Here is a 72,089-nt window from a genome sequence, read left to right on the forward strand (position 1 = left end):
GGGAACCACCCCCACGCAATTCCACTTTTGGTTTTTGTCATTCCACTTTTCGAATCTCAGCCAACAGACTGAGAGAGCCAACAAGCAAATATCCAGGTGTTGAAAAATCCAAGCATGTCACCAAGAATCAAACATTAAGTGTGTGCCAAGAAAGAATAAGTGCACCCACGAAGAGAACTCGTGAATATCAAATGCACAACGCATCCAATAAAGAGATGAACACATTTCCATATATACATTTTAAGAAATATTTTTGCGTTGGAACTTGGTAGGTTCATGCTTCTTCGTGAGACCAATATAAATGTATTGTTTCAACATCATTGGTGGCAGATGTATGCAACATCATTTTCTTCATGCAATCCTTCGGGAAAGCTTCCTATTTCCACCACAATCTAAGTGAAGATGGATCGGTAGCATTAAGAATTTCTGAAGTGAGTTTGCCCGTATTTTCCTATCGTTTTGGGAAATAAATTGGGGTTTATTAACATATTGCTAATTATTCACTGCATATCTCTGTACACAAAGCAAGTTCGTTTGGAAGGGCATCAGTCTGAATACAAAGAGCAGTTTACTCTTATTTATTAACTATTCAGTTAGGTTGGATAAAGAACCATCTAGAAGATGGAAGCAAAATATTGAAGAATCTAGTTTTGTTTGTAGATTTTGGGAAATCCTCTAAAGACCCAGGATTCGACATCGACTAGAGAGACAATTTATTTGATATGGTTTATAAACAAATATATGCTTCTGCTAGCATGGGAAGAGAAGGTGGAGGAGCCATGTTTTGGAAGCTGATGGCAGAAGGAATGAGCTCATACAGAGATGGTATGATATTGTCTTGTCTCAGAGTCCTTCCACAACATCTAACACCAATATGATGCATGTTCACTCAGGAGGATGCACAAAGACTTTATTTGTACAAATTAGTCCTCATGAAAATGACATGGGAGAAACTCTGTGCTTACTAAACTTTTCCAATAGAGTTCAAGGATTAGAGCTTGGTCCTACTCGGAGGTAGCAAGATGTAAGTTTTCACTGTAGCATGGTCCTTGCCTTTTCTTGATATTTTTCTGACTTTCAAAAATTGTCAAAAAAACATTAATTAATGTTATATGCTATTGCCTTACGGCATTTCCATTGCAACATCTGGTGCAATTAAATTAATTAAATTGTAAAATGATGTATAATGATGATTGAATAATGTTACAAATTTAAGTTACAACTCAAATTTCCAAGGCCAAAACCCTCAAGAAGTGCCAAGTTGTGTTCATGACTGCACAGGATGAAAGACTCAGAATAACATCTGAAATTCTTAATAGTATGAAAATAATCAAACTACAAGCATGGAAAGAAAAATTTAAAGAGCTGATAGAAAATCTCTGAGCTGTGGAGTTCAAATGGTTGTCTTCAACACAATTTAATAGAACATATGGTACCATACTCTACTGGATGTCACCCATCATTACTGCATCTATAGTTTTTGTCGGGTGTCCTATCATAGGGGATCCACCGTTAACTGCCACAACCATATTTACAGTGCTTGCAACATTCCGTGTGATACAAGATCCAGTGAGAATGCTACCTGAAGTTTTGGCTATATTAATTCAGGTTAAAGTCTCCTTAGATCATTTTGGACAAGTTCTTACAATATTATGACCTGAGACTAGATTCTGTTGTGAGGAAAGAACTTTCCAGATCCTAGTATACCATCGAAATTCATCAAGCCATACTCAGCTGGGATCTAGAATCTTCATTGACAAAGCCAAAATTTGAAGGGAATAAATCTGCACATTAAAACTGGAGGAAAGGTAGCAATTTGTGGCTTAGAGGGATTAGGGAAATCTGCTCTGCTATATACAATTCTTGGAGAAATCCCAAAAATTTCAGTTGTAAGTTGAGCATTAACTACTCTTCTTGAGCAAAAGTAGCCATTTCATAGTTCAACAAGATTGTAGATGCAGCTTTTTTGCTTTCTATATACATAAATTCTTCCATAAACTTTTTGATTGGACTACATGCAGGTTGAAGTATATGGCAATGTTGCCTACATGGCACAAACAACTTGGATTCAGAGTGGTACTGTCAGAGATAACATACTTTATGGGAAACCAATAGACAAAATTCAATACAAGAAGGCAATAAAAGCTTGTGCATTAGACAAGGATATAGAGAGTTTTGCTCATGGAGATATGACTGAGATTGGGGAGAGAGATTGAATATGAGTGGAGGACAAAAACAGAGGATTCAGTTGGCTAGAGCAGTATATAACGATGTTGACATTTATCTATTGGATGATCTTTTCAATGCAGTCGATGCTCATACAACGTCAACTCTATCAAATAAGGAGGAGACATTACATAAGAGAGACTCAAAGACTTGCTAATATTGTTTGTTGTAGTATGAAAAATCTAGTTTACCTCTGTATCAGATCTGTAAAGATCTTAGAATGAGATCCAGACATATTAATGTGAAAATTTCTGTGCATATTAAATATAAAAGATTTGAGTTTTGGGTTATCAAAGCTATAGATTGAGAACTACATGGATCGCTTGATAGGATGGCTGGTTTGATTTGTATATCAGGATTGCTAGCTTCTTTGTGGTGGTAGTGTGAGATCAATTGGGAATTGCTACTCGTTTCATACTTCAAGAGGGAAATGAATTTCCCAATGATGGTGGTGATGAAGGAACCTAGCAAAAGCATAGAGAATAGCATAGTTGATTGGATAAAAAAATCAATTGTGTAAATACAAATAACACACCCTACAAAATGATGTCTTCTTGAATATTGATCAGTATGAATGACTTTCCTTTCACAGTTCTTGTGTTTTGATTCTTTATGAATAGGAATTGATTCATTCAACTAAAATTGGTATTGTTGTTTTTGATGGTACTTCTGTTCTCCAGCTTGATGATTGGGTGCTGTGCCGAATTTACAAGAAAAATGGTCATTCTCAGAGAGTACAAGGGGTAGAATGAGATGAATCACCAAGTGCAGATGAAGTGATGGCTTCTTTGCCTGATATTTATCAGCAAAACAAACTTCAACTGCCCAACATTGCCTCTTTCAGTGGGTTGTTGGAGAGTGACGATCCTTTCATAGATTGTTTTTTAAACGATGAAGCCATGGATTGAAATGGAAACAGCAACAGACTACCTCAAGTCCAGTTCTCCAAACTCTCTCACAACAATTTCAGCAATAACAATGACAACAATAGCGATTGCCGTTATGAAGTTGTCCAAAAACAAGAAGAATTAGCAATGGATAATGACAACAAATTCAATTCTCTCAAGAGGACCCTCTCCTTAGCATATGGGCACGATGAAACCAAACTTGCAAAGAGATTCAACAACATGCAGAACAACTATAGCTACAACGTCCACATTAATGTTTCAGCCTTGCTTAATTCAATGCAGCCCAATCAAACTTTCCAACAACAAAACTTCCTAAGCGCATTGCGTCATAAGAAATATATCCTGGTAGGGATTTAGTTCATCCCAATGTGACATGGTTTAAGGTCTTCATATTTCTAGGCAAATACATTAGAATGTTGTTTGAAAAGATTAACATGCCTCTCCTTAAAAAATTTTATATCGATATGGATACCCAGTTGTTGTTCGCGTGAATTCATTTGTTTAACTTCACCTTAAACTAGGCAATCTTTAAGGTATCTAAACAAGTTCAATGGATATGTATGACTACTTTTATTCCATTTCATAGGCACTTTAACCCCCGAATAGGGTTTTTGGCATGGCTTCCTCAATTCAAATTCATTATCATCGATCCTTGCTTTCAAAAAAGCCCATTCACATTTCAATATTCTTCCACACACTATGCCTTACGGCATTCCTTTGCAACATTAGGTGCAAATGGTAGTTAATTTTATAATATAATTAGGCCAATAAGCTTTCTTTTGAATCAGCTATATTGTCAACACTTCTCTTTCTAACATCTATACACAGGTTTCTATTTGACATATGTCCGCATCTATACATAGAGAGATTTTCATTTCACATGTGTGCACATCTATACACATATTTCCATTTGACATATGTGCGCACCGTCAGACTTCCAGAGGAGTCAGTTTGAATTCTGTATAGAATTTATGATTTGATAATGGGTTGTTCTCCAGCTGTGACGCAAAGCGTTTCAAATCCAAGAACCGCAGAACTGAACCACTAGAAGTCTCCTCCTCCTCCTCCTTAACAATATCCCCCACATTCTGCAGATTATTATCCGAGGCCGACTTAGTATCCAAAAAATCCACTATATTCAACTTTTAGCTTGCAGAATTTCTTGAACCAGCCCAGCTTTCTGTCCCCTTGGGGTTTATTAGGCTGTCGATCTTCACGACAGGCTCTGGTTAGGGTTCTAAGTTTCTTGGCCTCTTTCCTCTTAAGCTTTATCCAGCCAACATAGGAGACGTCAACCAAGCCTGGCTCATAAGTCTTGAAACTATTGATGTTGCCACCCTTACTCCTAGAAATACAACTATCCCCTAAAGCTTCCTTGTGAAAGAAGGAAAATGAGTGTTTCTTGCAGCTTACCAGAAATACGACTACCTGTAAAGCTTCTTTGGGAATGAAGGAAAATGAACTTCTTTGGGAATGAAGGAAAATGAGGGTTACTTGAGGCCTTTACCGGTGAGCCTACATCGAATTTTGGCAGCAAATTTTCGACTCCTGAATCTCATATCGGGAACCTTTGCTAAGCCAATTGTTACGGCCTTCCTGGATAATCGTTAACACCAATGTATGCCCAGTGTTATTCTTCATAGGTGATCTTCAAAGGCTGGAACTTTTCCTCACGTTGGAGATTTTTGTGACCTCCATTTGCTTTATTACCTGGACCTTGCATGTCGCATCAGACGGAGACGCTCAGAAATGGTATAATATTCACTCTATGCCGGTGGTTAAACCTAGGATTGTAGTGATTTTGTTAGGCATTTTTATTGTTTTTATCATGAATGCCTTTGATTTGAAATTGTATTCGAAAATTAAAAGAATGCCCTGTTTTAAACTAAACAATGATTAATTGTGGTTTAATCATTGTGGTTATGCGCAGAACTCTTGTATTTCTTCATACATTTTTTCTCAAATAGTTCCTACGAGGTATTTAACTGCCGCAAATTTAAGTGACGTATTACTCATCTGGTTGTCATTGCAGTATAAATTATAATGTTTTATTTATTTATTGTGTATCAATGATAAGATGTGAGTGTGGTATATTTTTCTTAATTAATGTGTTTTTACTGAACTACTTTATGTTTTAGTGCTTCCAAATAGAATCTAAATAGAGATAATAATCTCTGTTGGAATTTAATTCCAACTGCAACAATGAGCAGCTGGACAAGAATCTGATCTGCAGTAAATACTCCAGGCTGATCGGTGCATCAAAGTCAAGCCTGATATTTTTACACATTAATATGCATTAAAATTTCAATTGAATTCCCCTGCAGACAGTCGACTTGTTTTTTGATAGAAGCATCACCGCCTTGCTGCATTAAATACAAAGATAAACATTACAATATATTTTGTAATATTTTATTGTTTTAATCAGATATGTTTTAGCATATAAATATCACACAACAGTTCTGTTTTAAGGTTAGCAGCTGAAGAATCACACAGAGCAGAGGAGAGCACGCAGTAGCGTGAGGAAGAAGAATAATTCCATAACAGTGAAATGCACAGCAGCGCACAGCAGGAGTAGATGAAACAGCGCAGCGGACAGCAGAAAGGGAAAATGCACAACAGTGCAGAAATTTGAATGTAATTCGTTTTTGATGTTTATCTGTGTGGAACAGAAGCGTTCCTTAATGAATTTCTGAAGTAGATGTTCAGCAATAGAAGTTGTGAAATTCCCTCAGTATGAGGAAGACAAATCTGTAACAGTTATTTTTATTTTAATAAATGCAAGTTATTTTTCCTGTTGCTGTTACACCGTAACTCAAAAAATACTTGATGTCAAATATTTACGTTGTTGCAACACCACGAACAACGTTGCTGCAACACAAGTTACAGCAACTGAAAAAAACTGTGTAGCTGAAACACCGTTTCCAGTAAGCGATTTTCTGTTTTTTCTGAGTCAAAAACAGAGTGCAAAAACGGAGCAATTTTTGTCTTTCTGTTATGGAATTTATCAGAAAATTCCAACATGGTATCAGAGCTGGTCTAGGCACTCAGTGAGTCAAAAATAGAGCTTGTTTTTCACTGTAGGAGCTGTAAGAAGTTTGTTGAGCAGATTTTTCCAGCAGAGAAAGTTTTTGCTTGTTTTCAAAATACAGTCAGTATCTTTTCTTTACCAATACAGGTTAAGATGGCAGATGCTGGAACATGTTTGACAAATTCCCAACTGCCATAGTTTAATGAGAAAAATTATAGTTATTGGTCCATAACAATGAAAGCATTGTTTGCTTCTCAAGGAATATGGAAGCTGGTTGAAATTGGCTATGCTGAACCTGCAGATGCAACAGCACTGGCTGCTTTGACAGTAGCAGAAAGAGACCAGTTGAAGAGCGACAGAAAGAAGGATGCCAAAGCCCTCTTTTTCCTCTTCCAATCAGTACATGAAAGTGTTTTTCCACAGATTGCTGCAACAAAAAAAATCCAAAGAGGCATGGGATATTCTCAAAACTGCCTATCAAGGCATGGAGAAGGTGAAGACTGCAAAGTTGCAGATGTTGAGGAGAGACTTTGAAAATCTCAGCATGAAGGAATCTGATACAATAGATTCATTCTTCACTTAGGTTATTGGCTTGATAACCCAGATAAGATCTCATGGTGAGTTTCTTGAAGATAGAAGGATTGTAGAGAAAATCTTGAGATGTTTACCCTCAAGGTTTGAATCTATTGTGGTAGCAATAGAAGAAACAAAAGATCTCTCACAGTTCACGGTAGATGAGCTGAGTGCTTCTCTGTTGTCTCATGAACACAGACTGAGAAGAGGAACAGATTCCTCATTTGAGCAAGCATTCAAGACTCAGATGTCTTTTGGCCAAAGAAGAGGCCGAGGCAGAGCAAATAACAGAGGTCGTGGAAGAAGCCAAAACAGAGGCAGAAATTATCCTGCTAGCACAAGCGGAAGGAGCTGCAATCAGAACCAAGCTGAAGGTTCGAGCAAACAACAAGCTCATGGACAAAGGTATGACAAATCCCAAGTCCAATGTCATTATTATAAAAAATTTGGGCACTATGCCAATGAATGCAACAAAAAACAAAATGACATGAATAATAGGCAGAATGCTAATTTTGCAAATGAAGAAGATAAGAACCCAAAGAACGTGTTGTTAACATGTAACATAGCACAAGACAAACAAGAAGATTTTTGGTTCTTAGACTTAGGTTGTAGTAATCACATGACTGGAAATATTGCAATGTTTGCAAATCTGGATGAAAATGTGAAATCTGAGGTAACAACAGGGACTGATGATAAGATATCTGTCAATGGTAAGGGCAGAGTTAGTATTCGAGCAAAAAATGGAGAACAGATGATTGTGCCAGAGGTATACTATGTACCTGGTCTGAAATGTAATCTTTTGAGCATTGGACAGCTCATAAAAAAAGGTTACAATGTGTTCTTCAAAGATGATTTGTGTACTATCAGAGACATACCTCCAAGTAAGAAGATCATTGCACAGGTGCAGATGACCAGCAATAGAATGTTTCCTCTCAGACTCAGGGCAGATTTGAAGGAAGGCAGAACTATTGCGGCTGTAACACAAGAAGTCTTTCAGGAACAGGTGAAAGATGTGAATTGGTTGTGGCATTTGAGATTTGGACATCTCAATTTCAGAGGCCTGAATCTGTTGCACAGAAAGGGCATGGTAAAGGGATTTCCGTTGATCGAGAAACCGGACAACCTTTGTGAAGGCTGCATCTTGGGCAAGCAACACAAAGAAAGCTTTCCAGCAGGAAAGAGTATAAGGGCAAAAGCACCCTTGGAAATTGTTCACTCTGATGTGTGTGGACCGATGCAAATACCATCATTTGCTGGAAATAAATATGTTTTAACCTTCATTGATGATTACACCAGAAAGACATGGGTGTATATGCTGAAACAGAAGAGTGAAGTGTTTGAGAAATTCTGCCACTTCAAAACTCTTGTTGAAAAGCAGAGTGGGCATTATATCAAAGTGCTCAGAACAGATAGAGGAGGAGAGTACATCTCCCAAGACTTTCTGCGTTTTTGTAGAGAGAATGGCATACAAAAGCAATTTACCGCAAGGTATACACCTCAGCAAAACGGTGTTGTTGAAAGAAAGAATAGGACCATTCTTGACATGGTCAGAAGTATGCTGAAGGAAAAACACTTGCTGCATGAGTATTGGGCAGAAGATGTTACTTGCGCAGTTTACATCTTGAATAGATGCCCAACTAAAGCTGTCATGAACAGAATATCAGAAGAGGCATGGAGTGGTCAAAACCAAACTGTCACTCACATGAGAGTGTTTGGTTGTGTAGCATATGCACATGTACCGGATCAGCTAAAGCAAAAGCTTGACAGTAAGGGGGAGAAGTGTGTCTTTATTGGCTATTGTGATGAGTCAAAAGCATACAAACTCTATAATCCATCCACCAAGAAGTTAATAGTAAGCAGAGATGTGCAGTTCATTGAAGATGAAGCTTGGGATGGAAGATTGGAAAAAATAGTGAATGTAAAGACAATAGTGTCTCATGAAGAAGAAGAGGAAGGGATAGCAGCAAATAATCCTTCCTTGGTGGCTCCTCCTACACCACAGCAAGTACAACAAACCACACCACAAGCTGGAATCCGAACAGCCTTGAGAAGTCAAGGAAGAACAGATGTTGTTACACCACAAACAGTTGTTGCTGAAACACCACAGGGATCAGATATACCCTCAAGTTCGGATGGAACTCCAAGCACACCAAGAAGACCAAAATTCAAAAATCTGAGTGAGATTTATGAACAAGGAGAGGTAAGTAACAATACCGCTCTGAATTCATTATTCGATTTGTATTGTCATATTGATGACCCAATCCATTTTGAAGATGCTGTAAATGAAGATAAATGGATTGAAGCAATGAATGAAGAAATTGGTGCAATTGAGAAGAGTAAAACATGGGAGCTAGTGGATCTCCCTGAACGCAAGGATGTCATTGGAGTTAAGTGGGTCTATAAGACCAAAAGCAATGTTGAAGGTAAGATTGACAGGCACAAAGCAAGATTTGTTGTGAAAGGCTACAAGCAGCAACAAGGCAAAGACTATGATGAAACCTTTGCACCAGTAGCAAGGATGGAAACAGTGAGAACAATGTTGTCTATTGCAACACAACACAAATGGAAGATTTATCAGATGGATGTTAAATCTGCATTCCTGAATGGAGTGTTAAAAGAAGAGGTTTATGTTGATCAACCTCCAGGCTATGAAGTTGAAGGCCAAGAGCATAAAGTTTGTAAACTGAAGAAGGCTCTTTATGGGCTGAAGCAAGCTCCAAGAGCATGGTACAGCAGAATTGATGCTTATCTGATTGAGAATGGGTTTGATAAGTGTGATGGTGAACCCACACTCTACATAAAATAGAATGACGGTAAGATTATTATTGTTGTTTTATATGTAGATGATCTGATTTTTACTAGCAATGATGCTTCTCTCATTGCTGATTTTAAAGCAGTCATGAAGAGTGAATTTGAAATGACTGAATTGGGCTTCTTAAGATATTTTCTTGGAATTGAAGTAGACCAAAGTGAAAATGGTGTTTTCATTTCTCAAGATAAATATGAAGAAGCTGTGTTGAAGAGATTTAACATGCAGAACAACAAGGCTGCTGTGACTCCAACTGTAGTGGGGTTGAAATTGACCAAAGAAGACAGAAACAAATAATTTGATCCAAAACTGTACAAGAGCATAGATGGCAGCCTTATGTACTTGACTGCAACTAGGCCGGACATTATGCACGTTGTGAGTTTAATTTCCAGATTTATGGAAAGACCGAAAGAGACTCATTGGCAAGCAGCCAAGAGGATTCTAAGGTATGTGAATGGAACGAAGGGGTATGGTATTTTATACTCCTCTTCTGAAAGTTTCATGTTCACAGGTTACACTGACAGTGATTGGGCTGGAAGTGTTGATGATAGGAAAAGCACATCGGGATATGTGTTTCATATGGGATCAAGAGCCATCTCATGGGCTTCCAAGAAGCAACCAGTTGTGTCTTTGTCAACAGCAGAGGCAGAGTATGTGGCAGCAACAGCAGCAGCATGCCAAGCAGTATGGCTGAGAAGAGTTCTCAAAAATTTGTGTCATGAACAAGAAAAGGGCACAACCATTTACTGTGACAATAGCTCAGCAATAGCATTGTCTAAAAACTCTGTTTTTCATAAAAGAACAAAGCACATAGACACCAAATTTCACTTCATACGTGAATTGGTTAACAATGGTGAGATTGTTTTGCAGCACTGCAGAACAGAGGATCAGCTAGTTGACATTTTAACAAAACCATTAGCAAAGAAAGGTTTTGATCATTTCAGAAAATGTCTGGGTATGCAGCAGTTGAAATTAAGGGGGAGTGTTGGAATTTAATTCCAACTGCAACAATGAACAGTTGGACAAGAATCTGATCTGCAGTAAATACTCCAGGTCGATCGGTGCATCAAAGTCAAGCCCGATATTTTTGCACATTAATATGCATTAAAGTTTCAATTGAATTCCCCTGCAGACAGCCGATTTGTTTTTTGATAGAAGCATCACCGCCTTGCTGCATTAAATACAGAGATAAACATTAGAAGATATTTTGTAATATTTTATTGTTTTAATCAGATATGTTTTAGCATATAAATATCACACAACAGTTATGTTTTAAGGTTAGCAGCTGAAGAATCACACAGAGCAGAGGAGTGCACGGAGCAGCGTGAGGAAGAAGAATAATTTCATAACAGTGAAATGCACAGCAGCGCACAGCAGGAGTAGGTGCATCAGCGCAGCAGACAGCAGAAAAGGAAAATGCACAGCAGTGCAGAAATTTGAATGTAATTCATTTTTTATGTTTATCTGTGTGGAACAGAAGCGTTCCTTAATGAATTTCTAAAGTAGATGTTCAGCAATAGAGGTTGTGAAATTCCCTTAGTATGAGGAAGACAAATCTGTAACAGTTAGTTTTATTTTAATAAATACAAGTTATTTTTCCTCTTGTTGTTACACCGTAACTAAAAAAATACTTGACGTCAAATATTTACGTTGCTGCAACACCACGAACAGCGTTGCTGCAACACAAGTTACAACAAATGAAAAAAACTGTGTAGCTGAAACACCGTTTCCAGTAAGCGATTTTCTGTTTTTTCTGAGTCAAAAACAGAATGCAAAAACAGAGAAATTTTTGTCTGTCTGTTATGGAATTTATCAGAAAATTCCAACAATCTCAATGGAAACTAGTTTTGTATTTGCTGGCAATCAACCATGTCAGATGCGAACATATTATATTTGTTCGCATTCTAACATGACAAATGGAAATCTATTATATGTGTTGGCAAACTAACTATGCCAGATGGAATTTACTATATTTGCTAGCAGACCAGTAACGACAATGACAAGCTGTGAATCTATTTGAATTGGTATTTGAGCTTTGTTTTCATTGTTGCGGCCGATCCCTAAAAACAACGATGATCTTCCGTTTTACTCTTCGCTGGTGTTTGATGTGATATTACTATTATTTTGTAAGTATAATTTTACCGCAAAAATCCGGATATTCATTTATGGTCATTTTGCCAATTGGCTCTTTAGAAAATACTTAAAATGGAAAGCTTTTGTTACTCCATTTTGTAACGGTTAACATAAATGCAATTTATACTATTTAAAAAAATATGACGGTAAATATGGCTTTACTTTAATATAAAGAATGTTAATGAATAGAATAAGTTATATTAAATTGATGTTATAATACAATAAAATTTTAATATGCGATGATTATTTTTTATATTAATATACTAGTTGATTTAGATTGATATAACTAGTTATTTTTATATAACGAATGAATATAAAATTAATATTATTTTAAAAACTCTCACGATTACACAATTCACTATCTCTTTCTATATTATTTGTTTATAAAATATATACATCATTTTTGAAAGGACAAACTATTTATATTTTAGTGCAAGAATCGTCTTGAAAATGGAAACCTTAAGTAAAATGCAATCATTTTATATCTACCATTCAAAATTGCAATGACTCGTTTCACTTCAAGTATAATCATGACTAAAAAATAATATATTCTTATTCTCATTTGCTAACATAAAAATGTGGAAATCCCGATTTTTAAGATATCGATACAGGTAATCTATACACGTTTAGAACTATCACTTCAAATCTCATTTCCAACCTGTCCGATAAAGCTAATAATGTTCCAGGAAGCAACGGTTTCGCTGAAGGATCAACTCCATATTTTGTTAGTGGCGTCGTTTACCGTCTGAGTTATATCCATCAATAACTGCAGGTCATTTCTGCAATTAGCAACAAAAACCCTCTACAAATGTTGTTCTTTAAAGCGAGGAGCTCAAGCCACTGTTGGGAAGTTGTGCGAAACCCTTCCACAGAACCTACCCAGACTACTCCGAGTACTGTAACTTAACCAACCACGTCAAGTAATGTACAATAAATCTCTTTGTGCTGAATTGATATTTATGATATGCATCTTACTAGGATTATATAGAGTCCAAATTCATTTTTATTATAAATTTGAAGTGTGTTTTATCTAAGGTCTAGCAATTATATGAAATTGTTTACAACTTGTAATCCTAATACCTTTTTCCCCAGAGAGATTGCTAAAACCTTGGCTAGATATCCTATGCATATAGGAACATAGGATTGTAATTAGCTTGCGGTTCTTGAGTTGCCAATGGCTGTCTGATATCACTGTGTACATGTGTTTGAAGTATCAATGTTTTTTTGTTTCGTTTTTGTTTGTGTAAAAAAACTCAGATCATTCTATTTCTGCAAACTACATATTGCAATTCTCATAAATCTGAAATATATTTCCTCAAGTGGCTTGTGGTAGCAATCGTATCAAATATTAAAAAAATATAGAGGCCTAACACCATGGATGTATATGCTATACTGTAATTAGCCTGTGTTTTTTGAAGTTGCCAATGATGGTGTCCTTGACTCCTTTATGACTGTGTAGACATTTATTTGAGCTGTTAATACCTTGTTTTCGTAAAATTAGTTACTCAATTGTGAATGTACAAACCCCACTTCAAAGTTGTTGATTATTGCTGGAGCATCTAGAAAAATTCCAATTTTTTTTCCTCTGAAGTCAGTTTTGTTTGGTGGCCAGTGCGTAGCCACTGAATCAAGTTGTGTACAATTTAAAATTCTTATAACGCTTTTGGATATTCTATGCAAATAGAAACCTGTGATTGTAATTAGCTTGCCATTTATAAGGTTGTGAATGGGAGGGTTTGTTTTGACTTGTGTAAATTTGTTTGAAGTATTGATGTCTGTTTTTGATAATATCCAATTTTTAGGCTATTAATTATTATTGAGCCATTTAGATCTGAGTCTAATTTCTGCATTTCTTTAAATTTGAAGTAGCTTCCTCTAGTGGCTTGTAATTAGCTTATGTTTCTGGAGGTTGCTAATGGTTATGTTTGTTATAACTCTGTATACATTTATTTAAAGTGTTAAACTCAAAAACATTAACAATTAACAATAGATTGAGGGAAATAGAAGGCGATTAACCATATTATAATTTCTTATTTTTTATAAATCCTTTTGCATGAATAGATAGATCCGTGACAAATTATGCACTTGCTCAATCACCTTCTTTACTTTTGCTTCCCATTCTCTGAACTATGACCTTTTCTTCTTATTGTTTGAACTATGAGTGCTGCTTGATCCTGTGTGGAAGGTTGAACTGAGTTAAGGGTGGAACAAAAGCGACAACTTCAATTTTTTTCTTCTTTTAAATTTGAAAGTTTTTCCAACCTAGCCAAGACCTGTAATTCTAGAGATAGCCACTTGGTGTCAGCTCATATGATTCCTCTAAGTGCATGTTGCTTCACAATCAAATAGTCAGTTTACCAAATTTTTTGGTTGCATCAAATATCAGCAAAATTTCCTACCCTTTTGAAGCTGTCAAAATGCGGCTTACAAGTAGCATAGAGAATAGTTGCACTTTTAAACATTATCCCACCCACTTAAAAATCAAATCATGATATTTTTTTTCAATTAGCAAACTTCATTACTAATTCCTAAATCAACCGCAAAATAACACCTAATTTAACAAGAAGTATCCAACTATTACTATTAATAAATCAATATAGTTCACTTAAATTTATTCAAAATAGAAATACTTGCAATCTGGTTGAATACACTTTGAATCCAATGCTTTTAAACTTCTCATATAGAAGCATATATGTTAGTACTGTTGTAAACTATCTGAAATACAAATCAACAAACTCATAATTCTATTGCCATATTCAATGTGAAATATAAATCGAAAGGTATTATTAGTGAGTTGTAGCTACCCAAACTAGTTACCATTGAGATTATTGTCTCTTTGTCATGTACCCAGTTAAATTTTTTTTACAACAATATGTAAATGCATAATTTATATATATTCGCATTCACCGTTTTACCCCAATCCCTATCAAATATAAACATTAACCCATACACTTATGAAGTCATATCGCTGCATCAATTAGACATGACTCTTCTTTCAAGGTAAGTTAATCTAAGTCGTTGGTTGGCATTGAAACTTGTGTTAAATGATCTCTATCCATTGGCTAGCAGCTTGATTCTGGTTAATTCAGATTGTTTATTAATTTCCTACACTATCCACTGTATGTGGAATGTGCAGTCCTGAACAGCTTAGCTACTGCCTCGGGATTCCTCTTGAATCGACGGTGCTGGGGCTTGCTGAGTGATCCAACGATTATGGATGGCTCATTCAACTTTCACAATCCTTGGTATCGATTCGGGGACTCATTCATCCATCATTTCTCTTGTTTCTCTGCTCGGTCTGCTGCTTCCATCCATGGTTTTTTCTTTCCACTTCAATCCAGGATTCTATGAAGATTGTGAAGGGCGCTGGAAATGCAAAACCTTGTCCTCACCACTAGAGTCCGATTACCGAGTAAGATTTCAGCTGTGTAGTTACATACTTTGATTTTTCTTTGTTGCAACATTGGTAAAACCATGTCCTCTCTGCAGACTAAGTTCTCTTCTTCTTTTTTTTGAGAACTTCTTCAGTTCTTTAACCTATCTATGGTGGTTGTATGCAGGTTCACTTCCACTCTGGCTTCAAGCTTGGTTCCAGTTGGGAGTGAAGCCTTCCAGGAATGGGGTTACCAGCAAGGTTTCCGCTGGGTATGAGGGTTTCCACCTTGGTTGTGTTACAATAAGCTACAGTCCTTTTATTAATCTCTTGCGGAAGGGATGATTAACCCTTCCTGTGTAGTCTAGCTATGTTCTCGAACTAAATGCTCATCTTTGGTATTTGCTAATGTGTATGTATTGTAGAGGTAATACCTCTCTGGTTTCGGTCCTGAAGCTTGAGTCCTGTTGCTCTTGTGTTATTTTTTTTTTCAAGAAGCTGATTAAATTCGAGGGTTTTCACCTCTGAGACTTTTTTTGAGCCACACTGGCCAACTTTGTAAATGTAAAAAGTTTCCTACAACATGACCCATCTCTGTTTGTAGTTTTTTCAACACTGAAAGACTCATACGTTTGTAATCTTGTTGAATGGGTAATAAATTGGTAGTTTTTATGCATCTGGAAGGTTTTCTTCCGGGGTTATGTTCCACAAAGTACTCTTGCTAATTTCAAGTGATACTATCATGTGCTATGGTCCTTCGACTATTATTTATTTATGCTCCTTTAGCTTGGCTATTCTGTAGAAGATTCCAAGCGATGTTATCATATGTTATTGTCCTTCGACTTTTATTTCTTTATGCTCCTCTAGCTATGCTATTCTGTAGAGGTGATTATTATTTTTTTGGGTTTGGTAAATCGACTCGGACAGTATAATCATCTGCTAATTCTTGTTTGTAAATCGACCTAGATAGTATAATCATCTGCTAATTCTTGTTTGTGCGTTAACTGAGTTATCTTTGATGGGGTTTTGAAAGGATGCTTATAGTTGGGGTTTGAGTTATCAGATGTAATCTGGAAGCCCATTCACCTTGAAAACGGGGTCGACCATCTTTTGGAGACAACATAAATGGGTATTCCTTCTGAATCTTAATTCATGTTGCGACAAGCATTTATGTTTAGATCGAAGTCTTTACACTCAGTTTCTTGGTTCACCTTGGGTTGCATTCTTTTCTCGCGGGAATTAATTAACTTTCTACGACAAGGTTATGATAGACCCAGGTCTTTAGGAGCTAAATCCCTATTTCACCGCAACTGTTCTTTTTTTTAAGAAATAATAATATGACCTAAATTTGTTTCTTGAATTTCGTTCCAAGCCAATCTTGTTGGGGTTGAAATGTTTTCCAGCTTCTTGAAATTCTTTCCATGCTCCAGAGCTTTAAACGAACTAGGCATACTAGAAGTCTTGCTTAATTTTTTTTATTTTTTTTAATCTTTTAGTACATCACTTCCCTAGCAATCTTTATTACTCTAGATAATGGTCCAGTTTCGGTTATGTGTTCTTCTTTTTTTTGTTGCAGAACCCAACAATTCCTTAGCAGAGCACTGCTCGTATTTTATCAGAGTAGAAGAGCAAATGTTTGTTTGTGAACTATGCAGTTTTAGGATAACCTTTATAGTCTTTTTTTAATTTAAATGGGGCACAGAGTAGGAGTCAACTTCCACAGTTAGCTTAGGTTCGAACTACTATATCATAACAGTGCAAACATTTTAACATTAACTACCTCATTAATACCTTTGAATGCTTTCTAAGTGGTTTGGTCCACTTACCTGTGCCACTGTAACTTGCAAAACACTCGAGAAGCGGAGATTACCTCTGTTCTCCTACTTCCAGTCTACCACCCATCCTTGAGATTCATATTTCGGGACCAGAATCTCCCCCCAAGCTCTCTTGCAGGAACACTATCCACAACAAGACTCTTGCACTTAGTGCTTGGCTATCTGGTCATCACCAGACTTAGCCATTTTCTTTTTTTTTCCTCTGCCTGTCTCTACAGCCTAGATTTCCCCCCCTAGCTCTCTTTTTCTCTGGAAGCCCTTCTAGATAGAGGAGGTAGTTAGGGTTGAAATCACAACAACTATCTTTTTCCCCAACTTCCTCCTTGAGAAGTTGCCAGCTCTTAAAGAAAACATTTCTTATCTTTTAGAAAAAAAATATTATTAAATTTTAAATAGATAATAATATCATATTCAGTTTGTCTTTTATCACAGTAAAGTCAAATATTTACATTTATCTCGGGGCATTACATCTCCCCCTCCTGAAATTGGACATCGTCTCGATATCTTTCGGCCATGAACAACCTTGGATAAGATTTTCAAGAGCTCTTCATCTTCCCAGGTGGCCTCATTAGGTCCAAAGTGCTACCACTACACTTTAACTTGGATAATAGCTCACTTCCACAGCATTATTTCTCTCTGGTCGAGGATGTTTTATATGCTTGACCAAGATTTCTCCTTCTGGATCAACCTGAAACATGCAACATCTTAAAACAACTTTTTTTAAAAAGGGAACTCATTCAGATTGATCTACTGGAGCCTTTTCTTACTTGTATATCCTGTGAGCGGATATTTTTTTAAACGGAAACATTGAGGACGTTAACGACCCGTATATGACTTGGTAGAGCGAGCTGGTATGCTACCGACCCAATTCTTGCTAAGACCTGAAAAGGTCCAGAAATCGGGGTGCCAACTTAGCACACTCGCTCCATTGTAATGTGCTCTTTTTTGCTCGAATTCTCACATATACATGATCACCGACGTGATATTCCTTAAACTTCATTTTCCGGTCAGCAAAGTTCTTTTGCCTGTCCTAAGCTGCCTTTAAATTGGCTCGCACCTTCTTAACCATTTCCTCCATTTCCTTAAGCATGTCAGGTCCTAACATTAATCTGTCTTCCGGTCCACCCCAGCTTGAGGGCGTTCGAAACTTCTGCCCATACAATACTTAAAATGGGCTCATTTGCAATGATGTATGATAAATTATTGTATGCGAACTCGACCAAGTGCAGATAATCTTCCCACTCGGTCGGTTGTTGTATTACATATGCCTTTAACATATCTTCCACCACCTGGTTCACCCATTCTGTTTTTCCGTCAGCTTGAGGGTGATAAGCTGTACTGAAATTCAGCTGAGTTCCTAATTCTACAAACAATGTTTTCCAAAAGGCCGATGTAAATTTTATATCACGATCTGAAATTATTGTTTTTGGTAACCCATGTAGCCTAAATATATTCTGCACGAAGATATGGGCAATCTACACAGCTCTATAAGTAGAATGCATAGGTATAAAATGTGCCGATTTACTTAGCTTGTCCACCACCACCATGATGGAGTCGTTATTTTTCTTTGACTTGGGCAAACTCGTTATGAAGTCCACGGAGATGGTTTCTTACTTCCATTTTAGAATGGGTAATGGATGTAATAACCCCGCAGGGTTTTGGTGTTCTGATTTAATTTGTTGGCACTCCAGACAACATACAAAGTACTCAGCCACATCTTTCTTCATACCTGGCCAATAATATTCTTTCCAGAGTGTTGTGATCATTTTCTGATATCCTGGGTGTCCAGCATACTGACTTTTGTGAAAATCATCCAAAATAAAATTTTTAATGCTGCTTTGATAGGGCACATACAGCCTTTCCTGATAATATAACATTCCAGCAGTATCCAAAGCATAACCCTGTTGTTTTTCCTTGTTGGTGGAGTGCTGTATTTGTTGTTTTATTTTCTGATATACAATATCTTGTTTTGTTTCCCTTTTAATCATCTCTTCGAAGGGACTCTTCCCTTCGCTGCAAGAAATCTCATATAAACATTGTAATTTTCAACTTAAAGCGTCTGCCACCCAATTCTCTCTCCCTTTCAAATGCTTGATCTCGAAATCAAAACCACTTAAGAAATCCACCCACCATGCTTGCCTAGCATTTAAGGTGGGCTAGCTAAAATAATTGGTCAAACTATGGTGGTATGTCAATAATAAAAATTTTCTAACCATAAGATAATGGCACCACATTTTTAAAGCATGAATGACGGCTGCCAACTCCAGATCATAAGCGGAATATTTCTACTCATGTTCTTTTAATTTCCTTGACTCATAAGCAATTACCCTCGCTTCTTGCATTAACACACCTCCTACCCCCTCCTTGCTTGCGTCCGTGCACACCACATAGTCTTTACGAGGATCAACTAAGCTTAGGATGGGTGCGGTGGTGAGAAAATGCTTAAGTTTCTCAAAACTCTTTTGGGATTCTGCAGTCCACCTAAAATTTCTTCCCTTTTTCTATAAGGAAGTGATAGGATAAGCTACTCTCGAGAATCCTTCAACAAATCGTCTATAATAACCTGCTAATCCCATCAAGGATCTGATGTCTGCCACATCCTTTGGTACCGGCCATTCCATTATGGTGCTTATCTTTTCAAGATCCACCACGATCCCTTCTTTAGTGATTATATGTCCCAAATATTCTATTTGCTCCTTAAATAAATCACACTTGTTGAACTTGGCATATAACTGGTGTTCTCGGAGGGTTTGCAGTACCAATTTGAGGTGCTCCTTGTGCTCTTCCATAGTTCGGGAATATAACATTATATCATCAATAAAAATCAGCACAAACCTATTCAAATACTGATGAAATATGTTGTTCATTAAATAAATAAAGGTTGTGGGGGCATTGGTAACCAAAAGGGTAGCACCACAAACTCATAATGACCATATCGTGTTCTAAAAGTAGTTTTAGTTGTGTCTTCCTCCTTAATCCTGATTTGGTAATACCCTGATCACAAATCAATCTTGGAGAATACCGTTGCTCCTTTTACTTGATCAAAAAGTTCATCAATACGGGGTAGAGGATACTTATTTTTTATTGTCAATTTATTCAATTGATGATAATCCATACACATGCGAAGGGTCCCGTCCTTTTTCTTAACGAACAATACTGGGGCTCCCCAGGGGGACACACTGGGGCGAATGTAGTTTTTGTCTAACAGCTCTTGTAATTGCATTTTTAACTCTGTCAATTCTGGTGTGTTCATTCTGTAGGGTGCTTGGGATACCGAGGCTACCCCTGGCACCAATTCAATAGTAAAGCTTATGTCTCTCTTAGGTGGCAATGTGAGAATCTCTTCTGGAAACACATCAGCAAATTCTTGTATCACAGGAATGTTTTCCAATGTGGTTGTTTTATTTTTCGAGTTAGCATAACCCACTTCGATGGCATAAATCTGACATCCCTTCCTAATGCATTTTACTAGTTGAGAGGCGGTTATTGGCCAAATCTGCAATGGCTGCTTAATTCCTTGCATCTCTTGCCTTGCTCCAAGCTCATATTTGTAATCGATAGTCTTTGTTTTACAGTTAACTATGGACCAGTGTTTCCTAACCAGTCCATACCAATAAAGATATCATACGAACCCAGGGGAAGCACATTTAAATCTACCATCATTGGCTGTCCTGATATCTTTAAAGGGTAATTATTGACCTTAGCAAGCACTCATCTCTTTGCCCCTCTAGCCAGCTGTACTAGCCAAGGGTCCTTAAATTTAACAAGTTGCAATCTATAATGCTCCACAACCTTAGGGATAATATAACTTAATGTAGCGGTCAGCTGGTACTCCACCTGATGATCTTCTAGGGCAGCATTAATCCTTGGTATCCTACGTCCTACATTTCTGACTGTAGATGCTTCATGGATGTGGGAAACCTGTTCGGTTCCCTTTCGTTGAGGACAATTTTTAACGTAATGAGGCCCACCGCACCGCCAACATTGCACTGGAGGCCTTGTTGTCCCTTCACTATATAACTTTCCAAGTTGTTCGTTGATTCTGGACTCATTGGTTGGCTTTGACCTGAGAGAATTTTTTTGTAAATTTCTGTTGTTTTACCCTTTGGCAAAACCCTTGTTACCTCCACCTCGATTACCTTTATTATTTCCAGCCAACTTGTTGCTTCACTTATCAATCCATCTTTTACCCGAGATTTCTCCCTTCTATTTACTTTGCTGGTAACAAATCTTGGCTTTATGCATTACTTCATCCATTGTCTTTGGATTGTCAAATTCAATTCTTTCCCTCATACTCAAAGGTAAACCGCTGACGAAACTTTGTACTTTAGCCTTTTCCTCTCGAATATAAGGCACATAATGGAGCAATGAAGTAAAAAAAGTGATACATTCATCCATGGTTTTCTGTCGCAGTCGTAGGTCATGGAATTCTCTTACTTTTTCGTCATAAAAATGTTCTGTCAGGTATCTTTCCTTAAAGTATCTTTGAAATTTTTCCCAGGTAATATTCTGCTCATTTACTCCTCTTACAATCTTAACTTCTTCCCACCACAAGGTGGCTTTCCCTTGTAATTGGAAAATGGCTAACTGTGCCTTGAGGTTGTGACCGTATTCATATAGCTGGAAGTATTTGTTCATATTAATCAACCAAGCCTCGTTTACTTCCTCCAATTCCCCATCAAATTGTGGCAGTTTTATCTTACAAAATTCCCCTTGCAGTTCTATCCATTGCCTTTTTTGACGTCTGTTGCTCAGAAGCATTATCAGATCGTTCTTCTCGTTCTTCCTCCCTTCCTTCTGACTCTTTTGGTTCTGTGTGGTGATTCTACTCCTCCGACACCCTTTGTTACTCAACACTGGGATTCAGTGGTTGCTTATTCTACTTGTCAGATAGGCTCTTTATAATCCATTCCTGTTCCATGGTTAACCTCATGTTATCCTCCCACAATTGAGCCATTTCACTTTTCAACTCATGTACTATCTCTAATATTGCAAGGTTCGTATTGTGAGCCTCCTCTCCAAGCTGTACCTATAATTCTGTGTTATTTCCAAGGCTTGTTGCAGGTCCTTGACCCTCTACAAACCTATGTGGAATGATCATGTCCTTCTCATATTGGTTGTCTTCTATTTTCCCTGGTCTTAGCCTAAGAAAAGAAATAGAAGAAGGGTTAACGCATTAATTATTTTTCTTTAAATATAAAATAGAATTACAATATTAAAAATATAATGAATTCACTTCATCTGTTTATTTCCCAGAGGCCACAGTTTTTGAAACTTGGCTCTGATACCACTTGTCATGTACCCAGTTAAATTATTTTTACAACAATATGTTAATGCATAATTTATATATATTCGCATTCATTGTTTTACCCCAATCCCTATCAAATATAAACATTAACCCATACACTTATGAAGTTGTACCGCTATATCAATTAGACATAAGTCCTCTGTCAAGGTAAGTCAATCTAAGCCGTTGGTTGGCATTGAAACTTGTGTTAAATGATCTCTATCCATTGGCTAGCGGCTTGATTCTGGTTAATTCAGATTATTTATTGATTGATTGCGCTATCCACTGTACGTGGCATGTGTAGTGTTGAATAGCTCAACTACTGCCTAGGGATTCCTCTTGAATCGATGGTGTTGGGGCTCGCTGAGCGATCCAACGGTTATGGATGGCTCATTCAACTTTCACAATCCTTGGTATCGATTCAGGGAAAAATTCATTCATCATTTCTCTTGTTTCTCTACTCAGTCTGCTGCTTCCGTCCATGGTTTTTCCTTTCCGCTTCGATCCAGGATTATATGGAGATTGTGAAGGGCGCTCGAAATGCCAAACCCTGTCCTCACCACCAGAGTCAGATTACCGGGTAATATTTTAGCTGTGTAGTTACATACTTTCATTTTTCTTTGCTGCAACATTCGTAAAGCCCTGTCTTCTCTGCAAACTAAGTTTTTTTTTTTTTTTTTTGAGAACTTCTTCAGAGAGGCTTCAGGAAATGGAATTGGTGTTGTTTTAATGCAATATGAATGACCCATTGCTTTCGAAAGTTGTCCAATCAACGGAAAGTATTTACACAAAGCTATTTATGAGAAGGAAATGTTGGCAATACTACATGCACTTAAAAAATGGTGACCCTACCTAATGGGAAGACACTTCAAGGTAAAAACGGATCATGATAGTCTTAAATGCTTTTTAGAACAAAGATTATCCTCTAAAGAGCAACAAAAATGGGTCACAAAGATGTTGGGTTATAACTTTGAAATCATTTACAAAAAAGGGAAGCAAAATGTTGTGGCAGATGCACTCTCAAGAAAGGATGAGGATGTGGAATCATTTTTTTGTGCCATTTCTATTATCCAACTAGATTGGATAAACGAAGTAAGGGAGGAATGGAAGAATTACGAAGAAGTGTGGGCACTCATTCGAAAGTTACAACAAGATCTTAGTACGTCTGATACATTTAGCTGGAAAAATGATTCGTTATGGTATAAAGATCGATTATACCTATCTAAGAATTCCCAACTCAAACAAAAGATTCTTATGGAATTGCAAACTTCTCCCTTAGGAGGGCACTCAGGATTTTTAAAAACTTACCACATGGTTAAGAAGGAAATTTTTTGGGATGACCTTAAATCAAATATTCAAAAGTTTGTGGCGGAATGTTTGGTTTTCCAACAAAAAGAAAGTTGAAACAATAAAGACCCCGGGTCTATTACAATCTTTATCCATTCCAACCCAACGTTGGGAGGATGCTTCAATGGATTTTATCACAAGTTTACCAAGTCCGAAGGAAAGAGCGTCATCATGGTGGTAGTTGACAGACTTACCAAGTATACACACTTTTGTGCATTATCACATCCATTTAAAGCTAGTACAATTTCTACTGCATTTATGGAAATAATTCAAAAGCTACATGAAGCTACATGGAAACCCAAAGGTTTTTGTAAGTGACAGAGATCCCATTTTCACTGGAAATTTTTGGACAAAATTATTTTCTTGTCTCGATACTCAGTTAGCTCATAGCTCATCTTATCATCCTCAATCTAGTGGGAAAACTGAGATGGTAAACAAATGTTTGTAAGGATATATTTGTTGCTTTGTATCTAATAAACAAACACAATGGGTCAAATGGTTGTCTCTGGCTAAATTGTCGTATAACACTTCCTTCCATACTATAGCAAAAATGACCCCATTTATGGCACTTTATGGCTATCATCCATCATCCATCACATCATATTTATGAGAAAAATCTAAGGTTCAAGGAGTGGAACATCACATTGAGCATCAACAAAAAGTTTTGCACCTCTTAAAGGATAAACTCATGTTGGCGTTGAATAGAATGTAACAACAGGCAGATCAACAATGCAACGAAAGAAGTTTTGATGTAGGTGACTGGGTATTCCTATGGCTACAACCATATAAACAAATGTTCCTCAAGAAAGCTAAGAAGGATAATAAATTATCACCAAAGTATTACGGTCTGTACCAGGTGTTGCAAAAGATTGGTACTATGGCATACAAATTGGAGCTTCCTGCAGCTTCCTGAGTGCACCCAGTTTTCCATGTTTCATGTCTAAAGAAGGTTATATGTGACAAGCTCCTAGTTGAAACAATATTTCTAGAACTTGACGAGGAAGGAAAAATCATATTGGAACCGGAACCAGTCACAAAAACAAGAACTTGAAAGCTACGAAATCGATCAATTTTGGAGTATCTCATCAAGTGGAATAACTTATCAGCTGAAGATTCCACATGGGAGGATCAGAATTTTATACAGAAGCATCTAGAACTACTCAAGCATTGAGGACAATTCTTTTCAGAAGGAGAGGGGCATGTTAGACCCCTATAATACTAGTGATTATCCCATTACTATTGTCATTGTATCCCTTATTGTTATAATTGTACCCCTATTGTCCCCATATTGTTATTAGTATGCCCTAAAGAAACCCAATATTGTTATTTTTGTGCCCTTATGTTATTACTCTTATGTTGACTTGATTACATTGTGACCCCTTAGACTCCTATATATAGAAGGGAGGTTTAGTCATTTGTATCATTCAAAAATTATTCATTTGTGTAATGTAAAGGAGGTTGCCCCCTCGAAGAGATTGAATTATGGGGCATTAATCTAGATTTTCTATATTTTTGTGAGCTAGCTTCCTAACATAGACTTTACACCATTCAAATATCCTTTCTTTTGTATGTTCACCAAGGAAGGGCCCATATCAATTACTCTACACTCTAGTATGGCCTTGTGTATATATCCACTCAAGCAAGGCTAATCCTGAATACTCTACACTTAAATGTAGTGTTGCACAAATATTTACCTAAGTATGGCCCATACAGATACTCTATACGTCAATTCAGTATTGCAAAAATATTTACCCATGTAGTGCCCATCTCAGGTACTCTCCACTTCCTCCAAAATCTAGTTCATTTTGAATATGATATTTTTGAAATAATGCATAAGAGATGGCTAGTTCAATGTAGATATCTCTGGATACATTTGCTGGTCCTTTTAAATATCTAGCTCTGGATACAAGGTTGTGCCATAAATTTGTCCAAATTGAGATATATATTCGATGTCCTCAATACTCAAACTCATAAATTATAAGAACTTCAAGGGACTCAGCTAGAGATTTCCTTGAAGTTTTACTCAAAACACCAAATTCTACAATAATGAAACTCTTAGTTAAAAATTGGACATTCCAAACATTATACATAGCCATAATAAAATAATTGGACCCATCAACATGCATATTGTTAGACACAGCAACAAGTTAATCCATAGCTAATACTACTCCATAAGCTCATACACAAGAAGATCAAATTACACCATAAAATGGCTCCCAAATAAACACTTTCATATCTATTTTTGTACCATACATTGCAACAAATGATGTCCTTTACTTCACATCACAAGATACAATCGAAATCACACATTTCAACCATCTAGCTAATAACATTAAGTATTGATTCATGACCCTGAAAATAGTTCTTCTCTTTATAAGCATATTAGCAAACATAGAGGCCTCCCAACCGCTCATATACATGAAAACATTCACATAGCATCTAATTGATTTCTCTTGTGAAGTTTAAGTCTACAACCTTCGAAAAGATATTGAAAAATGATATTCACAACATGTTATATTATATAGATCACATACTGAAACATGTTCATTGAAACATATCAAGAAACCATGCATATTCGTGTAAATAACTCTTTAACCACTAAGATAATAGCAACACATAAATCCACATATTTGTCATGACCATCAAGGAATATAAATAAAAACACTCACTATGATCAAACAAATATCTCAACAAGCTTTCGAGGTATAATTAATCCATATACAAAACACATAGATTCAAGTAGTAAGTACTAATGAGATTATGCACAAAGATGGTCACAAAAGTGAGATTCCCATGTTGATAACTATATAAAGATAACTAAAACTTTTGAAATCATAGATTAGTCTTGGTTAATTTTAGATAACCGGTCAGGGACATGTCAGAAAAGATGCAAATAACTAAGAAGGATGCATCCATATAATTCAAAGGCCTCATAATCATGATATATATACATGTTAGCTAGTCAACCATGATTAGATAGTGAATCATGTGTTTTTACATAAATGGCATTGACTTAGTCATTAGTTATAAGCATAGTAAGGCATACCATAGTCTGTAGTCCAACATGCATAACCAAGAATACTTATCGCAATAACCTAGAATGACTGTCAATTGAGGGAAAGACTTTAACTCTCCACCCAGCTGTAGGCCAACTACACTACTAAATTTCTTGCACCGACCGAACCTCAGTTGGATTCAGAGTTTGAAGAATTAATTGCTCAAGGGACTTGGGACGAATAATTAGTTAGGAAAGTATTCAAAAGGAGATGTTCACAATCTAGATGGTTTGTAAACTATGCCTAGGAAATGAGCACCATAATGACTCTCTTTATCTTTGAAAAATCAATCACGAGGATTCACCCAAATTTAGTGAAGGATTTTCAAACTCTAGGAATATGATATTAGTTAAAGTGTGGTTTTTCAGCACCAAGGCAAGCACCAAGTTAATTGATATCTCCATTGATCATTCTCAACCAAATACAACATTGATACACACACTTGGCCACACTAGAATGTAGTGAATGATGTCCTAATCACACCATAATGACTTGATACACATTGTTTCTCTTGAGCACTCCCTCTCTTGCGCATATGTTTCTCTTTCGCTCTCCTGCACACAACTTCCTTCACCTCCCACCTCCCCTATGTTCTCTACCTGCACCCTCTTCTCTATGCATTCCTCTCTTGCATCTTGACCTCCTCAACATGTCCCATGAGAACAGGGATAGTATGGACTTGTCCTTCACTCAAGCAGTGCATACAAAACTTGAATGCTTACATTAGCAAGGCCATAAATTTGTTAGAGAGATATGAGTTAAAATAAATGAAGTGGCTTTGGTTTACACTCAACAAATGCAACTCCTCGGAAATGAATCCATATCAGATCATCCAACTTAGTCATATTTCAGTTTTTCATATAATGTCGCATAAAACAATATACATAATGACATTTAGATGAAGTCGAAAGACAATTCCACATTTCAACATGTCTAAATAAACTATATGATGTTTAAAAACATTAAATTTAAAATTACAACCCTTTAAATTCACCGTAACATAAAATTTTCGAATTTATAATTTTGAACCTATCCATGATAATAATTAAACCTTAAACCATTGTAACCAAACTAACCCATAAAACTAGTCTCGACATTAAGGGTAGAAACTTATATTATCCAAAAGATATTACGCTTCCCTGAACTACCTCTAGATTTTATTTTTTAATATAAGCTATATTCTAAAATTGATATAAAAGTTACCGCTATGAAATTTGGGTATTTAAAAGACATGCAAATCACACTTTGAGTAAACTAACCAAACAAATGATAACTGGTTGAAAACCATATCGTAAACCCCATAAAATACAATCAGTAGATTTCATATAGTATTAAAAGAAATCACTTTATTTCCAGTAAAATACCATTGCAGTATGCAGGCGCGTAGCAAATGCTATTGTGTTGATCACGTGTCTGTTATCATAGCGTCGTACATGTATACATTTCGATATCATACAGTAACTCCATTTGCAGTAGCGAGAAGGAATCACAAAATTTGACATGGTTGTATGAGGCCAAAACAGATTGACATTGACTTCATTACCAACATTCGGACTTGCAACATGGTTGAGAGACTAAAAAATGGGCATTGACAAGGGATTCCTTACCTAACTTTCCCCCAGAAAATCAGATTTGAGATATTCTGAGAGGCTAAAAAATTGGCATTGACATGGGATTCCTTACCTAACAGTCCCGCAGAAAATTAGATTCGAGAGATTCTGACATGCGGACGGACTTACCAGTCGAAAAAGTTGTCATTGACTTGGGATTACTTAACTAACAGTCCTCCAGAAAATCAGATTCGAGATATTCCAACATGCGGACGGACTGATAATTGGAGGTTCCAGTTGTGCCAATGAAAGCAGGGTATAAGAATTTGAATTGACATCTCTCTCCTGAATTGCAGATGAGTAGTATTCTTCCAGCGGGCAGCTGCAGGTATGAATTTGAGTAGGTGAATCTGTCTAGAATTTGTGGATGACTCAGTTGAACAATTTTATAGGTATGAATTCGAGTGGGTGAATCTGTCGTGGATGACTCAGTTGAACAATTTTATATCCTAACCTGTAGTGTCTAATCACCTTTCCTCTTCTTCCATCCATGTCTGAACTTCAATTCTTTAGAGATGCCGTAGTTAAGTGTGCAATAGTATCTACCTTTCACAGTAGCAGGTCATTTTGGGCACATGATTTTTGGTGCCTCAGCCATATTAGACCACCCCGTTACAATTTTATAGTTTCTCTTCTTTGATATTTTGACAGGCATAGAGATTAATTCGTCATGTTTTTATATAAAAGTATAACGCTATCTTATTTTGACAATCACATAATTGGCGCGGACTTTAATTTAGTTTTACCCACAATTTAAATCCTGAATGTTTTTGAGTTTTTATCCTATGAACCACATAGGTGGCAAGAACTTTATTCAGTTTTACACACAATTTAAGTCCTGAATGTTTTGACTTTTCAACCTGTGAAATCGCATATATTGATGTAATATACTTTAAGCTTGTGATCAAAATTAATAAATCTGTGTGTTAATAAACCTATCTATCCAAGTTAATACAATCTATGCGACCACGCATACTAATTCTGGTCAAACCTAATAAATCTATCAATTCTGAATTGAACAAATCTTATCACATAATTTGTTCATGTGCTTGATTGTAATAAAACCTAATATATCTATCGATTCTGAATTCAACAAATCTTATCACATACTTTATTCATGTGCTTGTTCAAAAGATATTTTCGTCACTTTTTTATTTGTTTTCATGTCACTTTATAGTTTTGATTGAAAAGTTTTCTGTTTTTCTTTCCTCAAATTACTCGCCCGTTCTATGCTTACTTTCATTTCACTGATTTTCTTTTCTCGCTCACTAATTTATTTAATCATTACAGTGTTTTCTCGCTGTTGTTAAATAGGATGGTTACTTTCATTGCACTGATTTTCTTTTCTCGCTCACTAATTTATTTAATCATTAGTGTTTTCTCGCTGTTGTTAAATAGGATGTGTATCATTAAGTTTTTCAAATCTTATCATTAGTGGAAGGAAGAATGAGTATGATTGTAATATGGATTTGGACCAGGTGAGTTCTTAGCCTCAGCCTCAGGACTATTTTTCTTTTTTAATCTGGAATAACAATATATGATAGCTATTTGATATTATTTGGACAACACTAGTGTATATTTATTTCAATTCTGGATTTACTATAAATTAAGAGAGATCAAGTTTTTTGAGATGAAAATTTAGATTTGATCAAAAGTTAACATAAATTTAGATTGGATTATTTGTTATTTATAGTTAATTATAATTATAATATATAATGAGGTAATGGGAAATTTTGGATAGAATATAATATTACTATATTATATGTTACCCAATATTTGTAACCACCCCCGCCAATAAAAAGGGGTGAGGGCAAATACTAATTAAAATGTAATATTATTACAGTTTACTTAATATTTGCCATCACACCCTAGCTTAAATATTACATTTTACTCAATATTGCTCCTCACCCCTGCTAATTTTATAATTGAGTTTGTCTACTTTTAAACTTCAAATATAAAGAAAAATTACAACAAGAAGTGGGCAAGTTGAGGGGGAAATATTGGGTAAAATGTAATATTATAGTATTATATATTACCCAATATAACCTAGTATAAAGTGGATGGATGTAACAAAAATATTAGATGACATGTAATAATTGCATTTGTCATAATACTTCTCCCTTAAATAAGTTACATTCCCCCTGAATACTGTTGATTCTTAAAACAATGAGTCAATACCATGGGTCTTTTTATTTTTTTATTTTTATAGGGTTAACTTTATTTTGTTATTTTCTTATTGCCCCCAAAGGCACTTTACAACCCAGTATGGGGGTAGATAAACATGTAAACATGAACATAAATATTTAATATGTAATGTTTAACATTTAACATTTAACATTTTTATCCTATTTAAAAATCAATATAATTATTATTATGTATAAACACAATATAAATTTAAAATGTAAAGAGGATTACAACACTCAAAAAAGAGGCATGGTAGACAAATAAAAATATAAATGAACTAGAGGTATGGTAAATAAATAAAACCGCTTTTTATATTTACTCCATAAACCTTTTTATATTTGAGAAAACTCAGAAAATAGGTTTTATTTATGTGAAGTCTATGGGCCAAATACTATTTTAATACCATGGGTTAAATACCATGGGCCAAATGCCATATTTATAAACCATGGATCGTAAGTAAATAAATATAAAAGGGGTATAAAGATGTATGGTAAATAAATAAAATTATATCAAATAGGATTAGAAATAAATATCTAATTATATACCAATCCTATGGGCCAAATATCATGGTAAATAAAAGAGGTATGGCAAATAAGTAAAAGCTCTTTTTATATTTGATCCATAATCCACTTTATATTTACGAGAACTCAAAAAAGAAGTTTTATTCAAGTGAAACTTATGGGCCAAATACCATGGGCCAAATTATTATTAATAACATAAAAATATATATATTATTATCCTTAATATTGATATCAAAATATTAGTATTACTATTATTATTAAATCTAATATTCTTATTAATATATTATACTATTAAATTTAAAAATTTTGGATTAATACAATACTATATTTGTTATATTATAATATATATTAATATATCATGATATATATGAAGTCCAGATATATACGGGAGGGAAGATCAAAGACATAGAGTGATATAGGTGGACATATAGGGGGAGTGGCAAGTGAGAGATAGAGTTAAACTGAAGGAGAGCAGAGAGGAGGAATAAAGAGAGGGGGGGAGAGGAGTGAGAGAGGTAGAGAAGGGTAAGAGAGGGAGAGGGAGAAACAAAACTGAAGGGGGGAGAGGGAGAAGGAGAGAGGGAGGGAGATAATGACAGGGCTAGAGGGTAGAGATAGAGATAGAAAGAGAGATGGGGGAAGAGAGAGGGAGGTAGGAGAAAAAGGGAGAGAGAGGAAGGATGAGAGAGAGCACTTGAAAGAGAGGAGGTAGGGATAAAGAGATGGAATTGGAGGGTGTAAAAACTAACTAATCTAACATAATTTTTTGTTTAAATAAAATAGAACAAGAGGTCAATAATTATTGAATTAACTATCCAGTGATAGTACTAGTACTATGATGTTATTTGTTTATGTTCTACTCCTCCTCCTACTCAGTCCACTGACCTTTTTCTTAGCTCGACACCCGTAGCTTTAAATTCAGCCAGCTTGGTTGGACGCGTGTAAGCCCTTTGGAGGTTTTTTAAGCTATGTTTGGAATTTTGTACTAATTGAATGGTACCTCAGACCTTCGAGACTTTTCCCATGCACACCGTTTAGTAGACAGATGGGTGCCTCCTCCACGATCGATATTAGGGTTAACAATCCAACGGTTCCAGTGCAAAGTGGTGGTTTTCGCTATAACGACCCTTGCCACTCGGGTTCATTCTGGCATTTGGAAATGTCATTGATGGGGATACTCTATAACCCCATCTGGTTAGAGAGCCCATCTAAGGGTTAGTTCTTCCATTTTCACACAGAGTTGGGTCTACTTCCCTAATTCCATACTTCTGTTTCTGGGAATAACCACACGATTCTTGTTGGGCGCTCACTACCCTGTCCACTCATTCTGAATTACCCTCAGCCCTACAGACCCTACTAGAGTTCTTTTTCCCACAAGGATTCTAAAGTGGTGTGGGGCAGTTTTGCTCAGTTTATTTCATTACTCTAGCTTCAGAGGCGAGGTCTTTTGTTTACTTAGGTTATTTTATTGTTGTCTCAGATTTAAGATTCTCCTCCAACACTTGCTAATGTGTTTTTTTCTTGATGACAGGTAGCACTTGATGAGGAAAAACTCCAATCTTCACCAAGGTTGGGTGCCATGTAGTTTTGATAAGGGTTATGGCTGTAGCCCTAGTGTTGGTGAGGTAAGAGAAACCCTTACTCACCAGTTTTCCTTATGCCAAGCTAGGTACCTTAGTACTCCGCCTTATTTCTATATGTGAGCAAAGTTATTCTACTATTTTAGGTACTGAGAAGTTTCGTGGAGCAACAAACAATGCATACTCTTCTTTTTCTAATACCCACTATCTCTGACTATTGCTACTATCAAACAACAATTTTATTTTGTTGATAGTCATTTAATGTAGGGTTGAGTTTCTGAAACTTTAGGAGGTACCTGATGCCATCGTATTTGACTTGGTAGGGGTTTCCTACCCCATTAATGGTGTATGCATCTTGTCAAATTTAAGGATTATATCTTTATGTTTTCGCTCAGTTGAATTGTGGACCTCCTATGAGGGTTTTAAATCTCTTTGCTACTTAAAGACAACAAACTATTTAATACAAAGGCCTCACTCTTCTTTCAATTAATTTATATAATGAAGTGGGTTATATTGCAAATTTTTTCATTGTTACTTAGGATTATAGATCAGTTCTATTAATGCTTTTAAAGTTCAGTTCTGCTAATGGTTATGGTGACACAATTATGTAGTCATTATTGTTGTTTCCCCTTGATTTGATACAGTTTTTCATGCATTTGTTAAACTTCTGAATTTGTTACTAGCTTGAGTCCTGCTAGAACAATGTTCCCTTATGGAACAACCTGTCTCTAGCTAATAACCTTCCACAAATGCTATTAGGGTATAAGTTAATTCCACACAGATGAACATCTAATTTCCTCCACAATGTTTTGGATGGTCAGCCTTTCTGGGATAACCCCTTATGCATGTTTACCCCATTGACTAGTTCGAAGAAACATCACGACCAATATTAATGAATTTACCCTTAGTATATCATCGTTTCCACCTCATAACTGCTCCCTTAACTATCCCACACAGACATTATTGAAGGAGTAAATCTGGGTGAGAACCTGGAATTTTAACTCCACTCAATTCTAGCATGCACTTGTTAGGTTTTCTACTGGAAAGAGTTTCTAATTTTTACAGTGGTTTCACAGTATCTCAATATTGTTTTTATTTTATATATGAATGGGGTGATGGCATGAAATTACAACTGACATTCTTGAGGGCCATGTGCTACCACATACTTTCACTTGGAACCTAATCAATTTTCCCCCAAACCTTAAGTTATGCATAATTGCAAATTAATGAGCATTTATACTTTTGTTTCTCATTATTACAAATAGAAATGGATTTACACAGGTGCATACATAAATACAATCATTACCCTAGAAATATTCATCACACCCAATCATCAATTCATAAGTTAAAATAAAGAATTATATCAAGCGACACCATTTAACGTAGACATCAACAAGCAATCTATCATGTAATTGATTCATTACACACCCACTATTCATTTCTGGTAGGCCTATATCTTTAAGAGTCGAGTAACATGATTTCCAACTTAACCAACTGTTAGGGACAACAACTTTGAACAATATAAATTCTACTTATCTACAATTCTTGAAATTGAATGGGATAGTGTGTCCAGAATGAGACCATTCCACCCCACCAACACAACTTCCTATTACGTCTAGATTCCCCCTTGAGCAATCATTTTACATAGTTGGAGATAACCAACCTAGGTTATCCTTCCATACCTCAAGACACTTGTCCAATCTGGAATCTTAGAAATCCATTTGAGTGGAATAATTTCCACTAGCCCCAACCAGCTTCAGAAATCATTTATGTAGTTTGTCAATTATCCTTCTTCTTCAAGTGGTTCCCCTTGTGGTATCCAACCCCCTCTTAGTCCCTCAGGAGCCCTTTTATCTCCAGGACTTTTGGAAGAAGGAAACTAAATAATAATTGCCTCCAATTGTTTCCCAAACTTCTTTAGCTTATCATGAAATCATGATATCATAATTCTATTCTGACTCTAACCATTTCTCGAATTATATAAAAAAAATTCATTACTAATTATTATAACTGTCTGTTTCTTATTCTTTCAAAATTATAAAATAAAAAAAAATTAAAAAATTAACAATAGTAACTTCAATTTCTACTCTCATATCTGGGGGTGTTAGATTGCCCCCCCTTCAAGGTGAACATCATTCATGATATTTAGTCTTCCAGTCACTCCTGGAACAGTCTGGGGTATGCCTCTTGCATAAAGTATTTATCCTCCCAATTGGCTTTCTTCGGGCTAAAGTGCTTACATTTCACTTTAACTTGGATGCTATCTCCCCTCCACAACGTTACTTCTCTCTGATCGAGTATGCGCATGGGCTCTACTAGGAATTCTCCTTTTAGTTCAACCTACCATTAGCCAATTGTCACACATTTGTCACATCTGAATATATATACTAAAGATAAAAGAATTACTTTCATATATACATATCTTAATGTTCTTTTACCTAAATATCTTGCCAATCTATGATGTGTTGAGCATCATATATATATATTTATTTAAAATTGAAACATGAAATACATTATGAACCCGAATATGACTGGGTAATGCGAGTTGATACGCACCTGTCCTACCCTATCTCAGATTTGGAAGGGGCCAAAGAATTGAGGGGTCAATTTGGCGCACTTTCCCCATATGAGAGTACTCCTCTTTGGTTTTATTCTCACATAGACATGGTCTCCTACCTGAAAGTTCCGGTAGGTCCTTTTCTTATCGGCATAAGCTTTTTTCCTGTCTTGTGCAACTTTTAAGCTTTTTCGAACCTTCTTCATGGTTCTTTCCATTTCTTCCAACATATTTGGTCCTAGTATTAGTTTATTCTAAGGGTTATTCCAATTTGTAGGAATGGTACACCTTCCCCCATAGAGTACTTTAAAGGGACTCATCTTTAGTGATTCTTGATACCCATTATTGTAGGAAAATTCTACTAGGTGAAGATATTCCTTCCATTTCCTAGGTTGTTGCATGACATACATGCACAACATATCTTCCACCACTTGATTGACCCATTCAATCTACCCATTAGTCTGAGGATAATAGGTGGTAATGAAGTGAATTTGCTTGCCCAAACCAAAGAGAAATGCTTGCCAAAAAGAAAAAGTGAAATTAACATCATGGTCAGAGATTATGACTCGAGGTATGCCATGCATCCTAAATATTTCCCTCATGAATATGTCAGCTATCTGAGTGGTTTGGTAGGTGGATTTAATAGGGAAAAAATTGTATACCTTGCTTAATTTTTCAACCACCACCATAATTGAATCATTCTGTAGTTTTGTTCAAGGTAAACTGGTTATGAAATCCAAAGTTATGGTGCCCCACTTCCACTCCGGAACAGCTAATGGATTCAAAAACCCATTAGGATGTTGATCCTCATCTTTAACCTGCTTACACTCCAAACATTTGGCCAAGTAAACTGCAATGTCCTTCCTCATGCCAAGCCCTTAATAACCTTTATTAATTGGGGAAAATAATTTTGATAGCCAGGGTGAGCCGCATATGGACTCATATGTAATTCATCCAATATAATTTGTTTCACTGATAACTAGTTAGGAACATATATCCTACCTCTAAATGTCAACAGATTTTCAGTGTTAACACTGTACTCATGAGATTTGTCGGTATGCTCCACATCTCTAGCTTGCTTCCAGAGATATTCATATTCTGGATCCTTCTTAATTACTTCCTTGATTTGATCAACAAAGTTAATTTCCACCTCACTAAATAAAATTTCATAAACATGATGCAATTTCCTGCTCAATGCATCTACTACCCGGTTCTCCTTTCCCTTCAGGTGTTTGATTTCAAAGTTGAATTCAATTAAGAATGTAGTCCATCTAGCTTGGCGTGCGTTCAAGGTGGGTTGACTAAAGAAATTTGGTAAGCTTCTATTATTCATTCTGACTAAGAATCTCTTTCCCAGCAAGTAGTGATGCCATACCTTTAAGGCATGCATGACAATAGTTAGCTCTAAGTCATAAGCAGAGTACTTATGTTCATGCTCTTTTAACTTACGGGATTCCTAAGAAACCACTTTATCTTTTTGCATTAGAACTCCGCCCACACATTCTTTACAAGCATCAATACAAACTATAAAATCCTCTTCTGGGTCTGCAATTTTTAACATAAGTGAGTGGTAAGACAATTATTTCAACTTTTCAAAACTCTCTTGGCAGTCCTTTGTCCATTTCAAATTTGTTCCTTTTTTGTGCAAGGAGGTGATTGGGTATGCTACCTTGGAGAATCCTTTTATAAATCATCTATATTATCCACCAAGAACCATGAAAGAGCATATATCCAGCACATTCGTTGAAACAATCTAGTTCATGATAGTCTTGAGTTTCTCTGGATCTACCACTACACCTCCGGAGGAAATTACATGCCCCGGGTACTGAATCTAGTCCTTGAAGAAGTCACATTTTCTAAACTTGGTGTAAAGATGGTTTTCTCTTAGGTTCTACAATACTTCTCGCAGATGTTCTTTATGTTCCTCTAAACTCTCGGAGTACAACAAGATATTGTCAATGAAAATGAGGACAAATTTATCTAAAAAGCGGTGGAAAATCCCATCTATCATACTCATAAATGTGGCTAGATTGTTATTGAGTCCGAAGTGTAGGACTACAAACTCATAGTGCAATCATTTTTCCTCACAAATAAAAATGGTGCCCCCCAAGTGAACAAGTTGGGCCTAATGTAGCCCTTATCCAATAATTCTTCAAGCTTCATTCTTAACTCAGTTAACTCTAGAACACTCATACTATAAGGAGCCTTGGAAATAGGAGCTGCTCCGAGGATCAATTCAATAGTAAAATCCAGGTTCTGTTTGGGTGGCAGTCTCAGAATGTCTTATGGGAAAACATCCTTAAGTTCTTGAAAAATCAGTAGGTTGTCCAAAATGGATAGTTTATCTTTAGAGTTAATGTATGCTACCTGGACTACATAAATTTGACAATATTTTCACATAATTTTCCCTAACTGATGATTTATAATGGGTCTTAATTTAACTTCTCTTTTAATAGCCTGAATTTCTACTATGTTGCCATTATCAGATAGGAAGTTAATGACCTTGCCCTTATAGTCTACTAAGGTCCAGTGTTGTTCTAACTAGTTCATACCTATCAGCATGTCATAGGACGCTAAGGGCATCATATTTAACCTGGCATTAATTAGTTGTCCCACGATATCAATTACACAGCCATCTATTTTTTCATTGACTCTTCTCTTAGGTCTAGTAGCGAACCAAACCAACCAAGGATTTTTTAACTTTGTACTTGTTAAATGACATAAATCAATGATTCTGAGACTAACATAACTTAGGATTTCACCTAGATCTATCAAAATGGGAACAAGATGGTTGGACACTTTACCTTCTAGCTCCACCATCGACAGTTGATATTCTTCCTATCTATCCTCTAGTGCTGCATTAATCCTTGTTATGTTCCTTGCCAAATCACCAATAGTAGAACCTTCTTGAAGATTTGTAATTGGTTCTGATCTCCCTCAATGGCGACCATTCTTGTAGTAATGAGGTTCTCCATAACCCAAACACTATAACAGAGGTTTAGGAATCTGATTAGTTTCCAACTTATTCGATGATTTGCTTCGTTTTACCTCACTGGGGGGTCTATATCTCTACTAATTTTTATTTACATATCCATCTCGTCCGTTCTGACCTAGGTGCCTAGTTCTAGCATTCTTCATGCCTTTTCTCATTGGGAAATTTATTTTTCCCTTCTTACCAGTCCTATTTTTTGTACCCTCGCCGTTTTGTTTCTTCTCGTGATAGCATATTCGAGCCTTTCTAACTGTGTCATCCATTATTTTGGGATTGTCAAATTCCAACTTCTCCTTCATGTAGCTTGGTAAACTGATGATGAAGCATTGGACTTTAGCCTTCTCTTCTCGAATATATGGAACATATCTCAAGAGGAAGGTCAACTTAACTATGAACTTGTCCATATATTGTTGTCCCAGTTTCAGGTCAGAAAACTCTTTTGCCTTGTCATCATAGAATCACTCAGTTATGTACCTATCCTTTAAATGCTTCTGGAAGTACTCCAATGTAACTTCTTTCTCATTAATCTCCCTCACTATTTTAATTGCATCCCACCATAAGGTGGCCTTACCCTGCAACTAATATATTTCTAATCTTGCCTTCAAATTATCATCGTATTCATATATTTGAAAGTATTTATTCATGTCTATTAACCATGCCTCTGATTCTTCCTCAGCCTCTCCATTGTATATCAGTGGTTTGATATTCTTAAATTCCCCTTGTAGCTCAGTTTTATGTCTCTTAAATCATTTTTTATCAGATACATTATCAGACTCTCCCTCATGGCTAGTTCACAATGCCTCTGACTCCTGATGCCCCTCTTGTCGTCTATACGAATCAGTCCTATTTTCCTTATCCTGGTTTGGATTACAATTTCTTTGATTCTGCCTATAAGACACAATTTTCACAATCTTCTCCTACCCCAATTGTAACTTTCATTGTTTGCTCGTAAATTTAGCATCTCAGCTCATAATTTGTAAACTGTCTCCAGTAATTCAGCGTTGGTGTTCTGATATGGTTCTCCCAGATGTACCCACACCTCTGGGTTATGCTTGATCGTCCCTTCGTAGGGGGCAGATCCTACTCCTTGTCGCATGATGTGTCAACGTTCTTCCTTTGGGCATAGAAATAACTTTTTTTATACTATGATCATCCATTCAGGCCTTAATGTGGAAACGTAAAGGTTGTGATACCACTTGTAATAGCTAACTAATCTAACATAATTTTTTGATTAAATAAAATACAACAAGAGGTTAATAATTATTGAATTAATTATGTATTGATGGTACTAGTACTATGATGTTATTTTTTTAATGTGCTACTCCTCCTAGTCAGTCCACTGACCCTTTCTTTAGATCGATACCCATAGCCTTAAAGTCAGCCAGCTTGGATGGACACGCGTAATCCCTTTGGAGGTTTGGTTTAGCTGCAGTTGGAATTTTTTACTAATTAAATGATATGTCAGACCTCCGAGACTTTTCCCATGCACACCGTGCAATGGACAGATTCGTGCTTCCTTCGCCATCGATCTCATGGTTAATAATCCAATGGTTCAAGTACAAAGTGGTGGTTTTTGGTGTAACTGCCTTTGGCACTTGGGGTTCATTCCATCATTTGGTTGTGGTACTAATGTGGAGACTTTGTAACCCCATTTAGTCAAAGAGCCCATTTGCAGGTTGGTGCTTCCATTTTAACACAGAGCTGGGTTTACTTACGTAATTTTGTTTTTCTCTTTCTATGAATAAGCACAAGATTATTATTGGGCCCTTACCACCTTGTCCACTTATTCTAAGTTAACCCTCAACCCTCCAGACCCAGTTACAACTCATTTTCCCACAAGGATTCTGATGCGGGGTAGGGGGTTTCGCTCAATTTATTTCATTACTCTAGATTCAAAGGTGAGGTATTTTGTTTACTTAGGTTATTTTATCATTGTCTTAGATTTAAGATTCTCCTCTAGCATTTTCTAATACGTTTTGTTCTTGATCAGGAAAAACTCCAATCTTCACCAAGGTTGGGTGCCATGTATCTTGATGAGGGCTACCATTGTAGCTCTAGCATTGAGGAGGTAAGAGAAATCCTTCCTCACCAATGTTCCTTATGTTGAGGTAGGGACCTTGGTACTCACCCATTATTTCTATATGTCAGAAAGGTTAATCTACTATTTTAGTTACTGAGAAGGTTCATTGAGCAACAAGTGATGCATATTGTTCTTTTTATGAGACCCTTTATCTCTCGCTATTGCTACTATCAAACAACAATTCTGCTTTCTTTATAGTCATTTAATGTATGGTTGAGTTTCTACGACTTCAGGAGGCACCTGATGTCGTTGTGTTTGATTTGGGAGGGGTTTCTTACCCCATTAATAGTGTATGAATCTTGTCTAATTTAAGGATTATATATTTATGTTTTCTCACAGTTGGATTGTGGACCTCCTAGGCGGTTTTTAAATCTCTTTGTTTCTTAAACACAACAACCTATGTAATATAGAGGCATCCCTCTACTTTCCATTAATTTATATAATGCATTTGGTTATATTGAAAATCCATTCATGGTTATTCAGAATTATAGATTAGTTTTGTTAATGATCTTACCGTTCAGTTCTGCTAATGGTTATGGTGACAGAGTTATGAAATCATTATTGTTGTCTCCCCTTGATTTGATACAATTTTTTGTGCATTTACTGAACTTCCAAATTTGTTGCTCACTTGAGTTCTATTGGAACAAGATTCCTTTATCAAAAAACCTATCTCCAGCTAATAACCTTCCATAGGGGCTATTAGGGTATTAAGTTAATTCGACACAGATGAAAACCTAATTTCCTTCACAATATTTTGGATGGTTAGCAATTTTGGGATAACCCATTAGGCATATTTACCCTATTGACCAGTCAGAAGAAACATCACGACCAATATTAACAAACTTACACTTAATTTATCATCGTTTCCACCTCAGAACTACTCCCTTAACAGTACCACAGGGCCCCAGTCGAAGGAATAAATGTGGGTGAGAACGCTATCTTTTAACCCCAATCAATACCCACATGCACTTGTGGGGTTTTCTACGGGCAAGGGTTTCTAATTTTTACAATGGTTTCACAATATATCAATATTATTTTTATTTTATATATGAATGGGGTGATGACATGAAATTATAGCCGACATTCTTGAAGGCCGTGTGCTACCACATACTTTCACTTTCAACCTAATCCATTTGCCATCGAACTTTAAGTTCTAGGTAATTAAAACTTAATCAACACTTCCGCTTTAGTTTCTCATTGTTATGAATAGAAATGGATTTACATATGTGCATACATAGAGATAATCATTTTTTCTTGTAATATTCATCTTACCCAATCTTCAAGTCCATAACTTAAAATAAAGAATTACATCAAGTGATAACATTTAAAGTAGACAAAAACAAGAAAACTATCCTTTAGTTGATTCATTATATTCCCAGTGATCATTTTTGGTAGGCCTATATCTTTAAGAGTCGAGTAACATCATTTCCAACTTAACCAACTATTAGGAACAATAACTTTAAACAATATAAATTATACTTATCTTCAGCTCTTGAAACTGACTAGCTCAGTGTGTTCAGAATGAGACCATTCCATCCTACTAACAGAACTAGCTATTACATCTAGATTCGCACCCAATAAATCATTTGACACAGTTGGAGATAACCAACCTAGGTTATCCTTCCAAACCTTAAGACACTAGTCCAGTCTAGAATCTCAGAAATCCATCTGAGTGGAATAATTTCCACTCACCCCAACCAGCTCCAGAAATCATTTCTACAGTTCTTCAATTACCCTTGTTTTGCAAGTGGTTCCCCTTCTAGTAGCCAAACCCCTCTTAGTCTCTCAAGAGACCTTTTATCACCAAGACTTTTGGAGGAAGGAAACTGAATAAAAACTACCTCCAAATGTTTCCCAAAATTCTTTAGCTTATCATGAAATCATGATATCATCACTTTGTTCTGACTCTAACAATTTCCGAAATTACATAAAATAAATTCATTACTAATTATTATAACTATTTTTTTCTTATTCTTTTCAAAATTATAAAAGAAAACAAAAGTAAGACATTAACAATAGTGACTTTAGTTTTCACTCTCATATTCGAGGATGTTACAGAAGGGGAGAGAGTGAGGGACAAAGAAAGACATAGAGAGTAAGAGGTGGAGAGAGAGGGAGTGACAAGGGAGGGATGGAGAGAGTCTGTGTATTTTTAGGGGTGAGATAAAGAGAAAAATAAGCAGAGATGGAGAGAAGGGGGGAGAAAAGGAGAGAGAAGGATAGAGGAAGGGATATAGTAACATAGTTCAAGAGAGAGAGAGAGAGGATTGGAGGGCAAGAGAGAGAGAGAGAGAGAGAGAGAGAGAGAGAGAGAGAGAGAGAGAGAGAGATGGGGGGGTAGGGAGGTAGGAGAGAAAGGGAGAGATGAATGATGAGAGAGAGGAGGAGAGAGGGAGCGAGAGAGGATGAGAGAGGGAGGGATACATAGATGGAGTTGGAGGGGGAGAGAGGGAGGGAAGAAGAAATACATAGAGAGTGAGAAGTGTAGAGAGGGAGTGACAAGGGAGAGATGGAGAGAGAGTGTATATGTTTGTGGGTGAGAGAAAGAGACAAAGAAGGAGAGATAGATAAAAGGGGGGAGAGAAGGAAAGAGCAAAAGAGAGGGAGGGATATAGTAACAATGTTGGAGGGTGAAGGGAGAGAGAGAGAGAGAGAAAGAGAGAGAGAAAGTGGAGAGATGGAGGAAAAAAGAGATGAAGTTGGAGGGGGAGAGAGAGGTAGTTAACAAGAAAGACAGATAGAGAAAGGTGGAGAGAGAGAGAGGGAGAGAGGACAATTGGAGGAAAGAGAGAGGAGTGTGGGAGAGGGAGAGAAGGGGACGATAGGGAGAGGAGGAGGGAAGGATAAATAGATAGATTGGAGAAAGAGAGTGTATGTTTTGGGGGTGATATAGAGATAAAGGGAGATATATATATTGATGTAAGGTGAAGAGAGGGAAGAACAAAGAGATGGAGAGAGGGAGGGAGGGGAAGAGATATTGATAAATATGGAGTGAGTGAGTGTGCGTGTTTGGGTTCTAATCCTATTTTATTTCTTGCACTAAATGAATTGATTACAGTGTAGATATTGGTTTCTAATCATATTTTCTTACTTCCACTATATGCATTGATTTCAGTGTAGATGTTTACTAATCCTATTTGATTGGTTCCATTAGATGCATTGATTTTAGTGTAAACTTGATTTCTAATCTTATTTGATTGATTTCATTAGATGCATTGATTTCAGTGTAGATCTTGACTTATGATTTGATGTAATTGGATGTATGATAGTACATTAATTTTAAAGTGATTATATTAACAATGTGCATTGATTTCAGTGTAAGCGCAAAAAATTATCGGCAATGTGCATTGATTTTTGTGTTATAGTAATTCAACTTATTAATATTGGAGATAAAGAGAGACAAGGTATGATGTTTACTACAATAGTTCGAGCTAAATATTTAAATGGTTTACGATTTGAATTGTCTTTCTCATATAATCGATATGAAAAGATGAAAAAACTAACAAGGGTAATAATAAGAATAGTAGAAGAAAATAGTTTGAGATTGATCACAATGAAGACTATTTGTAGTTGACTACATTCTTATTATTCACATTTTCTATCATTCACCACTATTACATTGCCACTTTTCATTCAATTTCTTTATTTCATCATTTTTTGTGATTGAAGTTATTAACAATATTTATCATCTCAATAAACTGAGGTAACTAAGAGAATTTAAAATTTAAATGACCATATTAATGTCAGATATATTTAGCATATTCAAAATGATTATATTAAAATCCGTTGTATTTACGTATTATTGATAAAATTAATCATATATTTGATAGATTTCCCTTGGCTACACACAATGAAACTAACCTAAATCCATATTAACTCTAGATCTATCAAGCGTTGAGAGGGATCAAATCTCTTGAGGTGCGAAACTTTCTTGAAGTTTTTCACTCAAAAAAATGTTTACACCTCGAGTGATCCGAATTGGATCCTTGAAGATTATCAGAGTTTTGTGACTGTTTTGAATCATGAAAGACTTCAAAAACTTGTGAACAAAGAGCTATCAGGAAGGACCTCTAGACAGTGGCAGTTTGTAGCCAGCATGGAACAATGAGGACCTTTGTTAAAACTCGTTGACTGGTTGCCCATGGAGACCCCGCAATAGCACAAAGTAGCAATTAGGAAATCCACATCAGAAAACGGAGGCTGTTTCTGATGCGTGATTAGCGCAAAGTGCATCGCTGGGAAAAACCCCTCGAAATGGAAAAGCTCTAAACGCTTAGTCACAAGGATACCAAAAAATCATGGGAAAAGTGCTGAAACAAGAAGCGGGTCCCGCGCTCCAAAACCAGCGGTATATCAGAGGCATTTCAGGCGATAAGTGGATTCGTTAGGAGAATGAGCGATTCCATATGTTGGATGATGCGTGTCCGGTGGATGAGAGAGAAAAACCACTCTCATCGCGGGCTAATGTTTGAGCAAGTCAGCTGCACGATAAGAGCAATAACCGTAGTATCTACGGGTCTCGAATCTAATGACGGACATTACACCTGATAGGAGATCGATTTGGGGGGAGAAATAAGCTATGATGCATAAAGGTTTGAAGTCTAATTTGACTACTGGGCTGGCAGATGAATCATTTCACAAAGTAACCGAAATAACGAATCGTCGAGGAAGAGCTGGTACTCAGTTTGTGAGAGGACAAGTGGCCACTTCCTGGTGAAACAGTACATAGTAGCGATGATGCAGAGGTAGGGAATTACAAGAGGACAGCATGAGGTGATCCAAAGAGATGGAAGAGGAAGCGAACAATCAAGGTTCAAATTGGCTTTAAGCCGTGAACAGACAAAGAACAAAAAAAATAGAAGGAGGAGATAGTGAGATAGAGAGACAGAATAGAGATCGAAGTAAGTAGTAGAGAACAAAGAACTGAGCTGACCTATAGAGCTAAGGCAACGTCAAGTAGATAGAACCAGGCTTGAGAGGTTCAAGCAATCCCTGAGAGGAAATCTGTCGGGAACTGAGTACCAAGCTAGACTCATCCCATTAAAACCAGTTGAGGTCGAGACTTAGTAAGGGGGAGTCTGTCCACTCTAGTGGCTTGGGGAATCCAAGTACCACCCTACTAAGCATCATTTGTTTCAGGAGACTCAAATTGAGCTTCTCATTGTAAAAAATCTACTTAAAGAAACAATAAAGAAGGTCACCACTGAAAGCTAGACTAGAGACATAGCCCAAGAAGATTGGGTGAACTCCTTATTAAATTGTTGTGTTTTGCATTTGTTTGCTGTGTTTTCTCTTACTATTTCTCATTGCCTGTGTATTTTGCAATCTTATCGATCCGTTGCCTAAGATAACATAGACACACACCAACACATGAGTCTGTAATATCTTCATTAATTAATTAACTGAGATCACTCGCAATTGATTTTTAGATCATCGGGAGATTTGATCCCTCTCGGTGCTTGATAGATCCAGAATTTAGATGGATCTATGCTAGTTTTTATTTTAGTTTTACTGAAATAAAATGTTTATATTACATTATGTTACATTATTATGTTATTATGTTATTTTTATGTTACTTTTACTAAATGAAAATGCATTACATTATGTTACTTTACACATTTCAAGAATACTATAGGCATTAAATCTCAGGTCAATGAAGGAATTACATATATCCCTCATACATTTTTTTTTTCTTTAATTTCAATTACTTTGCCTCATTATATAAAGTTTGATGTAAAATAAAGGTGAACTTTGAGGTATTTTAATTTTGGCAAACATAAGAAAAATTTCAACTTTGATCACAAATTGACATACTTACACATTGGTCATAGTGGGTTGTAGAATACTCCTATCAATGTAACAAATGTGTGCAACCAATCAGTTCATTAGAGAATTTTACATAGCATGGATTAGGGGATATAACGCTCCTCTATTCATCTAGTTGAAGTTTAGTATGTGCTATATAGCACTCATTTACCTTCCACATAAAGCTTGGAAGCATATAATTATTAATCATCATAAAATCCAACTCGAGGCACTATAAAACATAAGTTTATTTGGTTTTCAACATTCTTTTTCATTTTGAATAAAATTACATTAACCAAGGAATTTTTGACCAAATACTTGTGTCACTCATCAAATGATACAAAAAACATCAAACAATGTCTTTACCAGGAAACCTCCTTACTTTAAAGATAGTAAACCAAATCACTCATTCGATGAATATTTATTTCTAGAGGTGATTCCTCCCATGCACCACTTCTAGTCAACTTTTGGAAAACTTGTAACAACTTCTTTACCATCATTTGCATGCTTACCTAGAGTAAGCATGCAAGCATGTAACAACTTCTTTACCATCACTTGCATGCTTATGTAGAGTAAGCATGCTCTGTTCAAAAGGAGACAAAGAATATGCAACAAAGGAATTCCAATAAAATCAATAAATTTTCTCTATTAAACTACATACTTATGACATGAAATAATACATAACATAAATTTTTAAATAAAAATAAACAAACAATCAATATCATACATAGTTATACTCTAAAAAACATTAAGCCCAATAAATAAATTATCTAATGTATCTATTCTTCTTATTATCTTAGTCATATTAATTTTATCATTTATAATACAATATACAGAAATTCCACAACATCCAAAACTCCCAATCATCTATTTAATTTATATTACAACTTTACTCTCTCATAAAAAACATAGGAGTTGTCTTTAGTGCGACATTTTAGAATTTTCGGTGCCGCAATCTCGTGTTAATATTTGAGGTGAAATCTTCATCTGTGTTATTTAAATTAGTTTTTTTAATAATCATGTAAAAGCATAAATGACATAGAGATGTTATATAAAAACATATAAAAACTTACATTATCCCATACTCATACCATAAATTTACATAAATACATAAATAAATAATAATAAACTCAATAATGACTAAATCAAATTTATCTTAACTATAAATCTATTAATGTAATGTACACCTCCCCTAAAAAATTATCATCAAAAACGTTAATCCATCAAAAAAGATAAATAAAAATAATTAACTTCCCGTCACACAGCTGACATATTTTCGTATATATTTTACAATTCAGGTTCTGCACACTCGGCTACATACGGTTTACCATCAAATTTCTATACGGGCTACATATCACGTAGATGAACTAGTTGTTTTCTCCCGAGATCAAATTTCTATACGGGCTACATATCACGTAGATGAACTAGTTGTTTTCTCCCGACTTGCGTGGTGGACAAATGTAAATAATAATAACGGATTTGTCTAATGTAGAGATAGAAATATATATGAAGAGTTTTTTAAAAATTATTTATTATTTTAAATATTTTATATTATTATATTTATAGGTGTGTTTATTTTATATGGTTTTTTGAATTTTAATTTAATTGTAAATAATTATTAAATAGAGGTAAAAGTTTAATTTCTACAGAATATTTAATAATATTTTTGGTAGTATTCACGAATTAAAGGTTAAGATTTATCTTCAAATTAGTTATGTTATTTTTGTTTTTTTAGTTAAGTTGATTAATTTAAAAAATATAATATAAATAAGTGTCAAATGAAATTAGTTATGGTTTTTTCAGCACGTGGTATTGATACAACATGGTATCCTAACCATGCCTATTTAGATTAGGAATCTTCAAAGCAATGTGAGAATACATTTTGATCCTTAAAAATCTTGTTACATGTGTTTTTAAATATATATATGTTTGATTTTATATTAATTATTTTTATAAATAATAATAATAATAATAATTTAAGATAAAGTTATAGTTTAGATTCCACGATGGGGTGAATAGTGGCCCCAAAGATCTGGTGGGATCGAAGCCGAGTCTGTAACATGTGATGATCAATGATATTGACTTAAGGGGATGGCATGGCCACCTCCACACATGCAACTGCATGCATAGAGATAATACTTGGAGTTTGGAAATTGTAGTAATTCTAATTTGAGATGGGCGGTAAAGCAGGGAGTTTGAATCTGGTAATTTCTATTTATGTCTGCAAGGCAACACTGAGGTTGATTCATCAGTTTCACATGCCAGTGAAAAGGAGGATGAGAAATTGCATGTGGAGGATTAATTGCACTAAAAAGGCTTCAAAGTTGAGGTGTGGCATCCGGTCCCTCTTTTGTTGGTATGTTAACTACACATATTATAATATCCTTGAAGATTATTCTATGCTTATTTCCCTTTAGAATTGAGAATTCAACTTTTATTCTCAGTATGACTCTGGACTTGTTGAAATATTTCTTTCTATGACATACTGCTTAGGATTCTATGGGAGAAAATTTATGTTTGCATGTTGTTCATCCTACTATCATCGTGAGTATGGAACGAGGAGCATATTTCTATTTTTGTAGCTTAAACATCATAGAAAGTCATCTCAATGGTTGGAATTATGCTCTCTTAAGTCATATAAATGTCACTAAAATCATATCTATGGTTTATTTCTATGGGTTGGAAGGACTTAGTTGTGGTCTTTGGGTGAATGTTGGTGTTTTCCATAATCTCTAGGTCGATTTCCCCTCTTCATTTGCATATGTCACCTTTATTTTTGTATTTTTATCACTGTAATTGAGGTAGTTTACCATCCTGAGGGTTCTCCCACCTAGAAGGGGAGTGTGGCTCACTAAGTTCTTTTTCATTCAACTGAGTATGAAACAATTTTGGTCTGTCAATTTTGGGGAGAGGAAATGGGTTTATTTTTTGGGAGTGGAGTTTTGAGTCTGGATATAATTAACCACCATATATGGAATTCCTAGTCTTACTATCGGGCGAGGTGGACTATGGATTTTTTTTACATGATACCTTCCATTTAATATGTCCTTCATGATAATTAAGCCTAAAACTAAAATTATTTGTTACTATGATACAATGATTACTTGTTGTTGCTCAAACTTTAGAGTTTTGTGCTCCCCTTGAAATTTCAACCTCGTTTTTGTGTCTAAAGAAAAAATACATTTATCTGATAGCCATAACAACTTCAGAAGAATAGTCAAGTCACCAAAGATTAAATTCATTCAGTTTATGATCATGGAAATACCCACCTCAGGGAGGGGTCACAACACAAGAAATATCCGTAGGTCCAGGGGTTGCGACCATGGTTGAGGTCACAGCCAGGGCTAAAAAGAAACATAGATATTGTGACACCACATTTGCAGAGTATAGAAACATGATCCAAGGTTGGGAAGACATTGTAATTAGTTAGAGGGGCCCCATAACTCATATGCAACTAAGAAGTAAATTTGTGGATTTAGCCATGGACCTATTCCACACAAGACGGAGGTGTATTATATATATTCTGACCATATTTTTCTATTGGTGACTTAGCCTTGCTGCTGAGAGATTTGATAGAGAGGAAACATGCACAATCAAACACCCTTAACAACATGGCTATAATTATGAGTGAACAATAACAAACGATATTTTTCAAGATTCAGTTAGACCACAAGATGGCTCCAATTGAGAGGCATATTCCATGCATTGCTCCTCTGCTCCACCAGGCTCAAGTGCAAGGGACATGAATCTTGTTGATTCATGTAATTAGTAGTCCTTTTTATTTCATATTGGTTTCCTTGTTCTTCAAAATGAATAATGATAGTTGTCTTCATGATGTTGCATTTCTTTTTGTAATTTTGGCACTTGTATAAACATATAAATTTTGAACTTGATATGAAACACCAAATGGTAAAAAAAACCTACTTTCACACTGCTCAGGTTGACAAAAACTAGAGTCCATGGACTGATCATGTAACATCTTCAGGTTAATAAAAGGAAACACTGATAACTTTAAAAAAAAAGAAGTTATAGTTTAGATCATTTTTATGATTTTCTTTTAGCTTTAGCAATGTGATTTATGTCATGAAGTAATTGTTTTGATACTTATGATGGATTTATTCTTATTGGAATTTAGGTATGACTATTAGTGTAAGTAAAATCACATAGAAAGAAGATGTTTTCAATAAAAAAATATTATAATTTTTATGAAAGTAAAAAAGTGAAAATGGTTTTTTAATAAAATGGTGAAAACCATTATAATTTTGTGTAATAGGGTTTTCAAGATATTTATTTAATTGTTAACCAATGTGTATCAATTTAACTTTGGATAGATTTGATTCATCTTTGTTCTTTGTAAATATGGAGTTCAATGGATATTGATTTTGAGCTAGTAATAAAATGTTTTAGCTATAACATATATTTTCCCTTTTTTTATATAATATATACAATGTTCAAATATTTCACTCAAAATACATATTGAAATATTTGATTTGCTTTATATATTTATATAATGTTGAAGTAAAATTAAGGTTTAAATTGCAATATTTTAATTATGGAATATATTAATTTTTTTCTTTTCATTACTCCTTTCTAATTTGTTAATGTAGGTATTATTTTATCGTGCAATTTAACCAATAATTTATTAAATTGCCTTTTTAAGGACAATTTATTGGTTAATTTAACCAAAATCGCACACAAATTTTTAAAATATCATGGTGCTAAATCAATTTATGGATTAAAAAGTATATTTTAAACAACAAAAAATCACAACATTTCTTGAAATTGTATTAATGGATTACAATGTAAAAGTTATTTTATCTATATATGTTGGACTACTTATTTTATTATTGTGTAAAAACGTTAGACTACTTATTTTATTATTTTAGGGGACAAGATATCACATCTCCCTCATAGTGACTGTGTGCAATAATTATTAGGTGGATGGTGGGTAGACTTTGCATTATTCACATCCCCCTCATAGTGACTATGTGCAATAATTATTAGGTCGATGGTGGGTTGACTATGCATCATTTTATTAATTAAATGCAACATTATAGGAAAACATATCACATTTCGCTCATAGCTACTCTGTGAAATAATTATTAAGTGGATGATGAATTGTTGGAGCAACTCATAGCTACTACATGAAAAAACCACTAGGTGGATGATGGGTTTTTAGAGCAATAATTATGTAGATAGGACTTTAAAATTTTTAACTTAATTATCAATAATTATTAATTTGATGATAGGGATTTAATCTCTACAAAATATTTTATAGCATTCTTAGTACTATTCAAAAATCAAAAATTCATATTTGTCTTCAAATTAGTTAAGCATAATTTTCCTTTTAGTTTTTTTTCTAAGTAAGAGTAATTTATTGATATAATACAAAAGGTAGTTACAGAGTGTCCTAGCTGGAAAGGGACCCGGCCTAAATTAGCATGCTGCCATTAACAAAATCTGAGACTGCCCCAACAGAGGGGAAACCAGTCTGAAAGAGAAAAAGAGGTCCAAAAAGACACCGGATTTAACCACAGTTTTCTGAAGAGATTAAAAAACAACATTGCAAACCCACCCAGAAACCAACAGTACATCCGCACTGGACCACCAACACTCAGAAAAACTGAGGCTACAAAATAAATAACAGAATAAACCAAGAACTATGTGAAGTACCACCTGGCAGATGTGACGCGCATAATGAATTCCTCCATGGCAGGTTCCTCCATAATCAGAAAAGCCCAGTCATTCGGGTTGTCCGACACAGCATGGCACACTGCCTGTTGAGATCCCTCCCTATTTTCGGATTCCAACTACGGGCTCGACGTGTCCTCCATGTGGCTTTCCATGGCCGGTGTGTCACTTTGCATGCCCAAGTCCTCATGCGAGCTGCCAGCATTTGCCTTCCCATGTCGTCTGTTCTGACCACCATTACCACCTTGTTCTTCGTCATTTCCTCTGTTCCAACTTGGACCAGCTCTGTGCATCTCCTCCATGGGAATTGTCATAGGGATGTTCTGCTCAGCTTCTTCAGTAATGGAGATGGAGACGGTTGCGACAATGACTGGGTAGTTCAGAGAGATGTGGAATCGGAACTGCGTCGTGTGGGGGACCTGGTGTAGGGGCATAGGAAAGGGAGCAGTATGCATAGCCGCCTCATCACAACCAAAGCAGTGGAGGCCCGCTCTGCCTTGGCCGCTTATGGTGTTCGGATATTGGGGATTTTGTACCAAGGAAGCTGGGGAATCCGAAATGCTTCAATGTCGAGCTTGAGAACGAGAGCTACCTCCTTGCATGCCGCCGTGTCTGCTACACATACGAAGGCAAACCATGGTCTAAAGGGGAGTAGAGAATGAGTCAGGGGAAGTAGAAGGAGAATAGACAGGGGAATTTCGCTCAGAGGTAATAGAATGTTGGAGAATAGGAGCTGAATTGCAAAGATTTGTTTGGGAATGGTGGTAACCATTACCCGAGTCAAGGCAGCAAGTAATCCAGCAGCGACACCCCGTGCTAGTTCTCTCAGTTGGCTCTGCCACCAACAGAGGGAAAGCGCAGTGGAACAGGAGTAGAATGCCAGGAATGTGATTGGGTGCCATGGTTAAACAGGGAATGGCTCTGCCTCGATTGTAGCAGTCATTTAATTCCACCTGCGAGGTGCCCTAAGGATCATTTACTCTGGTCTTGGGAAGATTGTTGAGGGCCAAGTGGCCACCTCGTCCGCCGTCGTCTCGTCTCATCACCATTAACTCATTAACGGTCACCTATATCTGGGGAACGAGCTTCCTGTTGCACCAGATCAGTGCATATTTGTAGTTGATTTTGGTCATCTATTATGTCGAGAAGACCATAGTGTAGGATCTGGTCCTGATCTGTCCCGATGTTTGCTAGAAGATCAGCAAATTTGTTACAGTCCCTTTTGACATGAATAAAAGTTATTGTTTTTTTGTCTTTTGTCCATTTCTCTATTGTTTCAAGCCTGTTCATTAGTCTCCAACTGTTGACAACTCGTGACGTTGTGCTCCCTTGTTGTATTTGAATGGCCATATTGATGAGGATTTGAGTGTACCCTTCTGTAAGGATGGGATAAAAGTTATGTTGGTCAGCGAGCTTCATACCTTGCCACAAGCCTTCCAATTCTGTAGAGTTGTTCGTGTCCCATCCAATGGAGCCAAAAAAAGATAATAGGTGCTGGCCCTCATGATTTCTAAATATGCCTTTATATCCTGCTTTGCCCGGGCTGCCTTTGGAACCGCCATAAAAACTTAACTTAATCACTCCTGTAGGGGGTCATGACCAATGTGAAAGCTGCCTGGTTGTGATGCTAGTTCTATTGGGATTCAATAGAACTTGTGGGAGCTGTAGATTCTAGTTGGCCCATATGCTTAATTCCTATGGCTAGGTTGGAAAGTCCTCCTTTGTCCATTGATGCAATGTGAGTGTTTCTTGATGTTCTTACATAAGTTCCTTCCAGATTGTCCATAGAAGGAGACCTGGTATGATGGTCGATAACTTGCTGAGAATTTTGCTGTTGTAGGGCTCCAGAGTCCAATTGCGGATGGTGCCTCTTATATCCCCAAGAATTCTGCAAGGTCTCTGGCATCTGAAGGTGAGCTTTTCCTAGAGTTGATTGGCCATGCGGCAGGAGTGCATGAGGTGCTGAATAGTTTCTTCATTATTTTGACACTTGGGATAGTAAGAAGGACCACGAAATCCTCTTTTAATTAAGTTATCCCATGTGAGAATTCTTTGATGATACAATAGCCAGATAAAAGTGGAGACTTTGGGCCAAATCCCTGTAGTCCATATACGTTACCAGGAAGGATCTATTAGTTCTTGAGTTTGGCACATTATTTGGTATGCGTCTTTGGTGGTGTATGTGCCTTTCGGTGTATAGCCCCATCTTAGAACATCGCTTTCTATATGGACTCTGATTCTTCTATTGGTGAGTTCTTTGTGTAGCTCCATATTATGAGATTCCGTTTCTTGTGTGCTATTTGCCTTACCGGTTTCCATTGTTTCAATCCCTGTGTAATGCTAGGAGTCCAAAACTGTGCAACATTGTCTGCCTAGTTAATGTGGTTTGCATGATGATTTGTATCTGGTAAGAATGATTCAATTTTGGGTCTCTATTTCCAGGAGTACATCTAGAAATGAGTTGTTCTCTCGTCCCTTATCTCCCAGAAGCTATACTGATAGATGACCTCTCTGTGTTGCTTGGCCGCGTTCCAGATTAGGGAACCTGTAGGTGTTGTGGTGACTCTGATTAGTTCTTGTTGTGGTCTATTATTGGCATATTTTGTTGTCCATAATTGCACCTATATCTTCTATGGATAGGAAACCCATTGCCACCAAATCCTTGCTCCCATCAAAGTTTTCCTGTGTTGAGGATCACGTAAGCCGAGGCCTCCCTATTTTTTAGGCTTGCAAACTTTATCCCACTTAACTAGAGCCCATTTTCTGTTTTGTCCTGTGGAACCCCATAAAAAATTGCGTTGCAAATTTCGAATTCTTTTCAGTACCCATTTCGGCACGGCAAGCACTAAGAACAGATATAGGGGTATTGATTGTAGAACTGCCTTTATCAGGACTAGTCTACTTGCCATATTGAGAGTACTATATGTCCAAGGCAGTAGTTTACTTTCCATTTTCTCTATGAGTTGATGCAAAGAAGCATGCTTTAAGGCTGAGTCTATGAGAGGGTCACTTGAATACCTAGACGGAAGCTTGGCTTGAGATAAACCAACCATTCGAGTAATGATTCTTTGGGTGGGAATAAGAGTATCGAAGAAAAAGATCTGACATTTGGAGGTGTTGATGGTGGTGCCCGAAGCTTCTGAAAACGTGTCTAGAATTGCTTTGAAGGTTCTGGCCTCATGTACAGAAGGATGACCAAAGAGCATATTGTCATCAACAAATTACTGATGGGTGATGGTAGGGGATCCATGGACAGAGAGTCCTCTAAGATTATTAGATTGGACTGCATGTTTTATGATACGACCTAGACCTTCAGCCATAATTATAAAAAGAAATGGGCATAGAGGGTAACCTTGATGAATTCCTCTAGAATGGTGATAATGTTTAGAGGGGATCCCATTGACAAGAACAGAGCAAAGTGGGGAGGATATGAGAGTCATCATCCATCGAACCCAGGTAGGGCTGAATCCAAAGGTCGTTAGCATTTGTTTTATATATGTCCAACTGAGTTTATCAAAGGCTTTGGAAAGGTCGATTTTCAGCAACATACCTGCTTATTTGTTTGTTTTGAGAGAATGAATGGTTTCATGGGTCAAAATAATACCATCCAGAATTTGGCGGCCTTCTACATACCCAGATTGCTTTGGTGAGATGAGAAGAGGGAGGAGCGGTTTGAGGCCATTGGCTATGACTTTCAAGATAATTTTGTAGATAACATTGCAGAGGGCAATAGGCCTAAAGTTCTCCGGAGTGCTTGGTTGCGCGACTTTGGGAATAAGGGTGATGAAAATTGAATTGAGCGAAGGGAGCAACCAATGCATTGCTCTTGATTCCTCTACCACATTCCAAACGTCTTCTTTAATAAGATCCCAGAAGTGATGGTAAAAGTTAGACGTAAAGCCATCAGGTTCCGACACCTTCCCCGCCTTTAGTTGATTGGAAGCCTCTTCAACTTCCATGATTGTGACTGGCCTTAGGAGTAATTGATTATGCTCCTCAGTGATGAGTTTAGGTATATACTATAGGATATCATTGATGGCACTCTGTCTATCTGTGGGTTGTTCTTGATGAATAGTTTTGAAGTGATCTATCAGCCCTTTCTCTATATCTTCTTGTTTTTCCAATTTGTCTCCTTGAGAGTTTTGAATGTGTGAGATTGTGTTTTTCATTCTTCTTTGAATGGTTGTGCAGTGGAAAAACTTGGTGTTTCGTTCCCCTTCTTTTAGCCATTTGATTCTTGACTTATGTCTCCATAGCAATTCCTCTTGTTTGCCTCTTTCATCTAGCTGTGTTAGTAGAGTTTGTTCCTGCTTGGCATACTACTCTATTCTACCTTCTAAGACGATCTTCTACTGTAGCTCTGTCATGCTCTGCTCAAGGACGTTTTTCTCTTGGAAGATGTTGCGAAAGGTGGTATGGTTCCAAATTTTGATTTGTTTTTTGATATGTTTCATTCTTTGCTGGAATTGGTACATACTCTGTTGCGAATAAAGATTTCCCATGTGGATTTGACCACGGTGTTGAACTCAGGGTCAGTAAGCCAGAAAGCTTCAAACTTTAATGGTTTTCTGTTGGAGTTTCCTAGATTCTTCCATTGTAAAGAAATGGGCCAATGATCCGAGCCAGCTAAGGGTAAGATAGAGGTGCTTATATCACCACAAATATGAACAAAACTGTCTGAAAGTAGAAATCTGTTATGAAACCAGCTCAAGAAAAGATAGAAAAGATAGATCAACGCCTTAGAATTCAGCCTCTTCGAGGGGGCAACCTCCTTTACATTACATAAATGAACAATTCTTGGATGATTCAAATGACAAAACCTCCTTTCTATATATAGGAGTCTAAGGAGTCACAATATAATCCAGCCGACCTAACAATAATAATATAAAGCCACAAAAATAACAATAGAGGGATTCTATGGGGCACAGAAATAACAATATGGGGGTAATAGGGGCACAACAATATAAATAAGGGGTATAACTATAATAGTAATGGGGTAATCACTAGTATTATAGGGACCCAACATGCCCCTCTCCTTCAAAAAAGTGTTGTCCTGAACGCTTGAGTAATTCTGGATACTTCTGCATAAAATTCTCATCCTCCCATGTGGAATCTTCAGCGGATAAGTTCTTCCACTTGATAAGATACTCTGAAATTGATCGATTTCGTAGCTGTCGAGTTCTTGTTTCTGTGACTTCTTCTGGTTCAAATATAATTTTTCCTTCGTCGTCAAGTTCTGGCAATATTGTTTGAATTGGGAGCTTGTCGCCTATAACCTTCTTTAAACATGAAACATGGAAAACTGGGTGCAATCGAGAAGCTGCAGGAAGCTCCAATTTGTATGCCATAGTACCAATCTTTTGCAACACCTTGTATGGACCATAATACTTTGGTGATAGTTTATTATCCTTCTTAGCTTGCTTTAGGGACATTTGCTTATATGGTTGTAGCCGTAGGAATACCCAATCACCTACATTAAAACTTCTTTCACTGCGATGTTGATCTGCCTGTTGTTTCATTCTATTTTGTGCCAACACGAGGTTATCCTTTAAGAGTTGGAGGACTTGTTGTTGATCTTCGATGTGATGTTCCACTGCCTGAACCTTAGAATTTTCTCTTAAATATGATGTGATGGATGGTGGTTGATACCCATAAAGTGCCATAAATGGGGTCATTTTTGTTGCTGTATGGAAGGAAGTGTTATACCACCATTCAGCCAGAGGCAACCATTTGACCCATTGTGTCTGTTTATCAGATACAAAGCAACGAAGATATCCTTCCAAACATTTGTTTACTATCTCAGTTTGCCCATCAGATTGAGGATGATAAGATGAGCTATGAGCTAACTGAGTACCAAGACAAGAAAATAATTCTATCCAAAAATTTCCAGTGAAAATGGGATCTCTGTCACTTACAATAATCTTTGGGTTTCCATGTAGCTTTTGAACTATTTCCATAAATGCAGTAGAAACTGTACTGGCTTTAAATGGGTGTGATAATGCACAAAAGTGTGCATACTTGGTAAGTCTGTCAACTAGGACCATGATGACACTCTTTCCCTCAGACTTGGGTAAACCTGTGATAAAATCCATTGAAACCTCCTCCCAACGTTGGCTTGGAATGGATAAAGGTTGTAATAGACCCGATGTCTTAATTGTTTCAACTTTATTTTGTTGGCAAACCAAACATTCCGCCACAAACTTTTGAATATCTGATTTAAGGCCATCCCAAAAAAATTCCTTCTTAACCCTGTGGTAACTTTTTAAAAATCCTGAGTGCCCTCCTAAGGGAGAAGTGTGCAATTCCATAAGAATCTTTTGTTTTAGCTGGGAATTCTTACAGAGGTATAAGCGATCTTTGTACCATAACGAATCATTTTGCCAGCTAAATGTATCAGAAGCACTGGAATCTTGTTGTAGCTTTCGAATAAGTGCCCACACTTCTTCGTCATTCTTCCATTCCTCCCTTGCTTCGTTTATCCAATCTGGTTGGATAATAGAAATGGTACACAACAATGCTTCCACATCCTCATCCTTTCTTGAGAGTGCATCTGCCACCACATTTTGCTTCCCTTTTTTGTAGATGATTTCAAAGTCATAACCCAACATCTTTGTGACCCACTTTTGTTGCTCTTCAGAGGATAATCTTTGTTCTAAAAAGTATTTAAGGCTATCATGATCCGTTTTTCACCTTGAAGTGTCTTCCCGTTAGGTAGGGTCGCCATTTCTTAAGTGCATGGAGTATTGCCAACATTTCCTTCTCATAAATAGCTTTGCTTAAAAACTTTCCCTTTATTGGAAGACTTTCAAAAGCAATGGGTCTTTCATCTTGCATTAGAACAACACCAATTCCATTTCCTGAAGCATCACATTCCACAATAAAGGATTTTGTGAAGTCGGTGTAGCTAAGACCGGTGCTTGGCACATTGCCTCTTTAAGATGTTCAAAGGCCTTTGTTGCTTCCAGAGTCCACGAAAATGAATCTTTCTTCAATAATGTTGTTAGAGGTGCTGCTATTCTCCCAAAATTCTTAACAAACTTGCGATAATACCCTGTCAACCCAAGAAATCCTCGCAGATGCTTTATGGATGTGGGGATTTTCCATTCCTTAATGGCTTTAATTTTGCTAGGGTCTACCTTAACTCCTTCATGAGATACAATATGACCCAAATATTCCACCTCCTGGACTCCAAAGAAACATTTGGATATTTTTGCATATAATTGTTTCTCCTCCAATAGTTGTAGCACCCTGTCAACATGTTCAACATGATCCTTCCAAGACTTGCTGTAGATTAGTATATCATCAAAAAATACTAACACAAATTTTCTAAGGAATGGTTTGAAAATTAAATTCATCAAACCTTGAAATGTTGAAGGTGCATTGGTAAGGCCAAAAGGCATGACCAAAAATTCATAATGACCCTCATGAGTTCTAAATGCCGTTTTCGGAATGTCTTCAATCTTCATTCTGATTTGATGATATCCCGAACGAAGATCCAACTTGGTGAAGTAAATTGATCCATGCAATTCATCCAGTAATTCATCAATGACAAGAATGGGGAACTTATCTTTAATAGTGAGCTTGTTGAGCTCCCTATAATCCGGACACATGCGCCATGATCCATCCTTCTTGTGCACCAATACTACTGGAGCTGAGAAAGAACTTTGACTCGGTTGAATTATACCAGCCTCTAGCATTTCTGCAACCATACGTTCAATTTCACTTTTTTGGACATAGGGATATCTGTACGGCCTGATGTTTGGAGGAACACTTCCTGGAATCAGATGAATAGCATGATCATGATCACGCATAGGTGGGAGACCTTTGGGAGTCTCAAATACCTTGGAATGATTGTCTAGGACTTTTTGGAGATCTGGAGAAATAGATGATTCCAATGTGGAAACATCTAGCGAACATAATTGTGCAATTACACCTCTTTGCTCCTTTTTTAGAAGCTTAGTCATGCCATTAGAGCTGATTATCTTTCCTGGTTTCCCTGCAATACCCCTTAATTCAAATTCCTTTCCTTCCGTAGAAAATTTGATGAAAAGTTCTTGAAAATTAAAAGCTATTGTACCCAAGGATTGTAGCCATTGGACTCCTAGTACAACATCGACACCTCCCATTGGAATGGAAAGCATTGGGCTAGTCAATACATATTCTCCCATGGATAGCTTGATATTATGGCACTTTCCAGAGCAATTTATTGTTCCTCCATTTGCAATCATCACTTGACACTCTGGTGCTGGATATAGGAAGCAATTCAATTCTTTTGCTACCCTACAATGAATAAAATTGTGGGTGCTTCCTGAATCAATCAACACTATTACCTTTTTCTTCTTGATTTGTCCTTCTATCTTGATGGTTTGAGGAGTGGTAATTCCCGCCAATGCATTACAAGATATGGTCGGATTTATTTGTTCTTCATCTAGGCTTTGTTCCTGGAATATATCCTCTTCTTTTGACCTTTCTTGCTCCTTTTCTTCTTCCTCTTCACAATCTATGTAGAATAATTTCTTCTCAGCACACTTATGACCTTTTGTGTATTTGCTATCAGAATTGTAACAAAGCCCTTTTGCTTTTTTTTCTTCCAATTGTTGTGGTGTCAACCTTGTAGGTTGTGGAAGACTAGGGGCAACAACACTTCCGTCTTTATAGTTGTGAGTGGTATGCTTCCTAGTTGCCATAATTTTTCTTTCCATTTTTCTTGCTAACCTGAATGCCTTCTCTAATGAATCAGGTTCCCAAAGGCGAACATCATGTTGGATATTATCCTTTAAAGACCCTATGAACACATCAATCCTATGCTCCTCTGGAATATCTTTTACCCATATGTTCAATTTTTGGAACTCCTCAATGTGCTCCATTATTGAACCCTTTTGTTTGAGACTTATCAATTGGCTAAAAAAAGTGTTGCTTTTTGTATCCTCATAATGTGCTATCAATTCTTCCATAAAAATTGCCCAAGTGATAAATTGTTTACGAGAACAAAGCCATTGATACCATACAAACTGATTTGGTTCCAAATATACAGTTGCCATACGTACCTTTTGTGCGTTTTGCACATTATTGAGATCGAAGAATTGCTCCATCTGTAATATCCATGTGGCAGGATCCTTGCCATCAAACTTCCTCATATCGATTTTTGGAATATGGTGATTCTTCGATCCAACATTAGCGTCTATGGAATCATGATTAACATTTCTTTTGTTCTCATCATGAGTTTCCTTTACTACCTTTTCACCATTAGTAAGTATTTCTTGTAGAAAATTTGTCAAATCTGTCTTCAAATCTGCCATGCCTGTCTTCAAATTTGCGTTCAAATCTATCTTCAAATTGTCCATCTTAGCTTCCATGCCATTCATCTTAGCTTCCACGCCATTTATCTTAGCTTCCATGCCATTTATCTTAGCATCTGTTAACTTTTGTGAGCATGACATTTGTTGCACTTGTTCTTGTAATTTTGATATATCATGTAGCATTTCTTCCTCTTCTTCATGAGTCATGCTAGAGCTTTCAGGTTCCTTACTAGGTGTTTGATTTTCTTTCCTCGGGGCATCAGTTACTGATAATAATGCTCTACTATGCCCTTTGAATTCCTTCAAAATAAATTTTCAAACCAAGCTTAAGCAAAAATTTAAAAAAATCTACACACCTTTTTTCACTTTGTAGGAGCTTGATATTGCCTCTGATGTATCTCTGTAATTTCCAATCATCTAGTTCTGAATTTGTGACTTGTAGTAGCTCTTTGTGTCCTCTTTCCAATGCCACCAGTCTGATCCAAATTGGATTCTCCAAGAAAGAGTTATGCACAATCTCCCAAGATGACCTGATTATAGAACTTTCCAGAGGAGTGAAGTTGTATGAAGTGCCACGTGTTCAATTTTCAATATTTGGTTCTCAAAAAAGATATACAAGAAACAATAGTCTGTCCTCTTTCTGTACGTTTTTACGAAATTTCAATCTGATTCCCAGAGAGAAAGTTATGACAATTTTCCCCAGGTCACCTGTTTTGAATGTAATTCAGGAGTCTGCAAAAATACCAACTTCCTCAGATCATATCTCCGAAAATATCGTGCTAAAAGCTCTGAAATTCAGACCCAAGGTTCAGCACGATTTATTCTCAAATGGGTTTTTTTTGTGACTTCTGAAACGTCACAGAAAAAAAGTTATAGCGAAAATGCCACGATGACCTGTTTGGAGCAGCGAAACCCTAGAATCCAAAGCTTTGATACCAAATGTTATGAAACCAGCTCAAGAAAAGATAGAAAAGATAGATCAACGCCTTAGAATTCAGCCTCTTCGAGGGGGAAACCTCCTTTACATTACATAAATGAACAATTCTTGGATGATTCAAATGAAAAAACCTCCTTTCTATATATAGGAGTCTAAGGAGTCACAATATAATCCAGCCGACCTAACAATAATAATATAAAGCCACAAAAATAACAATAGAGGGATTCTATGGGGCACAGAAATAACAATATGGGGGTAATAGGGGCACAACAATATAAATAAGGGGTATAACTATAATAGTAATGGGGTAATCACTAGTATTATAGGGACCCAACAAAATCTGTCCAACCTGGATGCTATTTGCTAAGTGCTGGCTCTTTTGCTGTTCCAAGTGAAGATGCCGTTGTCAAGAGGTAGGTCCATAAGACTATTGTGTTGAATATAAGCTTTGAAGTCACTGCTTTCTTTGTCCAGCTTTTCTATGCCTCCCAGTTTTTCCTCCAGCTGTGTCATCATATTGAAGTCTCCTCCCATTATCCAAAGTGGATAAGCTCTTGGAGCATTACGAATCTTTAATGTTTCTAATTTCTTTATCTTTTGCGTACTTTCCTGAGGGAATTAAACATTAGTTAGGTGTCCATGTATGTTGGTGCTGATCAGGTGGAATATGGCTTGAATGAAATAGTGTGAAGCATGGATATTTGTTAAGGATATATGCTGTGAATTCCAATCTATGGCTAATCCTCCTGATGCACCAGTTGCATCGACTATTGCTGTTTGACATCCTGCTCAGGCTTTGGATAATATGGGTTCTAAGGTGTTGGTACTGCATTTTGTTTCTTACATGAGAACAATGTATGGTTTTTCTTGCAGGATCATGTTCTTCAACATTCTGTACTTCCCGGGACCATTAAGTCCTCTTATATTCCATGAGATGAGCTTCATGGTTGACTGGTAGGTAAAGATCGGTAATATTTGGTCAACTTGGAGCATCTTCCCAACTCCACTAGCATTTCCCCAATTAATATGGTACATTGTAAATCTATCTTTCTGCCTCTTTTCTTTCCATCTCTAATGATGTGTTTCCCATCCCATTTGCCTCCTTGCTATATGCCCAAAGTATTGTGCTGATGTGCCTTTGTGAGCACTACTTCCAAATTTTCCAGTTGTCTTTCTGGTATTGAATCGAACTCTTTTCTTTTGCAGGCTTTCTCTACACTGAAAATATCTATTTCCCCCAGATCAAAGCTTTCTGATTCCTCTTCCATTAAGCTTTGCTCACTTCCCCCTTCTTGGTGGATTGGTGGCTGAGAGGGTTCGGCCTGAATATCATCTATGTCCATATTTTTATCAGACCATAGGTCTTTGTATGTAATAGGATTGGGGTTGGGTTGCGAATCTGAGGCCAGCTTTTCAGAGGGGATAAATTTCAAAGCATGACTGGTGTTAGCTTGGATGAGAGCGGGAGATAGAGGTTTGGATGGAGCAGAGCTTGGGTTTGCTGGCCTAGGCGTTTCTGATTCGAGCTGTTCTAGATCTGTCAGAATATTAAAGCTATTGTTGGAGGATGGAAAAGCAGAAGATGGAGCTGCATTTTTGGGTGCTAAGGGAGGTTTCTTGTTATACCTTTTCTTGTTGGTAACCTTGGTAAAGCCTACTGGATCGGACTTGTCACCAGAGTCTATGGTTTTAGGCAGCATGTTTAAGGGACAGTCACGAAAGAGGTGACCGTGGGTATGGCATCGCCTGCAACGAAAGGGTACATGTTCATAGTCAAGGGGTTGAATCTATTCAAAGTCATCGTGAAGAAGACTTACCGTGTCCGATAGTGCATGGCCTAGATTCATGTAAATGCAGATCCATGCGTAGGATGTGTATCTTCGAAGCTTAGTATCCTCTGAAACCTTTATGAAATCACCTAGTCCATTGCCGATGGCTATTAGTGAATCCTCGTCCCAGTATTCCAGTGGTAGCGAGTACAAGCGGATCCAGACTAGCACCTAGCTGAAATCTTCCTTATCGGGGTTGAATCTTTAGACCCAATCACGCAGATAAAGACCTGCTGCGTTGAAGAAGTAAGGTCCTCCATCCAGGACCCTGTTACGGTCTTCAAGGTAGCTGAAAGTGGCAGTGAAGAAACCCTTAGGGCCCAGCTATAGAGTTACATGACCTTTGGGCTTTCATTTCGAGGTGATCCAGCCTTGCAATGCTTTTTCAGTTGGACAGAAGCCTATGAATTTGTGCGTTGATCCTGTGACTAGGCAGCTCGATCTTGGGCCTTTCCATGGTGATGAGCTTACATGTGGGAGATGAAGCTTTCTTTGGCATGCCAGATGTTGTTGGTTTGTCCGATTTCTCTTATTCCAAATCTTCTTGTTCATTCTTCTCTAGCTGCTGCGCAGGCCGTGTTTCATCCTTCTTTGTTGTTTTAGTTTCGCTCTCAGTGGGATTTTCATTGTTGTAAGTTTTGGGGGAAGGCGTTGATGCCTCCCCCAATGGACCGTTCATTGTCCTCTGCGTTCAGAGTCCCAGATTTAGTCCTGAAAAATTTGTTGGGGCCTATAGAGCTATGTGCTCAGACTGTGCACCATGGAAGAGTCTATCAGGAACCCTAGTTCCTCAGTGCGCCATCACTCGGGATATAATCATAAGTTTCCTTTTAGTTAATTTGATTAGTTAAAACAAATTACATATGAACAAATTTCATTTGAAATAAGTTAGTATTTTTTTGGCATGTGTTATTCATAATCCATTTGATTTATATGGTTGAGCCAATTATTAGGTGTATGGTAGGTTACATCTAAGACTTTTGTGATCCATAATATAGACATAAATATTTCGGATTAATCACATTGATAGGATTTGGTCGATGTTTCGAACCAACAAATGTGGTCCATCCTCAAGACAAGGATGGATGGACCATATTAGTTGGTTTGAAACTTCGAACAAATCCTATGAATGTGATTAATCCAAAAGACTTATATCTATATGTATGGTAGGTATTTAACTTCCATGGAATATTCTAGACCATTCTTAATAGCATGATGAATCAAAAGTTGAGTTTTATCTCCAAAGTACTTATGCCACTTTTAAATTTTTAATTAAATTGAATAATTTAAAAAAAAAATGTTATATGAATAAGTTCCATATGAAATGAGTTATAGTTTATTAGACATATTGTATGGATAAGTCATGGTATTGTAGAGAAACTTATTTATAAATTAAAAATTGTTGTACATGAATATTTATCCTCAATATGGATTTTTAAATGTATATATGTTTCATTTATATAATATTTCTTTATGCAATCAATAACAATGATAATAATCGTCCATGGGGAATAGAGTAAATGATGACAGGGTGTTTTGTCAAGGCACTTTGTTGTGTAAAAGTGACAAGCATAAAATATTATGGGAAAATATATAGCTATGTTAAAAGTTGGTGTGTTCCAAGTTGAGTGCCATGCCTAGATGAGTTTGAGAGCATAGATGCACCTGGGTTGCATTCATCAACCCATATGTTAGGCATGATAATCATCTCAAGGCTCATATTAGGTATAAAGCTTATAATTTAAATAAGTTTTATAAAAAATTTAAATATTTTTTTTTTAACTTATCATTAAGTATTATGATGGCTATGATGAAGTGGTTACTATCAACATTTATTGTCCATTTAATTTATACGGTTTGGCTACTTTAATTCTCATGGAGTAGATGATAATTATTGGATATTATGTGCCAATTATTTAGAAAATTCCATGTAACTTGAAATGTCTTATTTTTAATTATTTAGGATTTTACCAAATATTTTAGGTAATAGGTATTCACATGTAGTTCAATCCAAGAAGTGTGAATTTTTTGCCATTTTTTTTAACTTATTTCAAAAGTATAATTTCAACTTAAAAAGGAAAAGTTGCACTGTAGCATTGCCTTCCTTGGGTAGGTTGGCTTTGGAGATTTCACTTGTTAACTTTATTCCACATCGTGAAATTTCTAATAAGATGTTCGAAGGCCTTTGTTGCTCCTGGAGTCCATGAAAATGCATCTTTAATCAATAATGTTGTTAGAGGTGCTACTATTCTCCCGTAATTCTTAACAAACTTGTCGTAATACCCTCTCAACTCGAGAAATCCTCGGAGATGCTTTATAGATGTGGGGATTTTCTGTTCCTTAATGGCTTTAATTTTTCTAGGGTCTACCTTAACACCTTCATGAGATACAATATGACCCAGATATTCCACCTCTTGTACTCCAAAGAAACATTTGGAGCTTTTTTCTTATAGTTGTTTCTCCTTCAAAAGTTTGAACACCCTATCAACATGTTTAACATGATCCTTCCAAGTCTTGTTTTAGATTAGTATATCATCAAAAAATACTAACACAAATTTCCTAAGGAAGGGTTTGAAAATGGAATTCATCAAACCTTGAAATGTAGAAGGTTCATTGGTAAGGCCAAAAGGCATGACCAAAAATTCATAATGACCTTCATGAGTTCTAAATGTTGTTTTTTGAATGTCTTAAGTCTTCATTCTGATTTGATGATATCCTAAATGAATATCCATCTTGGTGAAGTAAATTGATCCATGCAATTCATCCAATAATTCATCAATGACAGGAATGGGAAATTTATCTTTAATAATGAGCTTATTGAGCTCCCTATAATCCAGACACATGCGCTATGATCCATCATTCTTGTGCACCAATACTACTTGAGCAAAGAAGGAAGTTTGGCTAGGTTGAATTATACCAACCTCTAGCATTTCTACAATTGTACATTCAATTTCACTCTTTTGGGCATGGGGATATCTATACGGCCTGATGTTTGGAGGAACACTTCCTGGAATCAAATGAATAGGATGGTCATGATAGCGAATAGGTGGGAGACCTTTGGGATTCTCAAATACCTTGGAATGATTGTCCAAGACTTTTTGGATATCCAAAGAAATAGATGATTTATATGTGGGAACCTCTAGCGAACATAATTGTGCAATTAAACCTTGTTCTTCTTCTTTAGAAGCTTTTTCATACCGTTAGGGCTGATTATCTTTCCCATTTTCCCTGCATTACCCCTTAATTCAACTTCCTTTCCTTCCACATAAATTTTCATGAAAAGTTCTTGAAAATTAAAAGCTATTGTACCCAAGGATTGTAGCCATTGAACTCTTAGTACAACATCAGCACCACCTATTGGAATGGAAAGAATTGGGCTATTCAATACATATTTTTCCATGGATTTCTTGATATTATGGCACTTTCCATATAAATTTATGGTTCCTCCACTTGCAACCATCACTTGACACCTGGTGCTGGATATAGGAAGCAATTCAATTCCTTTGCTATCTTACAATGAACAAAATTATGGGTACTTCCTGAATCAATCAACACTATTACCTTTTTCTTCTTGATATGTCCTTTTATCTTGATAGTTTGAGGAGTGCTAATTCCAACGAATGCATTACAAGATATGGTCTGATTCATTTCTTCTTTGTCTAGGGTTTGTTCCTGGATTATATCCTTTTCTTTTAACATTTCTTGTTCCTTTTCTTCCTCCTCTTCATAATCTATGTAGAATAGTTTCTTCTCTACACACTTATGACCTTTAATGTATTTTCTATCACAACTGTAACAAAGCCCTTTTTCTCTTTTTTCTTCCAATTGTTGGGGTGTCAACCTTGTAGGTTGTGGAAGCCTTTGGGCAACAACACTTTTATCTTTATAGTTGTGAGTGGTAGGCTTCCTTGTTTCCATAATTTTTCTTTCCATTTTTCTTGCTAACCTGAATGCCTTGTTCAATGAATGAGGTTCCCAAAGGCGAACCTCGTGTTGGATTTTATCCTTTAAAGTCCATATGAACACATCAATCCTATGCTCCTCTGGAATATCTTTTACTCTTATTTTCAATTTTTGGAAGTCATCAATGTGCTCCATCATTGAACCCTTTTGTTTGAGATTTATCAATTGGCTAAAAATGGTATTTCTTTTTGTATCCTCATAATGTACCTTCTGTGCATTTTTCACATTATGGAGATCGAAAAATTGCTCCATCTGTAGTATCCATGTTTCGAGATCCTTGCCATCGAACTTCCTCATATCAATTTTTGGAACATGGTGGGTCTTCAATCCAACATTGGAGTCTATGAAATAATTATTAACATTTCATTTGTTCTCATCATGAGTTTCCTTTACTACCCTTTCACCATTAGTGACCATTTCTTGTAACAACTTATTCAAATTCATCCTCAATTCTTCCATCTTATCATCCATGCCATTCATATTAGATTCTATGCCTTCTGCTTAAACCATCCATCTTAGCTTCCACGCCATCCATATTAACTTGCATGACATTCATATTAGCTTCCACGCCATTCATCTTGGCTTCATTTACCTTTAGTGAGAGTGAAATCTGTTGTACTTGATCTTGTAATTTTGATATATCATGTTGCATTTCTTCCTCTTCTTCATGAGTCATGCTAGATCTTTCAGGTTGCTTACTAGGTGTTTCCATTTTCTTTCTTTGGGGCATTAATTAATGCTAATAATTCTTCACTATTCACTTTGAATTCCATCAAACTAATTTTTCAAAGCAATCTTATGCAAAATTCAAAAAAACTACACATGTTTTTTTTACTTTTTACGAGCTCGATATTGAATCTGTTGTATCTCTGTAACTATAGCTCTTGAATATCTAAAATCGCGTCCTATGGTAGCCCTTTGAGTCCTCTTTCTAACATTGCAAGTCTGATCAATATTCGATTCTCCAAGGAATATTTACTTCAAATCTCTCACGGTGACCTGATTATAGAATAGTTCAGTAGAGGGAACTTGTATGATGTGCCACTTGTCACTGTTTTGACCTTAGTACCTAAAAATGATGCACACAAAACTACAAGTCATCCTCTTTTTGAAACTTCGTACGAAATTTCAATCTGATGCTCAAAAAAAAAGTTATGATGATTTTCCCCAGGTCAACTATTTGGAATGTAATTCGGGAGTCTACAAAAATGCCAATTTCCTCAGATCATATCTCTGCGAATATAGCGAGACAAGCTTTGAAATACACACCCCAAGTTTAGAATGATTTCGGCCCAAATGGTTTTTTTTTTAGCTTCTGAAACGTCGTAGAAAAAAAGTTATAACGAAAATGTAACGATGGCCTATTTGGAGCAGCAAAACCATAGAATCCAAAGCTCTGATGCCAAATCTTAGGAAACCAACTCACAAAAATATAGAAAAGATAGATTAATGCCTTAGAATTTAGCCTCTTCAAGGGGGAAACCTCCTTTAAATTACACAAATGAATAATTCTTGAATGATACAAATGACTAAACCTCCCTTCTATATATAGGAGTCTAAGGGGTCACAATGTAATCAAGCTGACATAACAGTAATAACATAAGGGTTCAAAAATAACAATAGTGGGTTTCTATGGGGCATACTAATAACAATATGGGGACAATAGGGATACAATAATAATAATAAGGGATACAATGACAATAGTAATGTGGGAATCACTAGTATTATAGGGGCCTAGCAGTATAAATTATCTATGTTGGGCCCTGCATGGTGGAATAATTGCAATAGACTAAATTTTTCTAAATGCACGGCAAAATGTGTTAAGTTTGGAAACTTGGGGAAAAATTGCCTACTTTGAACAATTTTCATCTCCAGCGAAGACCTCTAATAGCCCTTGGAAGAATTTAATTTGGTTAAGAAAAAACATAATTTTAATTTTAAAAAACCACATATGCATAAAAGGGCAGGTGGCCCAGTGAAGAATCGAATGGCTATAAATACAAGTCAAGTGACCCTCATTTGGAGATCATCAATAATTATTCTTTATTTATTTTGGCTCGCACAGTTATCAGGTTGGTTCACAAAAGTTGGTTCACATGGCTATGAAATTACAGGGTCTAAAGCTGACATGTGTGATTAGGATTTTTGGTTTCCAACCACAAGGATGCTACATGATATTTTCAATTTTAACCACATGCACGCAAGCCTAAGAGTGTGGTTGGAGGATTTTCAGTTGCAAGCACATCTCTATCCATGTGGTTGGAACCTAGGGTTTGATTTTGACAGCTGATTATAGTTAATCACAAATTTCAACAGTTGATGATAATTGACTCGATGCTTCTGAATCAAGGTTTTGATTATTAACATTGCTGTGTTCATGTGTTGGATGTTGTTTAATTTATTTTTCCAAATACTTTTGTGGTTGAAGATGTGGATCATTGTACTCTCTCTTTGTTGAAGCATTAAATGAAAATCTAATATGAATAATAATATGAATTAGTGGTTTCTAGCTAATATTGGTGTCCTTATGTGTGAATTATTTTCTTTTATTGTTCCTTTATGTTCCGCTGCATTGATGATGATATTGTTCTTTCTATATAATTCCATATGTTGTTGAATAATGTTACGATGTTGTGGGTTGAATTCAATGTGTAAATATTGAAATGAAGTCATCTAAAGAAAAGTACAATATAGATCTAAGAAAAATTAACATGGTATTAGAGTTGAGTTGATGAAAATTCATTGAAATCATCCCTGTTAAGACACCATTGATGAGAGAAACAGAAGATGGAGGAGACCTAAAAGAATACTAAGGTTTGAATGAAACACTAGTAAATTTGGTTATTAGTGTTTGATGGATATCATGATGTTATGGTTCGGAAGAAACCCTCAGATAAGATAAGGGCTTGAGTCTTGTAGTTTTAAAAGACTAGCATGATCAATAAAAAAGTGTTCTAGCACTTGTGAAACAATTATGTGTTAAGCTAGATGAGATAGTGTCTACTGGACCTTTGTTGTTGATGAAGACGATTGGATATATTGAAGTAAACATTGTTATACGTATAATGGATAGTAATGATTCTTGAAGGATGGATCAAGAGGGAGATGATCCCATCTCGTTGAAAGATAAATACTTTTAGATTTATGTTATTTATTTGTGACATTATTCTTGTTTTGGATTATTGTTTGGGTTATTGCTCATACTTTTTATATATTTGAGTATTTGAATATGTCTAGCCTCCATATGATATGTGGTAAGCAAGTACTTCTTAAGGATCATCTAAGGTGGAGGAAAAGAGAGTTAGTAGAAAAGAAGGTACCTGATGAAAATGTTTAAAAGTACCATCCAAATATTATGATATGGAAGTAAGAGATACTTTTTTTCATGTATATGAGTACTTCAAGATATGTATAGTGTGTTTTTTTTATGTTGTGTTTAAGTTGCAAGATTGGAAAGAAAGTTAAGCCCTAAGGTATGACGGTATAAGTCACCTTCATAAATGACTCATGCATACATATGAAAGTAAGTTCTATTTCTAGGACATGTGATATGTCAGTGCTCTTGATATTTGGCAAGCATTTTACACTTTAAACATGATGAATTTCCTAGATGCATTGTTTTGTATATATTGTGACTTAATATTGCTCGCGATAAGAATGGTAACATTGATGATGAAATCATAACAATAAGATGGATACACTGCATCTTCTTTTTTACATTGTTTAGTTTCTGATAAGCTTAGAAAAAATGAATGGATTCCATGATGTCATAAAGAAGTGATTATGATCCTTGAAGTATGATGATACACTTGTCAGTTTCCCTAATTATATGATGCTAACCCTCGATGAAAGTTTGATGTCATGTTCATATGTGATGAGTTATTGCTAGTATGTTATGTATATGTGTTTAAAAATATGATATAGTTCGATTTCATGATATAATAGTTCTACTGATGTATGACAATATTATTATGGATTGGTTGATGTCTTGATTAATGAACACGAAAGTGGATTCCCATTCATAGGAAGAAACTCTCCATGAACACCTATTATTATCTGAAAATAAGACACTTTACTGTAGAAGGAATAATTTTGGTCATGAATAAATATCTGATGTTGTGAAAATGTTTTGAAAAGTTCTGATTTCAGAAAAGAAGGTTTCTCCTAGTCCAAGCCCAAACTACTAGGAGAAAAGCTTAAAGGTGTGGTTATAAGCCTCACAACTGCATGGAATAATGAGTATGGGTGCAGTTGATCTTATAGGACATAAAAACTAAAATCTTATGCATGAAACCAAGAGCGCACTAGGATTATGACAAACCTATAGACATGCAACAAATTCTGGAGAGTTTTGTGAGCAAAGAATTTTTTTAGATCTACGTAATGATTGAATTATTATAGAGAATGTGAATTTCTTGGATAATCTTGTGTTTGCGGGGGATTTAAATATGCACATCAATATGTTA

This window comes from Pinus tabuliformis, chromosome X (genome assembly GCF_031772625.1).
Source record: "Pinus tabuliformis cultivar Carrire ecotype Pingquan chromosome X, CPIR1, whole genome shotgun sequence".
Taxonomy (NCBI): Eukaryota; Viridiplantae; Streptophyta; class Pinopsida; order Pinales; family Pinaceae; genus Pinus; species Pinus tabuliformis.